General features: G+C 41.7%; 4 protein-coding genes and 4 pseudogenes across 5 annotated transcripts; 5 read left to right on the top strand and 3 right to left on the bottom strand.

Moving 5' to 3' along the window:
• The first annotated feature begins 581 nt into the window (after window positions 1–581).
• On the top strand, window positions 582–2,134 carry LOC115693532 (uncharacterized; annotated as a pseudogene).
• Window positions 2,135–11,040: 8,906 nt separating this feature from the next.
• Window positions 11,041–14,541, top strand: LOC115693531 (uncharacterized). Its single transcript, XM_030620552.1, has 6 exons — window positions 11,041–11,502; window positions 11,593–11,688; window positions 11,803–11,868; window positions 12,310–12,375; window positions 12,793–12,886; window positions 14,531–14,541. Exons 1-6 carry the CDS (start codon window positions 11,041–11,043, stop codon window positions 14,539–14,541), a joined length of 795 nt encoding a protein of 264 aa, XP_030476412.1.
• Window positions 14,542–19,500: 4,959 nt separating this feature from the next.
• LOC115693522 (uncharacterized) lies at window positions 19,501–22,350 on the bottom strand. The gene is made up of 3 exons (XM_030620545.2): window positions 22,186–22,350; window positions 21,841–22,049; window positions 19,501–20,032 (listed from the first exon to the last, which is right to left on the bottom strand). The coding sequence occupies exons 1-3, from the start codon at window positions 22,276–22,278 to the stop codon at window positions 19,723–19,725; spliced, it is 612 nt and encodes a 203-aa protein (XP_030476405.1). The 5' UTR covers window positions 22,279–22,350; the 3' UTR covers window positions 19,501–19,722.
• Window positions 22,351–25,120: 2,770 nt separating this feature from the next.
• LOC130137847 (U4 spliceosomal RNA) lies at window positions 25,121–25,195 on the bottom strand (annotated as a pseudogene).
• Window positions 25,196–25,445: 250 nt separating this feature from the next.
• Window positions 25,446–26,147, top strand: LOC115693530 (LEAF RUST 10 DISEASE-RESISTANCE LOCUS RECEPTOR-LIKE PROTEIN KINASE-like 1.2; annotated as a pseudogene).
• A 1,257-nt stretch (window positions 26,148–27,404) lies between these two features.
• On the top strand, window positions 27,405–28,812 carry LOC115693521 (rust resistance kinase Lr10-like; annotated as a pseudogene).
• On the bottom strand, window positions 28,689–29,821 carry LOC115693529 (G-type lectin S-receptor-like serine/threonine-protein kinase At1g11330). The gene is made up of 4 exons (XM_030620551.1): window positions 29,718–29,821; window positions 29,478–29,628; window positions 29,151–29,387; window positions 28,689–28,754 (listed from the first exon to the last, which is right to left on the bottom strand). The coding sequence occupies exons 1-4, from the start codon at window positions 29,819–29,821 to the stop codon at window positions 28,689–28,691; spliced, it is 558 nt and encodes a 185-aa protein (XP_030476411.1).
• Window positions 29,822–50,787: 20,966 nt separating this feature from the next.
• LOC115693520 (LEAF RUST 10 DISEASE-RESISTANCE LOCUS RECEPTOR-LIKE PROTEIN KINASE-like 1.2) lies at window positions 50,788–54,140 on the top strand. Of its 2 annotated transcripts, XM_030620543.2 has the most exons (4): window positions 50,788–51,656; window positions 52,090–52,122; window positions 52,611–52,862; window positions 52,947–54,140. In XM_030620543.2, the coding sequence occupies exons 1-4, from the start codon at window positions 50,864–50,866 to the stop codon at window positions 53,915–53,917; spliced, it is 2,049 nt and encodes a 682-aa protein (XP_030476403.1). In that variant the 5' UTR covers window positions 50,788–50,863; the 3' UTR covers window positions 53,918–54,140. The 2 variants fall into 2 exon arrangements, with proteins under 2 accessions (XP_030476403.1, XP_056165204.1); XM_056309229.1 differs by lacking the exon at window positions 52,090–52,122 and having other exon boundaries at window positions 50,789–51,656.
• Window positions 54,141–64,759: the final 10,619 nt, after the last annotated feature.

The following is a 64,759-nucleotide window of genomic DNA, read 5'->3' on the forward strand; positions in this document are numbered from 1 at the left end:
TCTTCCAAGTCAAGATTGTATTTTGGGGCATAAAACTGAAATCACATCTTCAACAAAATTCTTTCTTGTTCACATTTCGGAATCGGAATTCAAATCACATTTTGTGTATTTTTTTTAAAACAAGAATTGTCTCGTCTTTCCAAAAACCGAAATCACAAATCAGTCTTTCACAATTGATGCCACATCTTGCACATGAAACTTTTGGAATAGAATGGCCATTCGATTGATAGCCGCGATTTGATCTTTTAATGATGTCTCCTCTTACTACGAAATCTTGGCGAAATACCAAATCCTCGCAAATAGGGACCATGGGGCAGGTATCGTCACCTTGCTTTCGTTATAAGAGGCGGCTTCATTGGGAGATCACTTTCTTCATTCACGTGCTGACATTGTCTTCCTTTTGCAGGTTATACGCAACGGCCCTTCTTTGAAATCTCCTCGCTTGACCACGCTAAGAAGTGGACTCAGAAGCTAGGACGAGATTTGTTTATTGCAATCTTCTATGCAAGAGTTTTTTTGTACTTTGTCATCGTCTTTATTCTTAGTAGGAATCATGTTTCGCGTTTTGAGCATTGATTGTGAGCATTGATTGTGAACCCAATTGAATGTTTTTGTAAATCATGCAACTCAAATTCAAGGTCATAAGTAGCTTTTTACTTTGGGTCCAATTGGAGATGCTGCAATCTACCCATATGGATTGAATTTCCACGGAGACTCGGGAGAAACATTCTGGGATGGTAAAATGTCGTCGTTCCAATAAGAACTTCTCATGCAGCAATTGACTTGTTTTCCATTTTCTTTCATAAAAACAGGTAAAATGAAAGGGTTGTTCGAGATTGGCATTCACTTTCCCTACAAAACCAAAGTGTGGGCCCTTTGAACTCGAGATGCATGCAGCAAGGCATGAGCGTCGAAGGAATTGCGTCATAAAGAGTATAAAGTGATTCTCATTGTACTTGCCAGACGGATAACAGAAGAAAAGAATCATTACTGACAATGGGTTAGCAATGAAGTTGGCAGGTCTAGAAGACATAATTTCTTGAAGTTTCAAAGTATACTGTCCGTCTTCTCAAACTCCATAAGTAATCTCTTGGAACACACATTGGATTGGCGTTTGATTCATGCAAACATTTGCATGATGAAGTCTGCTTGCATCCTTGAGATTTTAAATTGGAATAGAGGCGGCTTCTGGATTCAAAGCAACTACGGCTTTAGGAAATGGGTGCTTATGCTTGGGGATTTTTGGAAAGAATCCCCGATAATTTTGAAAGGACTGCTTCCTTGCAGGATTTGGATTTGGGTCGTAATGATTTTTCCAGCTTTCCATCCAGTCTGAGGGAGCCTTGTACTTCTAAAAAAAAAAAACTCGATTTATCTCATTGTATCTGCCTCCACTTCTCGCGAGCTTGCTTGAGTCAAATATGGTGAACTGTAATGTGTTGGAGCGCATGTACGACTTGACAAATGTGGATGGTTTAGATGGAGCTGGACTTTACTAATTGCAGCAATTTAGTTGATGTCCCTAGTCTCCATGAAGCGTCTAAGGCATTTTATTCTTGGTTGGTTGCAAGGCATGCATCCTAGCAGTGAAAAGAAGAATTCAAAAGGTTGCTCCAAAGCATTTGGACAACTTGAATATTGCTGGGAGTGAGATTCCACGATGGTTTCATTAGAAAGTTTCTCATTTTGTTGCAAAGAATCACGAGATTGGAGGAATAATTTTCATTGTTGAGGTCTCTCTGAACATTGTAAACCGGGGAAACTTTCCGCTACTAGCAATCGTGGACATTAGAAGAAGGCTTCTCAGGCGTAAAGGTCTGATACACACCACAACATTGTGCCTGATAGGGATCCTCGACTTAAGTGAAGACCAGCTTTACTTGATTATATTTCCAGAATTCGAGCCAATGGTTGGGAGCTTAAAAAAGGAGATCACAAATTTGATTAATGGTAAGAGATCATCACGATCTCTCATGCTTGCCTTGAAGCAATATGGAAAAGGCTAGTCTCCCACTGATGAAGGATGGAAGGACTTGCGGCTCTTGGCATAGACGATGATACCCTAGTGTTCATAAAGAACTCCATTTCAAGAATCCACTAAGCCTTTACGCTTCACCATTTTCGGGAAATGAGACCGAGGAGGGATAACATCTGAACATTCCTAAATTTGAAATTTGACCTTAGGGTCACATTTGTGAATCAACTTCTTTCTTCAATTGTCAACGTGGATGAAGAAATGCTCTTAAAATTTGTGCTTCAAGTAATCCCTATTGTTCTCATAGCAGAGTCCACAGAAAGTTCTCATCTTGGAGAATCTCATCAATTTGACAACCTTCTCAAAAGAAGAAATGTGCGAAGATTCCTCGGCACCAAAGCTACTTCCTGGGTCGGTGACATCTATAACCCATGAGAAGCTCTTTGACGGGTCCACATATATGGATGCGGACTATCCAAACGGTATTGTCAAAAGACAAGAAGAGGAATGAGCTATGATCCATTTGGAATTGCTGAGCATTAGTAGCCGCAATTTTTGCACCTTCAAATAGCTTCTCGGCATTTAATCCAGCGCGGAGATGATTATTGGTGGTTCGCAAAATGATCATTCAAGGCATGGATGTACACGAGCAAGAATCAACCATCAAATGGTGCCCTCGAGTAAAAGATGAAATAATGTGTTTGGCCATGGCAACAACAACTTCTTCCAAGAAAGCATGATGAGGCAATACACATTGAAGGGGAGTGTATCTGATCATAGGGGCAACGCCTCTCGTCAACAAATCGTGACAAAACCATCCAATTTAGCACAAAAGGATGTATCGTTCCTAAATTAAGTTCAATCGAGAATGGAGATAACATGTTCCATTTCCTTTCTGCAGGGTGATAAACAGGGCAGGTCACTGAAAGGGCAGTAACCCTTATCCATGATGCATGATAAAGCGGAGTAATTCGATTCAGCACAAAAAGGGCGTGCATTGACCACATGAGCAACATCTCCAACAAAAGAAACACGATGAGGCCAAATCATTCATATAGGAAATGTTAACGCCCGAAGAACAAAAGCGCATGAAGGGGCGTTGTCAAATACCCAAGAAGGCGAATTCAAATGAAGGGTAAATTGTATCGTTTCCAACAGTCCATTTTAATACAATTCTTGACATGATTCTCTTTTCCTTTGATAGGAAGCATTAAAGACCTGAAGGACAAATGCAAATGAGGGGTAATGTTGTATCGTTCCCAATTTTCTAATCCCTAAAGGGTCTTTAACTAACACATTCTTTCTTATTCTTTACAGGGTTACCAAGTCGCCATACCGCAGGTAAGTACCCTTCCTCCAAAATTCAAATGAAAATCAAATGAAAATTTTCTTCACAAAAATGGGGGAGTTTCTGATGTATTTGAGAAAAGAGCACAAAAGTAGAAATTGTGAAAATAAACTTTTCACAAAAATTTTGAATATCATCCTTGTCCAAAGTTGTCTTGATGCTTGAGATAAATCAACTCGGGTGATCTTGGCAAAACAAGAGGAAATGTGTTAATCATGCCAAGCGAGAAGCACTTAGAATGAAGAAAGGCGAGCCATTCCCAAACACGTCCTATAAACACTTTGTGAGTTGAGTGCAAAAATCGTGTTTTAGGATGAGAGATTCATTCGCAAATTGTACATGGATCAAAATGAAAAGAGGCATTTATTTCATCCATCCTACACACTACAGGTGATCATAGTTAAGCCTATTTGAGCCTTTAAATGTGAAGAATTCTCAAAATACCCCTATCAAGAACTACCCACAATTGGGGTAAATTTGGAGATTTTGGTTAACATCATTTGGTGAAAAGATGAGAAAGATTTCTTTGCTCTTACTGGTATCAATCTTTTTGTGGTAACTTCAGGTGAATCCATGTGGAAGCTCGAAACATCCCAAAATGAAGAAGAGCATTCATTTCTCTACCCAAACACTCATATCCTTTGCTCAGCCAAGTTGAGCCTGAATATCCATTTCTAAAGCCCAAGTGGTGATTATCTCCCTATACTGGGACAAAGTATGTGATTTATCAAGACAATGGATACTCATGAGACAATGTGAAAAACATCTCGAAAGTCCTAAAAGCTCAAAAAATCAAAAGTCAAATGAAAACTAGGGGGCATGAAAAAGCAGTGTGCCTAGTCAAAACAAGGCCAATGCCCATTAAAAAAAAAAGAGAGAAAAAAAGTAGCATCAAGAGAAGAATTCTTTTGTGAGGAAAAAGTGTCAAAAGCAAAATGCCTGCATGAAAAGAAAATCATTGCAAATGCAAAAGTCATTAGAGAAAAGAGCGAAGCTCTTGTATTGAAAAGATTAGTCAATGGACTTTCGAGACAAATTGGATTTCAAAAGGCAAGTGTCCTCGAAAAGATTGGATGATATGGTAATGATGCCATGGTGATCACCAACTTTTGAATCCCTTTTGAAAATTTCTGAGCCTTTCGAGCCTCTACCCAAATCAATGTTATAACCTTCTCCAAAGTCTCTTCGGATTGGGATGGTCTAAGAAGAAATTTGGATTCCCAAACAAGCTATCGCTTGAAGAAGTGGGGGCAAAGTTATCTTATCTCATCTTAAGGTTTCTTGACTTGTAAACCTGATGGAGATGCTGATTGACAATTATTTCATTCCTTAGCCAATAATGCTCATCCATTGTTGAAACCGTGACCAAACCTACATTACGGTCCTTTAAAAGACCTCTTAGATTGGTCAACGTGTACTTATTGCGAATGATTCTCAAAACCCTCGACAGCGGTCATGTGAGGTATATTGAGCGATCAGACTATTTCCCACATTAATGGATGGGATCAAGCAGCCTTCTTGAGAGTATGTGAGAAGCTCTTTTCCAATTAAGGAGCTCTTGTTTGGCATATTTAACTAACTCTTTTCATGGACTGAGGTCTTTTCTGATAAAGATTTGTCTCCTAAGGGAATTTGATGATTAATGGCGTCTTTCAAGCCTAAAGGCAATTTTGCGATATCGAAGGTTGTTGAATGCTTTCCAAACAATTGAATCTATCTTGAATTGCTCATACAATCAATATTTTCTCATTGATGATACTCTTTTGATATTGTCTCTCATGACATGTAATCAAATGACATTGATCTCGCCTGGTATGCCTTCATTACTAGAGCATTTGGTATAACACATTCCATTAAATGTGCAGTATCCATTTTGGAATCTTTTGATCGACATGTACGGCAAGCTCTAACAGACCGAAACCATTCTTACATGAGAAGTCTTCCCCACATGGGACCGTGCTTTCTGAAGATTTGTGCGTTTGTCCTTAAACCACACAATGCAAAGGTTTATGCATTTATTGCATAACACTCCGATTTCAAAAGGTTCTGGGTCTTTTCCTGAAACCCCGGTTTCAAAAGGTTCCGGGTCTTTCCTTAAACCCCGATTTCAAAAGGTTTCGGGTCTTTCCTAAACCCCGATTTCAAAAGTTTCTGGGTCTTTTCTTGAAACCCTGATTTCAAAAGGTTCTAGGTCTTTTCCTGAAACCCTGATTTCAAAAGATTCCGAGTCTTCTCTTAAACCCCGATTTCAAAAGGTTCTGGGTCTTTTCCTGAAACCCCGATTTTAAATGGTTATGGGTCTTTCCTGAAACCCTGATTTCAAAAGGTTCCGGGTCTTCCCTTAAACCCTAATTTCAAAAGGTTCTGGGTCTTTTCCTGAAACCCTGATTTCAAAAGGTTCTGGGTCTTTCCTAAAACCCCGATTTCAAAAGGTTCCGGGTCTTCCCTTAAACCCCAATTTCAAAAGGTTCCGGGTCTTTTCCTGAAACCCTGATTTCAAAAGGTTCTGAGTCTTTCCAAAAACCCCGATTTCAAAAGGTTCCGGGTCTTTCCTTAAACCCCGATTTCAAAAGGTTCCGGGTCTTTCCTTAAACCCCGATTTCAAAAGGTTATGGGTCTTTCCTTAAACCCCGATTTCAAACGGTTCTGGGTCTTCCCTTAAACTCCGATTTCAAAAGGTTCTGGGTCTTTTCCGAAACCCTGATTTCAAAAGGTTCACAAGTCTATCCTTAAACCATGTTCTTTACAACATAAAGTCCTAAGTGAAAACCTTAGGCACATTAAAATCCTGAGTGAAAAACATTAGGTATTTCAAAATCTTGAGTGCAATTTGCCGTTCGTAGGGTTTTAGTTCCTAGGTGTACTTTCTGGGTTTTAGTCCCTAGGCAAATCTTTGACGTTCATAGGGTTTTAGCCCCTAGGCGTTTCTTTAAGCTGTTGTTCCTATTGCCGTTCATAGGGTTTTAGCCCCTAGGCGGGATCTTAGCTGTTCATAGGGTTTTAGTCCCTAAATAGAATCTTCGACATTTATAATGTTTTAGTCTCTAGGCGTTCCTTCTGGGTTTTATTCCTTTTGCCGTTCAATAGTGTTTTAGCCCCTAGGCGGAATCTTCGACGTTCATAGGGTTTTAATCCCTGGACGTTCCTTCAAGGTGTTGTTCCTATTGCCATTCATAGGGTTTTAGTCCCTAGGCGGAATCTTAGCTGCTCATAGGGTTTTAATCCCTAGGTGGAATTTCCGACGTTTACAGGGTTTTAGTCCCTAAATGTCAATACAGAGTCTTTTTCTTTGCACGGTGAGCTTCTGCAGCCCGGAGCACTCCTTCGACCTGGCGAGCTTTCGCAGCCCAGAGTCTTTTTCTTTGCACGGCGAGCTTCTGCAGCCCGGAGCACTCCTTCGACCTGGCGAGCTTTCGCAGCCCAGAGTCTTTTTCTTTGCACGGCGAGCTTCTGCAGCCCGGAGCACTCCTTCGACCTGGCGCGCTTTTGCAGCCCATAGTCCCTTTCTTTGCACGGTGAGCTTCTGCAGCCCAGAGCACCCCTTCAACCTGGCGAGCTTTCGCAGCCCAGAGTCCTTTTCTTTGTACGGGGAGCTTCTGTAGCCTGGAGCACCCCTTCGACCTGGCGAGCTTTCGCAGTCTAGAGTCTTTTTCTTTGCACGGGGAGCTTCTGCAGCCCGGAGCACCCCTTCGACCTGGCAAGCTTTCGCAATCCAGAGTCTTTTTCTTTGCACGGCGAGCTTTTGCAGCCCGAAGCACTCCTTCTACCTGGCGAGCTTTCGCAGCCCATAGTCCTTTTCTTTGCACGGGGAGCTTCTGCAGCCCGGAGCACCCCTTCGACCTGGCGAGCTTTCGCAGCACAGAGTCTTTTTCTTTGCACGGCGAGCTTCTGCAGCCCGGAGCACTCCTTCGACCTGGCGAGCTTTCGCAGCCCAGAGTCTTTTTCTTTGCACGGTGAGCTTTTACAGCCCGGAGCACCCCTTCGACCTGGCGAGCTTTCGCAGCCCATAGTCCTTTTCTTTGTACGATGAGCTTCTGCAGCCCGGAGCACCCCTTCGACCTGGCGAGCTTTCGCAGCCTAGAGTCCTTTTCTTTGCACGGGGAGCTTCTGCAGCCCGGAGCACCCATTCGACCTGGCGAGCTTTCGCAGCCCAGAGTTCTTTTCTTTGCACGGTGAGCTTCTGCAGCCCGGAGCACCACTTCGACCTGGCGAGCTTTCGCAGCCCATAGTCTTTTTCTTTGCACGGTGAGCTTCTGTAGCCCGGAGCACCCCTTCGACTTGGCGAGCTTTCGCAGCCCAGAGTCCTTTTCTCTCCACGGTGTGCTTTTGCAGCCCATAACACCTTATCGACCTGGCGAGCTTTCGTAGCCCAGAGTTTATTTCTTTATAAGGTGAGACTTTATTTAGCCAAAAGCCCATTCTTACACGGTATGGCAGGTATCAAAAAAAAAAAATCAATCATCTCTCATGCATCTTCCCATGCCCTCTATGAACAAAATTTAAGTGTCTCTTATCTTTGAAAGGAACCTCTTCGAGCTCCCCTTCAAAGAGGAGCAGCTGTTGATACCTAAATTTTGCTCAATCATTTAGGGTTTTATCGCATAAAAAATTAGGGTTTAATTTTTAACCACTAAACAAAAAAATATTTTCATTAAATTGCATGGCATATAGACATTAGGCACATTTGCATTAATAGGGCCTATTAAAACATATTCGTATAAAAATAAATAAATTTCTGGGCCAGGTCAGTAGGCCCATTTTGTTTCTTTTCTTTCACGCGGCCCATCTCTTCTTTCTTTCCTTTATTGCATGTTCTGCGTGGGCCGGCCCTTTTCCCGTCGGCCCGGCCCGCACGCCCTTTCTTCTTCTCCCAGTCAACGCTTTTGAAGCGTGCGGGGGAGACGAACAGTAGTAGAACGCAGAAGCAGAATGCATAAGCCAGAACAGAGGCCAGCGGTGCAGGGGGGCAGCGTGATCCCCGGGTCGGCAGATCGGCCGGCCATGACAAGCTGGCGGTGGCAGGAAGCCATGCGCGCCTGCCGTGGCCTTTAAGAGGCGATCCGAGGGAGAACAGAGAGAGCGAGAGAGCCAGAGGGAGTTCCGAGGGAGAGAGTTCTACAGAGAGAGAGTTCCGGAGAGAGAGTGAGAGGTCGAGACCGAGGGGTCCTTTGCCGGCGACCGCCGTGCCCAAGTCGCGGCCGACGATCCTCTGTCACGGTAGGTCCCGGTCCCGAGCGCTCGCCGGGTTTTGTTTCGGTTTGGTTCGATTCGGGGTCGGTCTCCCGAGGATCCCGGCTCGCAGGTGTGCGAGGCGTGCGGATGTAGCCAGATCTACCGCGTTCGCCCTCCATTCGCCACCGCCGAGTCGGGTAAGGAGTGTCGCAAGGAACCGCCGCCCCTGTTTTTCTTTGTACTCTGTTTTTGGGGCTCACTGGCCGGAGCTTGCGGCCATCCGGCTCGCGCGAGTTCCGGCCCGTGACACCTCGGGCTCGGTCCTGCTTGTCTGTGCATTGTTGTGTGTGAATCTCGGACGCGTTTGGGTCTCGATCGAGCCTAAAATCCTTCGTTTTCGTCGCGCGCTCCAACTGTTTGATGTTATGCACGAAAGAGATCCGGTTTCTGTCCTTTGTATCCCCGAAGCTTGGTGTCTCTCTCTCTTCCCTCACGGTGTCTTGATTGCTCGCTGAGCTTGGTGTGGAGGTTTTGGTGTGTCGCCGACGAACGAGGTCGGTCCGCGTTCATCGGTACACGACCAGGGGCTCGTTTTGGCCAGTCCCCTGTCGGGGCTCGGCCGGTTCGTGGCCGGCGACGCACGAGCAAGGAGCTCATTTGGGGGCCGGTCCCTCGTCGGGGCTCAACCGGTTCGTGGCCGACCATCCCCTCATCGGAGCTTGGTCAGTTCGGGTTCAATCGCCGTTGGCTGCGGATGCCGGGGCTCGATAGAAGATAGGACTAGAAACCCCCCGGCCGCGGAGGCTGGGGCTCGGTAGAAGACCGGACTAGAAACCCCTCGGCAGCGGAGGCTGGGGCTCGGAGAAGCTGGCGTTCCGGCCAGCCGGCGAAGGAGACGACTTGTGCGAGTCGGAGCGGCGGCCGGCGCTCCGGCCATGGGGTTGAGTTTCCCGGCCACGAAGGCCGGGGTTCGGCGAGTGGCGGCCAAGCATGGGCTCGGCCGCCGGACCGGAAACCCTGACCGCGGAGGCCAGGGCTCGGCGGGCGTCGGCCGGGGAAGGCGCTCCAAGCCGGAGCAGCGGCCGCTTTCGGGTCGGGCGTTAGGGTTTTCAGCGAGTCGGGTCGGCGGCTTACGGCCGGGTCGGGTTCGCGGGTCGAAACCGGGTAGGGCTTGGCGTTAGGGTTTTGTTCGAATGGGCCGAATAGGTTGTGGGCAAGAGTATTTAGGGTTTTGGTGTTTTATTTTCTTGATTGGGCTTTGGGCTTTAATTTGTTTTAAATTTTTTTTTTTCCGGGCTGGGCCCTCTTTCTAAAGAAAAAGAATTTTCGCCACACCGGGCTCAACAAATGAGCCTGGTCCGGTCGTGGACCCGGGCTTGTGCGTCCGGGTCAGTGCTGATCCGGGTCGGATGTGGAGGTCCAACCCGGATCCGATTTTATATTATTTTAGTAATATTTTATTATTTAAATATTACAAAAATTTAATAAATAATTATTAAAATTTTAAAAAAAAATTTCGAAAATTAAAAAATGTTATTTGGGCTTTGGAATTGGCTTTTTTTTTTTTGCCCTTTTTGCATGAGTAGTGTCATTTTTGATTGCATGTTGCTTGATTCATACACTTTGAATTGTGCGTTTAACTTAACTTCGCATGTGGTCGATTATGCATGTTAGGTTTTGATATTAATTGTTGCTTTCCTTAGCTTAGTTAGGAATGGAATTTTGAGACTCCCGATTAGTGTGAACACGTTAGGTGGTGGATTGAACAAGATTAGGTACCGAAAGGGCACTAATTAGTCAATTAGTGTAATCAAGTCTCCGTACCCATTGAATCTCTGGTTCGCAGAAGTAAAGCATTTCTCTCGTGCTTTACTTGGGTGTCTTATCGACCCACCAAAAATCGATTAGTGGCGACTCCTAGATGAAATTGATTTGCATGTTAACAACTTAAACTTAAGTCGCGAATTGGTATGGGCTTGGGAGAGCTCGAGCTAGGTTTAACTTAGTAGTCCATTAGCCTAACCCCTTAGGCGGCGGGGCCAGTTCGGGGAGGTCGCGACATTGCTGCTCTTTAATGACAAGGTTTAACCCTATTTTTGACTTCGCTTCTGCTTTCAAAGTGTGTTAAAAATTTACTCAAGCTACCTTAACTTTTTGAAAGTAGAGACAAATGCAATAATTTATAATGCTACAAAACGGATGATTAAATTGAGTTTATACATTGAAAGAATAAGTTCATGTCCAAATCACAACCTTTACTTAGAGTTATAAATCTTGAGAGCCATGACCCCCGTTTCTATGTGCAGAGGCTTATGATACACGTGAATGAGACGGTTTGTGTGCATTGTTATTGATTAGTTGAACCATAAAATTCCAATATCCTTTGTTAATTACAAATATAAATATGTTACATGTATCACACACGTATACATGTATATGTCCCTAAGCTAGGATTCGAAAGGCTGAAGGCAGATCGATTATTCTGGTCACTTCCTTCTTCTTCATTTTCATACCCTCAGAAGGTGTGGGATGTTACACCTTATCCATGGAAGACCATGAGCCAGATTGGAACTTTGCCTCGTGGACGCGCACCACCGCCTCCACTACCACCTCTCCACTAGGGAAGAGGGTGTTCTCAGGAGCTCCTCCGCAAGCACCACCGAGAATGTCGCCACTCGTCCCGAAGCTGGTGTTCTCGAGCACCATTATTAGCTCCAGACAGCTTCCCCAACCCCTTTCGGAATCGGCGGAACCGATCAAGGAGATGGCTTTCGTGACATTTTTAATGCCTTGCAAAACTGTCAACTTATCGACACAGCAAGAGGGGAAGCTGAGGATCTACCAGAACATACTGTACCACTTTCTTGGGACATCTTATGCAACCCAAACCAAGCTGAAGCGAGTGGAAGTGGAAGCAAAAGAAAGAGCAATATCGAAATGGATGATCAGCGACAATGCAAAAGCGCCGGACACAGTGGCGAGCGGGTTTGAATTCGGATATTATCGTGTCGCTGCTGAAAAATTAGGAACACACCAATCAAGGTCCCATCTTTGTTGCTGCCGCTAAACTAAGTTACTTGATATGTTGTGATTGTAGGACGCTGATCGTGGGATGCGCGAAAAATTGGAGGATCAAAGGAAGGCTAGGGTTAGAAGGACGCGTTCTGCGGAACAGCACGACATGTCTGAGAGGGTTAGAGTATGAGCTTGTTACGAGGGTTCTCTTTTCTCGAATTTACATTTGCTTTATTTGAAGCTCCTTTTCTATTGGAGTTTACATTGTGATCAAACAAAAAAACACACGTAGAAACGGAGGGGCCGAATCAAGGACAAGATCAAGACGCTTCAGCAACTCATACCCAACTGCAGCAAGGTAATCATCCAAAAGCAATATTTACCATTTTTCTCTCTTCCATGAAATCACGTGCACGTTCAGCCGCCTGCTCTCGTTTCGACGACGCGAACATTTACCATCTTCCCTCATCATGTGGTGAGGAAGAATTGGCTGATCATGGGGCGGAAAGTCATTGACGAATGTCATGGCTGTGCACTTCGTACGAGGCATATTGTCTAGTTAATTGGTGGTGAGTTATGTAAACGAGAGGTCTAAACAATTTAACTATACAGTCTAGCTGGGGAAGTTTTACATGAGAGGATTACTCTACCCGGGGATTGTCTTGATGTTTTTTCTCTCAAGTAATTGTACCTTAGAAAAAGAAAATCACTAGATCTTGATGCTGCATGAGCTAGGGTTGATTGCTCATTAAACATTCAGCCAGTTGATGCGTGTTTTTCTTTTTCGGCTTTGCTCCAGTCCGACAGAGCTTCAGTGCTAGACGATGCCGTTAAATACCTCAAAAGATTGAAGCTCCAAGTTGAAGTAAGTGTTTCTCTCTCGTGCACATCTTTGCTCGAAAGTTATCTACCGATTATTATGATGCTATAAGGATTTTATAGCTAATACACGGACATACCCGATTAGATTGCAAAATGACACCAATAGTTATCGTTGAAAGTATTTAGTTATTTAACCGTTCTTTGATCTTGCCGTTTATATTTGGCAATAAGTTGAGTGATCATATAATTCTATACGTATATGATTTACGCATGTCTTATTGGTGAGAGCTAGGTTCCCATTCTTTCATAATTGCTTCAACTTATCATATGAAGTGTATCCTACTTCCCTATCTCATGGGTGTATGATTAGTCTACAATTAGTCTAATAGACTCAGAATGGGATTCTTCTGCCTCTTCTTTTGTTCTATTTTGATGCATCACATCTCCAATTTTGTGTCAGATGTCAGCCATGGGAGCCGCGGGAGGAGCTTTGACCCTCAATCCATACATGTCACCGGCAATATCGGCGACCGGGATTGATAACATGAATCAAGGTTTGTTCTTGCAAATTCCGAGGCCAATCGTGGTCATGGGACCGTGGTATGGCTTCAACGATACCATGACCGGACTTCCAGTCATGCCCTTCCAGCACTCACCGACGGTTCCGACTTCTCCTTTGCCGGGCCAAGCTGTGTCGTTCCCATCTTTCGATGCGAGACCCCAATGGTTGTCACCGGCAGCTTCGAGCCCCGTTAGCACCAGTTTCTTTTCTCAATTCAACTATTCGACACCGGATGAAGGGGCATCTAGCCACTGGAACTCAAAACCAACGACGTCAACCACTGACCGCCAAGTATCGCCCATGCTGAGCCAGGTTATATTCTATATCACATCAAGTCTCTTCACTCAGCTCTTTATTTGCCTCTTGATAGGCTTCAACGTTAAAAAAAATGGGACATAAATGAATCGAACCACATAGTGAATAGGGGTATAGATCACTGATTTGACAAGGAGATGTTAGTACTTTAATTGTGAAAGTTTATAAGAGCCGAATTCATATGTTATCACTGATTTGGGGCTGGATGGGTTGTTGGTGGCAGTGATATAACGCGCATCTTCAATGATTTCTAGCAGAAATTAAGGATAGTAAGAGTTTTTACATATTAATTATCGCGACAAATTCCTTAAATTTTAAGAAAAAGTGGTACTGAGCTTGAGTTTGCCATCTTTGGTCGGCCCTCGGGGTCCTTGATTTCATTTATCCATTAGGACTAGAGATAGTTAGACATGATATTCCATCGCAATTAGATTGCGAATTAAACAATGTTTAAAATATGCAAGACTTGCAGTAATAGTAACTGCATTGAATCACAGATAGAGATAGAGACAGAGATACGAATACAGAAACATAAGTACATACTGACGGATGGATGTTAATCCATATTTCTTGCAGGCGCACAATGTTGGCGATTCGACTCCTCGTACGCCGGACCATAACGCCTTCTTTGCCGAGAGACAACATTGATGTGGTCGAAGAAGAACTGGGAAAATTGTTTAAAAAGTCATAAACCTATTGCACTTTTGCCAATTCAGTCATAAACCTTTTAAGTTTGCCAATTCAATCCTAAACCTTTTCACTTCTCGTCAATTGAGTCCATTTGATCAATTTTGGCCCGCCAGCGCTGACACGGCTGCCGGCCGGCGCCAGACGTTCGGTCAACGCTGACGTAGTAATTTTTTAATTTTTTTTTCTAATTTTTATTATATTTTTCTTGCCAGAGGGAAGAAGGGCAGAAAAAAATAAGAAAAGAAAAAAAGAAAAAGAAAATTCAAAAATTCAAAAAAAAATTTAAAAAATTGCCACGTCAACGTTGGCTGGACATCCCGTGCCGGCCGGCAACCACGTCAGCGCCGGCCAGCCAAAATTAGCTGGATAGACTTAATTGGCAAGAAGTGAAAAGGTTTAGAACTGAATTGGCTAACTTAAAAGGTTTAGGACTGAATTGGCAAAAGTGTAATAGATTTGGGACTTTTTGGACAATTTTCCTAAGAAAAATTGGGTTAAGTAGGATATGTTCTCTTTCTCTCTCTTCAATTAATTTTCCCATTTTCCATAATAGATCACTTCTTCTTTTTTCCTGCTTTGGCTTGTAGAGTAGGTGGTTTTGAGATTTAACTTTGATTTGTCCGCCTTGCAGGTTCTGGATAGGATAGTGGCTCGGCGATGATGATGTCAACATCTGAAAGAGAAATTTGTTAACAAGCGAATGGTTTCCAAGATTGGGGGAAACAAAGAGCTGAGTTTGATCCTGCTCGCGCCCCCCGTTTTGTTCTTTTTTGTTCTTCCTCGTGCCATTTTCCAAATTCACTAACAGTACAAATATATATATATATATACACACACACACGTGTGTGTGTCATGATATGTTTGTTTCGCAAAACAAGGAATAATGACAAAATTGGATATCCATTTCTACGTTTGGTTCAGCTTTCTCAAGGAGTTTTAGGCTTCTAAAGCATGTTGGGAAAAACTTAGCGTGTTGGACAACCTTCGGGGAAATGCTAGATTTGGCAAAGCTAAAAGCCCAAGGCAGGTGGGGATTTGCCTTGGGCCTTTAGCATTTTCGGAATGCTAGGTGGGGTTTAATGACTTTTTTTTTCCATTCAATTTTGCCCTCATTAGTAATTACGCGTTCCACTCTTACCCTTAAAAAACATTGTTCATTCTTCAAGCCATCGTCTCTATGCTCGCTAATTGCTGAGTAGTTGAGGTCAAGTTGCTGGTCACCGAGGTCGAGATCTCGTAGGTCTAGGGTTGACATCGAAGTCGCGTAGGTCGAGCTCCAAAAAATCCTAAACCTATTTGTCAATTGAGTCTATCTAGCCAATTTTAACCGAAATTCACTGATGTGAACACTAGTCGTCCGAAGTGGACACCGGTCGTCATGGCATGGTTGGCGCTGACATGGATAATTTTTAATAATATGTTAATATTTCTTTTCGATTTTTAAATATTTTTTTTCTTTTTTTCCTTTCTTCTTCCTCCTTTCATCGGTGATCAGCCACTAGCCACAGGCAAGGCGTGGTGAGGGTCGGCCTCACCCAGGCCAGGGTGGCCTTGTTGAGCTTCGCCTTTGCCTGGGCAATGCTTGGTGAGGCTGCCTTGGCTTAGGCGAGAGCCGGCCTTGCCAAATCTGGTGAGGGGAGCCCTCACCGGGGATTGACCTCACCCGGAGGGGCCTTGCCTATGGCTGGTGACGACGACCCTTGCCTAGGCTAGGCCAGCCAGCCCGCCTGGGCATGGCCGGTGGTTGGTCTTTGGCAAAAGGAAGAAGAAAGGAAAGAAAAAGAGAAAAAAAATAAAAAAAAATAAAAAAGTCAAAAAATTATTAAAAATTATCAATGTCAATGTCGGCCGTGCCACATAGGACGGCCGGCATCCACGGTAGTGAATTCAGGCCAAAATTAGCCTAATAGATTCAATTGGCAAAATTGAAAGGTTTATAACTGAATTAGAAAAAGTGCAATAAGTTTAAGATTTTTTGGACAATTTTTCCGCTATCTTGATATTGAAGGAATAGGAAATAACTATTTTATCAAGGAATAGACCGGGGATGGATAGTGTATTTTGTGCGCTGGCATTTTAGTCGAAAAGCCATATTCTCTCGTTCTTTTTTTCCTTTGATTGACGAGGACGATGATGACTTCAAGTTAATTATATACTTCGACCAAAAAAAAGTTAATTATATACTGGAAATCTTACTAAAAACAAAGTGAATGACCTCATCCTCATTAAATTCACCAGTGATTACGTTTCGCATCATTTAGGGGATAGCATATTGCATTACTACGTCGTAGAATTTTGCAGTGTTGTCTCAAAAAATGCAAATTTTTCTCATGCTGGTAAATTTCAATAAGTGTCAAAAAATGATTGTCAATTTTGTTACTGACTCAACTTTCTTTTTCAAATTACAAATTTTTATACTAGCTTGCTAATTTTTATTTGCATAGACTAATGATATTTCTAACTTTTTATATGAAATGATAAAAACAATAACTTTTATGAAAATTGTCGGCTTGGAATTGGGATAATAATACAAATGGTCCATGAACTTAGGTTTAATATGCAATGTCGTCCTCGAACTTTTAATTTGTGCAATATGATTTTTGAACTTTGGCCCAATGTACAATATCGTTCCTACACTTTTAATTTGTTCACTGTGATTCCTGAACTATTGAAAAATGTTCAATGTAATTTCTAAACTATATGAAAATGTTGAAAAGTTCAGGAACAACATTGAACATTAGACCAGAGTTAGGGACCATATTAAATAAATTAAAAGTTTGAGTACAACATTGCTCATGGGACCAAAGTTTAGTGATCACATTGAACAAATTTCAAGTTCAAGGACGACATTACATATTGAACCAAAGTTCATAAATCATTTGTGTCATTTTTCCTTTGGTATCTCAGCAAATTTATCCACTTACTTAAAACGAGGTTGCGGCGGGGATGGCTGGCCTCGAAGGAGCTGCCCCGGATTGGTGGAGGTGGCGGCCAGCGATGGGAGATGGTGGCCATTGAGCTAGGCTGAGTGTCTGGGCGTGGGTGGTGTAAAGTTAAGGTTGTGGGGATCTTTACACAAGAAACGGTAATTAGGTCATCTTACTTAGCAGATGTATGTAATTATTGATTTCGAGAATGGAGCTACTTTCTTTTGTCCTGAATTGAAAAGCAAGGTATGATTTGGATATTTTTCCTAATAAGGAGTTATCTTTTGAAAAAGCGCTACAAAATTTCAAAGATTGTGATGTTATTTATCCCGATGGGAATCATTCTCTTGCGACACGAAATCTTTGACCATTTGACCCATCGGAGGATTCAATGATTGCTAGTATGGCATGTGGAATTGGCACTATATCGATAATTATAAGGCAAGGTGGTAATGCACAAAAGTCATACTTGTGTAGTGATTATTGAATTTCACGTTAATTCAAAATGATTTCTACAGACGGTTTTTTCTTTCTTGATGTATACACATGCTATTTGATTCAGCCTTCAGGAAACAAACTTAATTTTCGGATGGACAATTATGGGGAAGGCCATGATTATCAGAAGCAACAAGTTCATTTGTTCCCATGAGAGCACCGAATCATGTGCCATGAGAAGATATCATAGGAAACTGATAGAAATTAAGCTTTCATAGGAACCGATTATTTACTTAACTTAACATGAGATCCGAGCAAGGGGTCTCCAGTTCGATGCATCACACAATCTTTCACTTATATGTGAGGATTTCAACAACCCCATTCACCTTCATGCATTGGGTTCTCATGCTTTAGGTAAACCCCGACCCGATCGTATTTTGAACGATCTAAATCATCAAAGCAAAATAGTTTCACACTCAAGTAAAGCATTCGAAGTGCGGCTTGAATCTGACATATTGGGTGAAGGGCCCTGGTACTGTTAGAAACTTTGTTCGCTCTCGTGATGTGATTTCAAAGTAAGCTGTCTTTTGTTCAGTTAATGATTCAAGAATTGATCACCTAAGATATCATAGAGAATCAACACAAATGAGTGAATTGCCTATATACTAAGTCAAAAAAGCCATTGAATTCCTAATGACACGGGTAATGATAGTCTTGGGCCCCAGTAATCACCATTTCCTCCACAAAAGTAAACCCATCTTTGCTCCATTTAGCCCCCACACTTATCGCCATGAACCCTTTTTCCCACTCACGAATCTCACGCCCCAACTTTATCATCATGACCACAATAATAACACAGATTAACTTGGAATCTCGCTATGGCTAAAAAGAAAGAAAAAAAGACAATATCCAATAGTGGATCCAAAGGAGCACTAGATATAAATTGGAGGGGTTGCATTTCCACCCAAGTGCACCTTCTTCCTTCTTTGTCCCTCACTTCCTTAGAAGAGAGGTTGAAAAACTTGAGAACATGTCCAAGTACATCTTGTTCATCGTCCTGATGGTGTTGTTCGCGAGACTGGAGTCGTCGATGGCGGTCACTTGTAACCCACTGGAGCTGAGTTCATGCGCGAGCGCAATAACCTCCGCTAGCCCGCCATCAGCCGTGTGCTGTGCCAAGCTCAAGGAGCAAAGGCCTTGCCTTTGCCAGTACATGAAGAACCCTAACCTCCAGAAGCTCATCAACTCTCCTAATTCCAGGAACGTGGCAATCAAGTGTGGCTCTCCATTTCCCTCCTGTTGATCTCTCTAGTCGTCGTCTCTCTAGTGGGGGTTGCCTCTCTAGTAGCGGTTGCTTTCCTGGTGTTGGGTCGGAATCTTGCGCTCGTAGTAGCTGTGCAACATCGTCGTCAATGCTGATTACCCGGTGGTTGTGGAACTTCTAGGTAGTATCATCATTGTACCGACTAAATAAAGGTTTAGGTATCTCCCGTGTTACCCATTTTCGGAACAGTAATCTATAAGTGCAATTTGTGCAATTTGTACTCTCTACACATGACCACACCCATGTGACCGAGCCATTATTGCTCACCAAGACGAGAGTCGGTACAACGAGAAAATGAACTTGATACAATGTGAGCGACTGATTCGAAGATATCAGCCCACGATTGCAGAGACCCACTTGGTCAATGATTCTTAAACCGTAGTTGCAACTGCTCCGATGAAATTGGAAAAAAAATCAGCCATAAAAAGGGACAATCATAATATTTTATTTCCTATAGAAGACAGCCAAAAAAAGAAAAGAAGAAGACAATCATCAGCATCTGTTGAGTTGGATCATGGATGCAGCTTCTAAGAAAACATATGAAGTCACTAAACAGATACTGATTCTGATCCTTCAGAAAAATTCATGCGCACTCATCGAACTACCATGCCCATAAGCTTTCCCCGAACCAAGCATTGACTTGGCAAACAACGGCTAAAAACGATTATACAACTACAATCACGCAATTCGATTTCAACTACACATCTTGAAGGAAACTGCACTGGCGTTGAAAACTAAAACGAGGCAATTATCACTTGAAAGATCAGAAGACAGAGTATATGATTCTTGGGTGAAAGATTCATTCCAATATGCTTCAAGAAAAGAAACACGCAATTTGCCTAGGAGCTAAAGGCAGCAGGACCAGGTAGCCAACCGTGAGATTTGAGATTTGAGCTCCAGGCACGACAAGTAGTCTAGAATCAAATGAAAATTAAGCATGTACACTCTTGAGTCAGTAAATGGAATATGTCCCAAACCACAACACGAACATATGCATATATATTGCGGGTATATATAAAGAGAGAACAAAGAGTCTAACTCTGACATACTCGGATATCAACCACTGACTATTACAGGCATTAGTTTTCCGACCAAGAGACCAAAATTATACCCCCTTACATCATCATCAGACCAGGATTACGCTTTCTCAAATCCACCATTATTCTGATGATGTTGCTGTTGCTCAGTATAATTGGATGTAGCCATGCCAAGACCTTCATTCCGATGCTTCTCCCATCCTCCTGTATCAGCTCTTGAGTGAGCCCAATAGTAAGCTACCGAACCGATTAATGACAACAATGTCAGAGCAGCACCGGCTGCAAATACACCTTTGCGAAGAGTGGCACAAGATATATCGTCTCCACCAAATATTCCTCGGTACTTTGTGTGGTATGCATTTTTTGCTGACCCAGCCAGTAAGCAAGCTTCAGCTCCCAAAAAGGTCACCCTATACTCTCAAAGTTATTGAGTATATTAGAATTGAAACTGCCGACAGGTTTCTGTTCAAGGAAAGTAAGACAAATTTTTTTCCCAGGAATTAATTGCAGAGGCTTTTTACACCATTCCGTCTTAGGAAGAAAAGAGAAATAAAAAGATGACATGAGTTTAAAGTGTGAACTCCAACAAGCCAGTAGATTCTACTAAAACTATCTAGCAGTTCTATTACTCTTATGATGGACCTTTTTATTGGGAGAGCACATGGTATATGTATTATTATGTCAGCAGAATGAACAATCAATAGATGGTAGCTTGGGGCAATGGCAACGTCATGCAAATCCTGCTGGTAAAAGTTTGTTATGTCAACAGCACAAACAATGTAGATCTATGCTCCAATAGGGTAATACAACTAATAGCTTGAGTCTCAAACTTGACTCTACATTGACACTCGGGTTTCAATCCTTGATTTGAGCTTAATGTAACTCTACTTTCATGGTTAATATCAAATCAGACAGTGCAATCAACAAACTACGATCATGGCCTTAAGTAAACAAAACCATCATCACCATTGTTATATTGAGCTTAAAACATGAATTGATTAAAAAAAACAACTAGTTACCAACAGCTGTCGCATACTGTTTTGCACATGACATGGATTTGGGTTCTGAAAGATCAACCACTAATTTGCTATATGAAAAGATTTAATCGAGCAATGCACTCAAGGTTGGCTTTATCCTGCTCATTCAGACCTCAACAGCAACAAAAGACCAAACTGAAATCACTTTATTCTTCAAAACCAACACTTACTGATAGCTCAAGGTCGACTTTTTACAATGGAATCTTACAAGCAGTCAGTCAGCGCACGCAAGCAACTGGACAACAACGAAAGAATTAATGCCTTTCTGTTGGCGAATAGACCAAAACCCAATTGCTGAAGAACTCTCCATCACTTGAAACAGCCGATATCCATATTCGAATTTGTTAAAATGTAAGTGTCGGATGCTGTTTCTATTTTAGGATGCATTGAATGGTTAAAACATAATAATGATGATGTATAACAAAGCCATTGAGGAGGTGCAGCTTTAATGGAGATGAAAACTTTGGAGGTTGACTGAAGAGGATTAGAGATGCAAACAAACTTCCTCCTTTGCCTGATTAACGCTGAAAGTCTTCACCATGGTTCCTTCGGCTTCCTCTAATAAGACTCCATTGTATTAGCTTTTTGTAATAAGGGAAAAAGAATGGACACAAAGGTTACCAGGGGCTATTAACATGACATATCGGTAGATTCGACAATGCCCTGACTATGACGGGCAAGGTTTAGAACATTCAGGAGGTTGAAACACAATCCATCATACTTGGTACTTTTATGCGGCAGGAGACAAATCCACTTTCCTTCCGTCATTTTCAGCTTCACGGGGACGGTAACTGGAAAAGCCAATTTGTTCTTCATGTTTAAGGAAGGCTATGTAAAAAGCTAGAGAGGAAGACCTTCAAAAGCTGTTTACTCAAAGAGAGCCTCAGAAATTGATTTTAATCAAATCCCACCACAGACCATGACTCTCAAGAAAGCAAACGTTGTGCAGAACAATTTGAAGCTACCAGCTAAAGCACGGAGCAGCAGAAATTGAACAAAGGGCAGTCACTGCCGCATCAATCTTCCGCAAACTAAATTTCCACCGACATCGCGGAGTTCGTCGGTGATTCACATAACGAGCGCCCAATTTCAATGAACATAATACTCGTACAGCCAGGCATTGTGGATCAGACAACTCGCAGCGCGAAGCAAGCAGCAGTTTCGAGCTAAGCCGAAATTACCAGGAAAAGATGAAGAAGAAGATGGCGCAAGTGGTGACGGAGGTCCCGGTGAGGAGGCCTCTGCCGAAGCAGAGGCACTTGGTGACGCCGTTGAGCACCGTCTGGCTGACCAGCAGCAGCGCGAACGCCGACATGCCGTAAATCGTGGACGCATCGGAGTCGTACACGCAGAACGTGCGCTCGTCGTACTCGTCGGGCTTCACCGTCGCCTGCGAGGCGCCAAAAAAGAAAGGGAACCGAAATCAGCAGACGCAACGCCAAAAGCAGACACCCCCAAGGAACACCGCGTTCCGCCAAAACTCCGACGAGAGAGAGAGAGACAGAGAGAGCGAGAGAGAGGGTTACGGTGCTGCGGCGGCGTTCGGCGCCGACGGCGAAGACGAAGGCGATGAGGTGGAGAGCGACGACGACGGCGAGGACGGAAACGGAGACGGCCATTCTTCCACAGCAGCCAGTGGGGACTCACTGACTCACGGACTCGCTCACTGCGAAATATCCTTTTTTTCCTTCGGGGAGCGACGGAGATGGAGAAAAGCGAAAAGGAAAGAGAGGAAGAAGGGAGAAGTAACGATTGCCTGCTTCCACGGCCCATTGCAGCATCCGTGATCACAGCCGTTGATGTTGAGTACTCCGGGGGGCCGAGGATATCGTGACCGAGATGGAGGGCGGGGATTCGCGGGGCGAGATGGAACAAAAGGGTTCGGTTCGGCGGGGTCTTCCCCCCACTGGTGGGGCCCATTTCCTTCCTCTTTTTTTGGGGACCGCTTTTTGACAAACGAGGAAACAGTGTCTGAAACAGACAGCTGGAGCGCCGTTTGGATTCCGGAGGCGCCGCTCCACCTGGACGTGTCGCCAGACGTCGCGGGTCGCGGCGGCCCATTAAGACTTTGCTTTAGTTTTTTAGGGTTTTCATCTTTTCCTTTTCTTTTTGTGCGCGATGTTATTTTTCTGTTCCCCACGAATAAAAAAGGGAAAGTAAAACTCCAATAAATATTCTGAAGGGAAAAAGACAAACGGTCATGAACTTTGGCTCAATATGCAATTTGATCCATGAACTTTTAATTTATATAATATAGTCCTTAAACTTTAACCTAATGTTCAATGTGATTCAATATGATTTCTGGACTTTTGGTACATGTTCAATTTAGCCCATGAATTATATGAAAATATTTAATGTAGTCTTTCCATTAATTCAAGTTCAGGGACTATATTGAATATTTTCATATTGAACATGTACCAAAAGTCTAAGGACCACATTGAACAAATTAAAAGTTCAGGAACCACATTGAACATCAAGTTAAAGTTTGAGGACTACATTGAACAAATTAAAAGTTTAGGGATCAAATTGTACATTGGGCCAAAGTTCAGGGACTGTTTGTGCCATTGTCCCTATTATGAATTTCGTAACGTTAAGTAAATTAACCACTTGATTCGGATGAGGTGATTAGGAAAGAAACGAAAGAATCTGAATAATTATGAGAAAAAAATTAAATAAAAGATTTAAATAATCGCTCGATTTGGATGGAGTGATTGGGAATGAAGCGAGAGAACCTGAATATCTATGAGGAAAAAGGAAATAAAAGATTTTTTTATCAGAGAAATAAAATATTTTTTGTCAAAAAAGAAATAAAAGATTTCAAAATATCAAATTATAATGGTTTTAAATACTAGCGAGTAACAAGAAAGGAAGAGAATAAATTATGCGTAAATATACCTTTAATGTATTTATGAACGAATGTAAAATGAGCAACCAAAATAAAATGAATGTAAAATGAGGGTATAAGTAAGGAAAAAATAAGTTCAGTAAAAATGTACATAAAAAGTTGACCAGACCAACACCTCTTAATCCCTCCTAATCTTTCCTAATTATTTCTTTCCGTACGATTCCTTTCGTCCAAACACGATTGTGTTATTTTTTTTTTATGCCAATAGGCATGTGGCCCTGCTTGCTAGTAGAGTGATTGGGGGTGGAGCTAGAAAGTACCAGGTCCGGATTTCGATTTCCGTGAGCAAGCGCACACACATGTAAAGTAGAAAGTAGTGGATTAAAGAAGAAAAAACCGATTGTGTTTTTAAGATACTTTTGCGTGCCTCTCAATCTTACCCAACAAATGTATTGAAATTCTGAAAATTTTCAAAACATGTAAGATTTTATCGGAAAGATGAAATTAAGTTTCTCTATTAAATTCGCTATGCGAAGATTCTTCTTCTCTGTTTCGTCTCCAATGGTTCCTATAATCCTGGAGCGACAGAGGTGCAGGTTCGAGGATTTTCCTGTGAAGTGATCGATCTGCTTAAGCGGAAGGAACCTAAGTAAGCGTAGCTCCTACAGACCACCATCATTAGGAAGTGATGGGAGAGACTTACCTTACCTGGCCTACTCTTCAAGTCTACAAGTTGACTAGGGTAGAGGTGTACAAAAGAATCGGGAACTACCCAGATATTTCGGGATTGCCCCGATTTCAATTTTTGAGAACCGGTGGGTACCGGTCCGCTTCCTTATTCTAGGTGTGGAATTATCTGCATGCCCACCCTGATCGGACCGATAATATAATAATAAATATAATATATAATATAATATATTTATTTAATTTTTATTTTTTTTTAAAAAGGAAAAATCCTAAATCCGTATATTAAACCTAAATCACTTGATACTCATAGCCTTACATTGAGCCGAGAAACACCTTATTTCGCTTTCGCCTCACTCTCACTCTCATTCTCTCACTCTTCTTGATCGATGCTTACCTCATTGCTCGGGACTGCCCCGGTTCCAATTTTTGAGAACCGGTGAGTATCAGTCCGGTTTCTGGTTCTAGGTGTAGAACTACCCGCTTATCCACCCTGATCGGATCGATAATATAATAATAAATATAATATATTTATTTAATTTTTATTTTTTTAAAAAATAAAATTTTAAATCCATAAATTAAACCTAACTCGCTCGACGCTCACAGCCTCACATTGAGCCGAGAAACGCCTTTTTTCGCTTTCGCCTCACGCTCACTCTCACTCTCTCACTCTTCTCGGTCGATGTTTACCTCACTGTCTCCGACTGTCCATCTCTGTCTCTGTCTCCATCTTTCTGTCTTCATGCTTGGCTAGTGGGACCGGTTCCATGGATTCACCTGGGAACCGGACCGGCGGTCCGGTCCGGTTCCCGGGTGGTCGATGGAACCAACGGGCAGTTTCCAGTTTTAATTTTTCGGAACCGGTCCTTAGTGGGCGGTTCCTGATTCTAGGGTGGGAATCGCCCACCCGGACCATGCTTACTCCTAAACTAGAGTGTATTCAACCAGCAATAGACGCGCCTTGGTTAGTACCTCGCTAGCTGCGTAATTGCCCCAGGCGCAAAGATAACCAGAGTGTATCAGCAGCAAGAAAAACTGAATATGTAGGAAGGAATTACCAATGAGAACGCCTTCTTTAACGTCCAAATAGTAAAAATCATCCTCGTCTTTGCCTATGCTGATGCTATTCATTGGTAGAGCGCACTCCCATACGTGGTGCTATAGACTCCTTTATTTTCTTGCTCAAAAAGCAGATTTTGGTTTTGAATTCGTAGGATGGGTATAGAGTGTTGAAGTATTGCCAGAGCGTTAGCTTATATGCTCTTCATATCCATCTTGGTAGTGTCAGTTCAGTCGGTTAAATACAAGGATTGTGAGGCCACTATGTGTGGCAAGAGTGGTCTGAACGTAAGCTATCCCTTCTATGTTCCTGGAAGTGGGAAGGAACTTTGTGGCTACCCCGGGTTCGAGGTTAGCTGCGAAGGAGGAGAAACTATGTATGGCAACTTCTCCATCCGAAGCCTCTCTTATGAGAAGCAATCCTTTGAGTTAGCAAGTCGGTATATGAACGACACCGGTTGCTTCGTTCCTCATCCCAAAACCCATTATCGCGATAAGCTCTTCCAGAACTCCAGTTTCGAGTATTACCTATGGTTCTTCTATGGCTGCGCTGATACATTTTCTACAAACTACCCTCTCTCTTGGCTAAATTGCGCGTCTGATCATTCGAATTAAACGTTGGTTACGCTAACACGTAAGGGAGAATGGCCATTACCGAAGGATGGATTCTGTCATATGACCAGTACGATACCAGTTGATGAATTGAAGGTGGGAATCTCTAATCCAACCATTAAGAGCGTTGACTACAGGAAGCTCCTGAAGGATGGGTTCACATTGAACTGGACATTGTTGACCAATAAGAGTTGTGCCAAGTGCAAACACGGTGGAGGCTGATGTGGTCGATCGAACGAGAAAGACTTTGTTTGTTATTGCTCTGCTGGATCCAATCACGAAAAATGAGATGCTGGTAAGTTACCAGGACTCGCTGCAATAATCAAATCCTTTGGCCTGATTTCCAATTTTATTGGTCAAGTGTAATCTCAGAACTTCCCGGTGTTTGGTCACTAGCGTCAATTTACGAATCTACATGTCTTAAGTTCCTCAACAATGTCGCATATTTATCATCTATTTTTCGCCCTCGTACTGTCTCTGCTTTAATTTGGCAGGTAAAAGTAACAGCTTACTGAAGAAAGGAGCCATTTGTAAGTAACATATACTTTATTTCTTAGCCATGCATATGTATTAAAATCAAGACTTTTGGCACGGTGCATGCCTTCCAGAAATCAAAATTCCTATTCATTTACCATTTACGAAGGAGCTTTCACTATAGAAATGAATGTTTCCTGTTTTATATATACTTAGTACTTCCTTTTGGTCACAGTTGCTTCATTCTGTGGGGTGGGTGCTGTTGCAATGGTCCTACCATATCTTTGTAAACAAAAATTTTGCGATCAGAAATCCATGGTTCCGTGGAGCAAGAAGATGAATGGGTTAGATCAATTTGAGGTCATTTTCGAAAATCATTGTATGCCAATGCGGAGGAGATATTCTTATGCTGAGATCAAGAGAATGACAACTCATTCAAAGAAAAGCTTGGCCAAATAGGGTACGGATCTGTGTACAAAGGCAATCTCTGTAATGGTCGTCTTGTGGCAGTGAAAATCCTAAGCAAATTAAGAGGAGATGGTGAAGAATTCATCAATGAGGTAAACAGTATAAGCAGAACTTCCCATGTCAACATTGTTAGTCTGCTAGGTTTCTGCTTTCACAAAACCAAAAGGGCCCTTGTCTATGAGTATATGACCAAAGGATCTCTGGAGAAATTCGTATACGAAGAGAACTACAGCAAACTAGGTCGCTGCCACCTCGGATGGGACACCTTGTACCAAATCTCCCTAGGTAGACATGGCCACGGGCCGGTTTTGGCCCGGAACCGGCCCGTTGACCGGGCCCGTGGTTCGTAACCGGAACCGGCCCGTGGCTACGGGCCCGGTTCCGGTTCCAAAAAAAAAAAAAACTGCTGGGGACCACCGCGGGAGACCTAAAAGAAGAACCTCCTCCTCCTCCGCCGAAACAGCCGCTTCTTCTTCTTCTTCTTCTGCTCGCAGTTGCAGCTCCGCACCAGTCACTGAACCCCCGCTCGCCAAAGCCGAGCACTCCCATGTCGCTGCCGCAGCCGCCGCCGCCGCGAGATTGAACGCCGTCTAGAGTCCGTCGATGGCGAATTCGAGGAGGCCCTCGTACTCCGCGGCGGCCGGCCCGGCCATCAGCTTGGAGAGCGGGCAGGGCGGCGCCGCCGCGCAGGCCTCGAGGCCCCCACGTTCCCACCCCCACCCACGCCCACCTCCTCCAGTCCTCCTCCAAATCCCTTCTTCCCCCCTCTTCCCTGCGCCTCCTCCGGTCCTCCCCTTTTCTCCTCCGCCCGCCCCCCATCTTCCCAGATCTGACCCCCGCCGCCGTCGCCCCCGCCCATGGCCGCAGCCGCCGACGCCGACGCCCCCTCCTCCTCCCCCCTCGCTACCCTGCGCCTCCTCCCCTTTTCTCCTCCTCCCCCTTCGAACCGGAACCGGAACCGGCCCGGAACCGCCGGTTCCGGTTCATACATGGCCACGAACTGGAACCGCCGGTTCCGAACCGGAACCGCCGGTTCCTGAACCGTGGCCATGTTTGTCCCTAGGCATTGCTCAAGGACTTGAATACTTGCAGCGAGGCCGCACCTTGAGAATATTACACTTAGACATAAAGCCGCACAACATTCTTCTCGACGAAAATTACCACCCCAAGATCTCTGATTTCGGCCTTGCAAAAATATGCCATGGAGACGAGAGCACCATCTCACTATTTGGTGCACGAGGGACCGTGGGGTTTATTGCCCCGGAAGTATTTTGCAGGAACATTGGTGGAATATCTCACAAATCGGAAGTGTACAGCTTTGGGATGACAGTGCTCAAGATGGTCGGCAGGAGGAAAAACACAGTGGCAGGTGCCGATTGAACCAGCGAAGTATACTTCCCACATTGGATTCACAAGCGTCTCGAACTTCAGGAAGAACTTGGAAGAATATTGTGAATGAAGGAGACAGAGAGAAGGCTAGGAAGATGATAATAGTGAGCTTGTGGTGCATACAGACCAATCCTTCAAATAGGCCGACAATGAGTGAGGTGGTGGATAAGTTAAGAGGCAGTGTTGACTGCTTGCAAGTTCCTCCCAAGCCCTATTTGTCTTCTCCATCAAGATCATCACCAACCACTTCAATGTCCATGATTGTGTGAAAATTGTTCGTAAGAATACTTTTATAACCACTGAGAGCTTTAAATTCCATGCAATGAGCGACTTGTATACAAAGATCGCTAGATAAGTGTACTAGAATTTTCCAACTATTATTTGTTGAACGTATTGAGGTTGAAGCTGACTCAAGTTATATAATGCCAAGTCATTAATTGTACAAGAGCATCTTAACATGAATTTGCATCTAATGCAGCTCTATGTCAGTATTCAGTGTCAAGTTATGTCTGTATTAGCATAATCTACTAACTCCACAACCTGAATGTAGGATAGGACACTTTCCTGCCAATGGGAAGTAAAAGCATTATCCCCACAGAAGGCACCAAACATTTGCTCCTCAACTTTGGAATGAAACAAACATGTTCGTGCTAACTATGCCTAACTGTCACCCAATCTACAGTAATCTTCTTATTTAATCTCCCACAAATTTGGAAGCAAGATTGAATTTAATCAAGGGGGAAACAACAAAGACCATTCTTTTAAAACAGGACATGTAAATAGGATCAGGCAAGTACTGAATATTCGCTTCATGACGAAGACACGAGCTGGCAGTAAGTTGCATCGCTGAGCTGAATATTCGGAGTGTGTTGTTTCTGCCATGCTCGTTTCATCTGCCTTCAGTTGTGGAAAGAGTAAAACTATTGGCAGGACATTTCTTCCGGCTTTGTCTGGAGGAACCGTGTCGGTGGCTGTTTGCCTTTCGGTGAATGCAGGTTTGTTCGGACTAGGAAGATCCACAAGTTCACCGTTAAGCATTGAAATAACAGTTGAAATGGTAGGCCTATCTTTTGCAAGTTCTTGCGTACAGAGTAGCCCCACTTCTATGCTCCTTAAGCCCTCAACTTCGAAGCATCTCACAGATATGTTTGAATACACTAGTGCTAGAACATCCTCTTCCTTCCACAATTTCCATGCCTGCAAAAATGAAGAATGAATCCGAGTCTGATTATTCTTTGAATTTGAGTTGATGGAAATAGATCGAGTTCTTTGTCGGTAACAGCTAAGGAATCCTAACAGGCTCAAGGATTGATCTTCCCCATTGAAGCTAGTGTTCTGTCTTCCACTTATGATCTCAGGCAATAGTACCCCGAAGCTAAAGATATCTGATTTTGCCGGAAACTGCCCTTCCATTACATATTCTGGAGCCATGTAACCACTGCATTTCATGAAACATGTCCATATTCTTTATGCATGCTATTAGGGAAAAGAAATCGGTCCTAGATTCATGATGAAAGAGGCACTAACTAGGTTCCCACAACTCTCACAATACCTGCTGGATCTTCTTTGTCCCCAAACATCCTACCCCTTCCAAAGTCTGAAATTTTTGGATTGTGCTCTCCATCCAACATGATATTACTCGCCTTAAGATCTCTGCGAATTATACGTAGTCTAGAGTCCCGGTGAAGATATAGTAGGCCTCAACAAATTATATCAGCAATGTTAAGCCGTCTTCAGCAATCCAATTGCTCTTGTTTGAGTGGATCTGAATTAGGCAATAAAAGTGAAATGCATAAGAAGTACAAATGTAAACTGAAGAATGTGAAGTCTGTGCAATAGTATAGCCAGATGCTGCTTAAATGGCTAAAATTGACTTGGCATAAATTGGTTCTTGATGATAGACTTAACAAATAGAAATGCATCTAGACCCTTGTTTGTCGTGAACTCGTTAAAATTTCGGGGTACAGTATGAGGACAATTTTGTATTGCCCCTAAATATTAGTACACTCATTCTTAATACCTATTATTTTCATCACTTTGTTGAATGCATGGATGTAAATGATTTTGCCCCACAAGTTATTCTATTAAACCTATAAATACGTACTCCATGTTCAAAATAACCTGCGAGGAAGCGTTGGAACTCGTCGTGAACTATTGGTCAATCCGATATAACTAAGATTGTTGCTGTAAGATATCAGGGCACGTTGTAAGCTATTGCACTATCGTAAGTTACTTACTCTGGTGATAAGTTAGTATTACTACCTTCTAAGCAGAGAATATGTTGGTAAGCTATTAATTTCAGTGGTAACTTACTATTCAAGTCGTTAAAATTTAGTTTTCAATTGTAAATTTTTATGAAAAAACCTAATAAGTTACTATTACATTGACGGTCCTAAGTAGGATTGTAAATCACTAACTCTAGTGATAACTTTTACTACATCAGAAGGTAGACCTATGTTGGTGAGCTAGTATTTTCAGTTAACTTACAATTTAAGCTATAAGATTCAGTTTTGAGTGGTAAATTTATAGAAAAAATTAGTAAGTTACCATCACATTGATGGTATTAATGGTATTCAGTTGAATCGTAAATTACATACCTGATAATAACTTACTATTTCTATCTTAAAAGGTGAAGTTATGTTCAGAAGCTATTAGTTTCATTGTTAATTTACTATTAAAGCCATTTAGATTTAGCTTCATATTGTAAATCTATAAAACAAAAAAACATAACAAGTTACTACTATATTAATGATTGTAAGTCACTAACGCAGTTCGTAAATTATAATTGGTAACCTGACCAACATGTTAAAATTGCACAACACAATGGTTGAAAAATTACTATCAATGATAAAAATTTGTCACGACCTGCAACCAACAAGAATGTCCTTTGACCTGAAAGATGCAGTCTCATTTAGAAACCAACGTGTTATCAAATTATATATCTCCATCCACACACATGCACACGAATATATATGTCGGCTAGTCGATTACAACGTTAGAGTATTTATAATCCATCAAAAAGAATATGTATATCTCCAACTAACAACTAAATCTAGCAAACTCATTTCAGTCGTATACAGTTGAGAAATATACCACTAACTAAATTCATAGTAAAAAATTCCCCTATCAAAAAGCCCCAGCGATAACACGAACGCTCTCGTTTTATTTGCTAAGAGTGTGCAAAAGAACCGAAAATTGCCTCGATCGCCCAAATTCGAACCAAACTGGTCTAGCATCGGCAGTTCTTATGGGGATCAGTTCGGTTCCCAATTCTAGATTTGAACCCGCTGACCTGGACCGGACTGATACATATAAATATATATTTAATTTCAGCCCTCACACCTTTTACGGTCCTCAAATGACATATATAAAAGACTATTACGCCTTTTACAGAAAGAAACCCTAGTCAGTCCTCCGTCTCCTCATCTCACGTTATCTCCCTCTCACGCCTTCAACTCTCGGTCCGTCAGTCGCCTCACCTCTCAGCAAGTCAACTGAGCTGTCAATCTCACATCCGGCTCTCTATCGCAGTATCACAGTTGCGGCCTTGCCTCCGGCCCTCCCTAGCAGTCACGACCTCGACTCCCTCTCCTTGTCCATCATCCTTAATCTTCTGGTGTTTTCTTTTAGGTCATTTTGTCTTTTCTTTCCCCAAATTTTTCTTAGGAGAAATATTCAGAGGAAACAGTGGTCCTCAGCAGAACGACCTCGCCTCCGGCCCTCCCTAGCGGCCACGACCTCGACTCCCTCTCCTTGTCCATCATCCTTAATCTTCTGGTTTTGATTTTCTTTTAGGTCATTTTGTCTTTTTCTTTCTCCAAATTTTTCTTAGGAGATATATTCAGAGGAAACAGTAGGTGAGCAACAACTTTCCCAGTAGAGCTATAGCTTTTGGATGGATTTTGGTTTTCTTTCAAGAAAAATTCAATCTTGTTGTTGGGTTTTTGTTTTCATGTCCGTAGAGATGATGATTGAAGTGTCTCTTCTCTCCAAATGAGTTTCTCTGTTCTCCTCCAATCGAACCATGTGAGCGTGTCTTTAATATTCCTTTCTGTTTTCTTTAGTTGCCCCTAAAGATTTCTCTCTGCTTTATGATTTTTGTGTGGAACGTATTCGAACGCTCAATGGTGTCATTGTGTTACTTTACTAAAATGGTGGGTGAGATCCTATCTTCACATTTCTTTACAATTTCACTTTCCTACCCGGACTCCTCTTGATCATCTCTCTCTCGAACTTGATGAGTTCCTTGGACCCACCCGATAATCGAATTCGATCGGTAGTCCGGTTTTTGGGTGGGTCTAGGAACCAGTCGGTGGTTCCCGATTCCAAGATGGGAACTGCCAACCCTAGAACTTATCACCTCTATTATTTATCACTAATCGAGGAACCTGAAAAACATGTAAGACAAATGAAATGAGCAATCACGTTAAATCTCTTCTAAGCAAATTGAGTAACCACTATTCTATTTAAGACACAAGAATGTAATTCATCTACACCAATTCTAGAATATACAAAACTTACAAGATCAAAATGAATTATATATCATTTCAACATAACTATATTCATAGTAGAAACACCTATTTCATCAATAATATTAAAACAAGTATCAATGGTCAGTCCACTAATTAATCTCGTTAAATCACATGTCAATTGTTCATTCCATTGACCAATCTCGCGCTCAAGTATCTAACTATGATCACGCTTAACACCTTGTGATAAATGCGATCAAGATTCCTCCTTAGTCTTGGCTAGGTTTTCACCTGTATTGCTGATGGCTGGTCCACAAGGATATGCATATCCATAAACCCCTTAATAAGCTCACAAAGACACTGAATATCAACATTAACCCACAATATCCTTCAAAATCCACAAAACTAATCTAGAATCTATATTATAAATCAGTTTTACAAACCAAAACTTATTATCTTTTGCAACTCAGTTCATCCGCCAGAAATACTTTTTGCAAAGTATCTCTCAAATCATTTCAGAATTCATTTTACAAACCAGATTCGCAAAGCAGTATGTGTATATCATTTCACAATACCTTTTCTAAAACTATTCTCAAACCATAGTAAACAGTAGTAAATGCTTAATTTAGACTTTTATGCAACAAAAGTGTCATTTGATAATTCATACTGTATATAATTCATATTGCTTTCAAAATATGAGTTTACAAATTTGAAGAAGAGATAACACCATTCACCTGGAATGTGCAAAACCAAACAACGTAGCTATATGAGCCGACGATCTCGTAATCCTATTAATCTCGGCGTCACAACTAAGAAAAATATCAGCTCAACTACGAATCGACTAAACTAAGCTTAATCGCTAACAAAATAACTCCTACTCATCAACAAATTGCTCGCCCAAAGCAGATATTCAAAGTTATATGTGGAGCTCGAGCGCAAAGCTTTAGAATTTCACTGCGACTAAACTATTACTTCAATCAACTCTCGTTAAACCCTACGGCTTCACAATGCCCTAATCTATGATTTCTATGTAATGTAAGAATAATGTGGCCCACATGATGTTATGAATTAATGGTTTAATAAATATTTAAGTGCTAAAATGTATTGGCTATGAAAAACAGATGAAAATTTGTAATTCTATCGAGAAGTTAAAGTTCCTGTGAAAATGTGCAACTCTTATGAAGTGGGATATGCTTTGATGGAAGGCACCACTTGAAGGGGTATATATAAATAGAGTCTGGTCCTCTCTCCACCCACGATAACGTACGAAAAGAATGTTATATTTTTATCCTCCATCGATAAGATACATTAAGAGAAAAGTGGGTTAAGGGAGAGAAATCAGATTTCTTCGTTTCTTCCGTTTTTTGCAACAATTATCTTCAAGAGAAACGCTATGGATAAATGTATGTCTTCATCCCTCTTATTGTGAAAATCATGAAGATCTAAGATCCTAGATTTCATAAATTTTTCGCATAATAGGATTACGTTATAACTTACAGTTGGTATCAGAGCGAGGTTTGGGATCTCATGATTTTCCGATTATGGTTTCTGGGTTTGGATTCGCCAAATGATGTTGGTATTTTTGTTATAAATCAAAGTGGTTGAAATGATTTCATGTTTCGATTCATTTCGTCGAATCTTGGACCTATGTGATGGTGCCGGCGTGGTCTTCAAAAGCCACTCATTAATTTGGTCGGAGATGGGCTGTTGGAAGAGACCTCGATGACGGAAGGCGCGGCGGAACAGGACACAAAAAAAACGAATGGACGCGATGAAGAAGGCGCGTGGAAGCCATGCGCGTTGCAGTTGCAGGCACGTGGATCCACGCGCCAAGCGCATGACGCACGCCGTGAAGGAACTAGCGCGTGTGACGCACACGCCTGCGCATGCATAGGCGCGTGGGCCCCACGCGCCCACACGGCAGTTTAGGCGCATGCACCGCATGCTCCTTCTGCACTCTCCGCCGGTTATTTACGGTTTTGCCCTTCTCCGCATGATTTTACAGTTCTGCCCTTGACCATTTTATTTACTGTTTTGCCATTGATCGAATTATTTACCATTTTGCCACTGGCTGCTGAATTTACGGTTCTGCCCCTATCGATTCTGATTTTACAGTTTTGCCTTTATGCATTAATTTACGGTTTTACCCTCGGCATGCAATTTGGTAAATGTTTGTGAATGAAACAATTATAGTGTTTTACAATTTCAAGAATTCAATTATGAGTGGTTTGTTAGTCACCAAAAATGTCTTGAATTTTTGAAATTGTGTGATGTTTCTTTCAATTACCCATGATTAATTGATGCTATGATTGGAATTGATATATTACATATCCTTATTGATGTTATGGGTATATTGAAGTTCATTATTATAAGGACTTAGGGATTGACTCAAAGGTAAATCAATTTCTTATAATTCATGATCATAATAGTTGGTAATTAATATGTCTTGTTAAAATTTGTTTGTATATCCAAAGATATCAAATAAATTTTGATGGGGTGTATTTATAATTACCAAATAAAAGTTATTAGCATCATTGTGGTTTATTGTATGTTTGTATATTATAGGATCAAGTAAAGGAGAACTATGATATACATGTAATGTTTCATTTGAATATGATAATGTGATATTCTCAAAGCATTAATGTATGAGTATATTCTTGTATGTTTAAAGTATCTGTACTTGTTTCTCTTCATTCGCATGCTTCGTCTGTTCCTTTATTCAATGGAATGAATTTCTTTGATTGGAGTGAACAAGTCCAATTTCACCTAGGTGTCTTGGATCTTGATTTAGCACTTCAAATTAAGAAACCGGCTGCTATTACTGATGAGAGCAGCGATAATGAAAAGTCTTTCCATAAATCTGTTATTACTGATGAGAGCAGCGATAACGCAGCAGGCCAAGGAAATGAGGCCTTCAATGGACGAGGCTTTGGAAGAACTGAAGGCAATTGCGCGTGATGAGAATGCTGTGAACAAATCTCTTGACGCAGATGAGGGTGAAGATGCCCTTGCTCCATCTCTGATGGATAATGATGATGTCCAGCTAATTAAGAACATGCAGTTGACTCCTGTTTCGGTAACTCAAAAATGGGGTAGCAGTAGTAGCAGTTGTTCTGCTGCTGTTGCTGTTTAAATTTTCCTTATAGCTATTTGTAAGATATTATGCACACATAAGGACGCAAGTTGAGATGTTACCAATTTCATTGCCTGATCTGAATATGAAGGAATGTACGTGGTAAGTAATTGTTGAAATAGTGATCCAATTTCTAGAAGTTTCTAGTATGCTCAAGATTTTTGGAGAATAGATATTTAAATGAATAATCTAGAAAGTTGTGAGAAATATCTAAGATATTTCTAGAAAAGTTTCTAGAAAAAATCTTTGATATCTCTAGAAGGATAATGAGACATGTGTAGAAAATTCTAGAAAAATATCTATGTAACATGCTATAGGTTTTTCCTTAGTGGCGGTGGAAGAGGGCTATAAATAGCCAACCCCTCTCCACTTGAAGAATAACACCTATCAGAAGAAAAAAACTAAGTCCCTTGTACAAAGCCTTCATAATACAATACTTTTTGTCTTCTTTGTTTCCTACTTGTCTTCCACTATCAAAAGTTTTGTTCTACTGTTGCTTCAAGTCCACGTACCAACACTTGTACTCACTAAATCACTCACTCACTTACAAAACAAATCACGCTTCCGCAAATACTAACAGTGGTATCAGAGCCACGTTTTTGGTTGGTATTGGGCGTTTGTCCGAACCACCCGTTCCTAAAACTACCCATTCAACTATCCAACAACTAAACTATGGCCAACTCTACATCATCCTCATTTCCCATTCCTATTTTCGATGGGAATAATTACGACTATTGGAGCATTAAAATGACTACTTTCTTGATGGCCCAAGATTTATGGGACATCGTAGAAAAGGGTTATGAGGCTCCACAAGAAGGTGCAAGTGTTCCAAAAGATCAACTACAAAAGGATGCAAGGGCACTATGTGTTATTCAGCAAGCACTCTCGGAAACAGTATTTCCGAGGATAATTGGAGCGAAGACAGCAAAGAAGGCATGGGAAACACTACGAGATGAATTCCAAGGATCAGAAAAGGTACGCACTATTCGGCTTCAAACTCTAAGAAGAGAATTTGAGAATTCTAAAATGAAAGTAAATGAGACCGTTCAAGAATACTGTGGGAAATTAAAAGAACTAGTTAATCAAATGAGAGCCTATGGAGATGAAATCGCTGATCAAAGGGTCGTAGAAAAAATACTAGTGTCACTTACTAGAAAGTATAATCCTATTGTGACAACTATAGAAGCAACTAAAGATTTAACGACCCTGTCAGTAAGTGAATTAATTGGCTCTCTAGAAGCACATGAGAAAAGATTGATGGCACAAGATGAAGATTCAGTTGAAAGTGCCTTTCAGTCCAAAATAAACATACGGTCTCATCAATCTAAAAATGGTGGAAGGAGCTTATGGAAAAGTAAAAAAGGAGGAGAAACTATCCAAAAGGAAAAATACCCACATTGTGGAATTTGCAAGAACACTAATCATCTAGAGAAAGATTGCTGGTTTAAAAATAAACCACAATGCCGCTTTTGTAAAAGATATGGCCATGTAGAAAAGAATTGTCGCTCGAAAACAAATAATCGAGCCAACTATGTTGAAGAAAAAGAAACTGAAGACAACACATTCTACGCAGGCCAAGCGGCAAATGATAAGAAAAATGATACGTGGTACATTGATAGTGGGTGTAGCAATCATATGACGGGGGATGAATCTATATTTACCGATATTGATACGTCGGTGAAATCCCAAGTGAAATTGGGCAATGGCACATTGGTCGAAGTAAAAGGAAAAGGCACTATAGCCATTGAAACAAATAAAGGCCCAAAATATATTCACAATGTATATCTTGTCCCTAGTCTTGCTCAAAATTTATTGAGCGTGGGCCAAATGATTCAAAGTGGGTATTCTCTATACTTTAGAGAAGATGCCTGCATTATCTATGATAAATATAAAAATATCATTGCCTCTGTTAAGATGGAGAATAGGAATTTTCCTATTCAATGGAAATATATTAGAGATGTAGCCATGAAAGCTCAACTTGATGATTCATGGCTTTGGCATCGAAGATTTGGCCACTTCAACTTTGCTGGGCTAAAAGTTCTCCATCAAAAAAAAATGATGAGAGATTTTCCAGCTATTTCAGAAATTTCAGATGTTTGTGAAGGCTGTCTGCTTGGAAAACAACAAAGACAATCCTTCCCATCTGGAGGTGCGTGGAGAGCTAAGAAGCCATTGGAGCTAGTGCATACGGATGTGTGTGGTCCAATGAGGACCCTCACACCCAGTCAAAATAAATATTTCATCCTATTCATCGATGACTACACAAGAATGACGTGGGTCTACTTTCTTCGAGAAAAATCGGAGGTCTTCCCTATTTTCAGAAAATTCAAGAACCACGTCGAAAATCAAAGTGGCCGCAGAATCAAAGTTCTAAGGAGCGACAGAGGCACGGAATACAACTCAAGGGAGTTCAATAAATTCTGTGAAGATGAAGGAGTTCATCATCAACTAACTGTTGGCTACGCCCCGGAGCAAAATGGAGTAGCAGAAAGGAAGAATAGAACCGTCATGGAGATGGCAAGGTCTATGCTAAAGGAGAAAGGCCTTCCCAACACGTTTTGGGCAGAAGCAGTCTATACGGCGGTATACATCTTAAACAGATGTCCAACTAAAGCAGTCCAAAATAAAACTCCGGTTGAAGCATGGAGTGGACGGAAGCCTTCAGCGAAGCATCTCAAGGTGTTTGGCTGCATATGTTACGTCCACATTCCTGCTCAAAAGAGGAGCAAGCTAAATGAGAAGACAGAAAAAGGAATCTTCCTCGGCTACAACGACCAATCAAAAGGCTATCGGGTCTACAACCTAAGAACTAAGAAGCTCATGATCAGTCGAGACATCGAATTTGACGAGAATGGCGCCTGGAATTGGGAGGACGAAAAGATTGAGAAGAAGTATGTCAACTTGCCAGACAAACAACCTGCTCGAGAGGATTCAACATCACAAGATGAAGGTGAAGTGCCAGATTCAACCACTCAAGACGTAACACCACCATCCTCTCCTGGCGCAACACAAGAAGAATCTACTTCAGAATCTCCTATTTTAAGGGTAAAATCTCTTAGAAAAGTTTATGAAACATGCAACTTTGCAGCTTTAGAACCAGAGAACTATGAAGAGGCTACCAAAGAAGAAGTTTGGATTAAGGCCATGGAGGAAGAAATCAAGATGATAGAGAAGAATGAAACGTGGGAGCTCGTCGATCGCCCCGACGACAAAGAAATCATTGGTGTCAAGTGGGTTTACAAGACAAAGCTCAATGTAGATGGATCAATTCAAAAGCATAAGGCAAGGCTCGTGGCGAAAGGATACTTGCAACAACCAGGTATTGACTATACTGAAACTTTCGCTCCTGTTGCACGCTTTGATACTATTCGGGCACTCATAGCCTTAGCAGCACAAAAGGAATGGAAGATCTATCAACTAGATGTAAAGTCTGCATTCCTTAATGGATATCTTCAAGAAGAAATATATGTGGAACAACCACAAGGCTTTACCATCAAAGGCCAAGAAGAAAAAGTCCTCAAGCTCAAGAAGGCCCTCTATGGGTTAAAACAAGCACCACGAGCATGGTATAGCAGAATAGACGAATACTTTACCAAGCAAGGATTCAGGAGGAGCATGAGTGAGCCAACGCTCTACATCAAGACCCAAGGTAAGTCCGACACTCTCATTGTCTCTTTGTATGTGGATGATCTTATATATACAGGGAACAATGAAAAGATGATTCAAGAATTCAAAGAAGAAATGATGAAGACATTCGAGATGACGGACTTGGGATTGATGCGCTACTTCCTCGGTATCGAGATCAACCAAAATGAAGGAGTTTTTATCTCACAGAAGAAATATGCCGAGAACCTCCTTAAGAAATTCAAGATGAATAATTGCAAAACAGTTGCAACACCGCTCGTGACAAACGAGAAACTATTAAAGGAAGATGGAGCAGAAAAAGCGGAAGCCACCCTCTACAGAAGTCTGATTGGTAGTCTATTATATCTCACTGCTACACGACCGGACATCATATACGCAACAAGTCTACTATCACGATTCATGCAGAGTCCGAGTCAAATTCACTTTGGAGCTGCCAAGAGAATTTTAAGATACATACGAGGAACGACAGATTATGGCATTTGGTATCGGCCAAGTTCAACTGCTAAGCTCGTTGGCTACACAGACAGTGACTGGGTAGGATCAACTGACGATAGGAGGAGCACCACTGGCTATGCATTCACACTGGGCTCTGGAATATTCTCTTGGGCATCTAAAAAACAAGACTCAGTGGCACAATCTACTGCAGAAGCTGAATATATCGCGGCTGCTACGACTACTAGTCAAGCAATATGGCTTCGAAGAATTCTAGAAGACATTGGAGAAGCACAAACGGAATCAACTCCAATATTTTGCGACAACAAGTCTGCGATCGCCATATCAAAAAATCCCGTCTTCCATGGAAGAACCAAACACATAGACATCAAATATCACTTCATCCGTGAAGTGCAATATAATGGAGAGATCGAGCTCAAATATTGCAAGACCGAAGATCAAGTCGCGGACATATTCACTAAAGCACTACCGCTGGTCAAGTTCGAGATGTTAAGAAGCATGCTTGGAGTTTCTCGAAATTGGATCAAGGAGGAGTGTTGAAATAGTGATCCAATTTCTAGAAGTTTCTAGTATGCTCAAGATTTTTGGAGAATAGATATTTAAATGAATAATCTAGAAAGTTGTGAGAAATATCTAAGATATTTCTAGAAAAGTTTCTAGAAAAAATCTTTGATATCTCTAGAAGAATAATGAGACATGTGTAGAAAATTCTAGAAAAATATCTATGTAACATGCTATAGGTTTTTCCTTAGTGGCGGTGGAAGAGGGCTATAAATAGCCAACCCCTCTCCACTTGAAGAATAACACCTATCAGAAGAAAAAAACTAAGTCCCTTGTACAAAGCCTTCATAATACAATACTTTTTGTCTTCTTTGTTTCCTACTTGTCTTCCACTATCAAAAGTTTTGTTCTACTGTTGCTTCAAGTCCACGTACCAACACTTGTACTCACTAAATCACTCACTCACTTACAAAACAAATCACGCTTCCGCAAATACTAACAGTAATGAAGTGCTTTTCTCACTCTAGCTTGCACATGATATTGGACCATGTTGGACCATATATGCAGGTTTACTGTCGGAAACACAGTTATTTGAGCAATTTCAACACATGGATTCAAATTAGTTTATCCATCCTCTAACCCTTGTTTGACTTCCCTAGTAAGTCATATTGTCACTCTCACTATCCCCTCGCAAGAAAATTTCTTCGATGTGCCAAGAACAACCTTTCCTGTGATTTCGCACTGTTTCATAGACCTCCTTCTGCTGCTGCTCGGAGTTTGTTGCCCCATCAGAGATGCCTAGTATTGTATAAGGCCCCCTGATCCTGTTCTTTTTCATGCTTCCTTTTTCCTAATCTTGCTTATTTTGTTTATTTTTAGCGAGCATAAGAGGGGATAACGATTTTCCCTGGAAAGGGTTCAACTCTTGAGGGGATATATCCATATTATGGAAGTCAATTCTTAGAATTACTGGTCAACGGGGGCAAGATTTGTGGATGTTCAGTAAAATTTCAGGTTCTCACATTCAAAGACCTATCACTATCAAGAGGGAAGTCATGGATGACATAAGTTATTGCTCAGTTGAGTGTCTTTACATTGCTTTTTCTAAGAGTCTCTTGTTCAAGACCAGACAAAGCCGAGAAGGGGAAGGACCGCTTCTATCTTCTCTATGCTCTCTCTCTTTTCTCTCTTGCGTGTTTTCTAATGTGCTCTTCGATGTTCTTTTCTAATGTTCTCCTCCTTGTATAGTGAAGACGTAATACCTATTATAGTGAAAATTACGTTTCTTATTCCTAATCCAAATGGGGGCCATATTAAAGAAGTAATGTGCTTGGTTAAATTCTTATGGATTTAATTAAGCTCAAGGCCTCACAATGTCAGTTTAAGCTTAATTTATATGGGCTTAATCTAGCTTATTAAGATCAAAACCCTCACATCTAAGTCCACCAGCTGCGGATTCAATTAATATGCAAATTATATGGGCCTATATGCAAATGCTACATGCAATTTATTTAATTAATTTTTTTGTTTAGGGACCGGGGTCCATCCCTAATTTTTATGCAATAAATGACTAAATGAGAAGCCAAAATTTAGGTGTGTCAAAAAGACAATCCTGAATTTTTCAGAGAAAACAAAAATCATGTTTCCCGTAACCTCGCGCCTTAGAAACTTCGAATGATTAAAAAATTCCTTGTTATATGCATAAGACCAAAGGCAACTTCCACTAATGATATGTCATGGCATGAGGCAAGACTGCTTTGGGCCATCCTGAATGTCATTGATTTCTTTGTGCCCCACACTATATTTCTGCATATGTATCGAACATTGAAGAAGAGATTTGGGAAGCTGCCCTATGGTGCCTTGATTACAAGGATTTTTAAATTCAACGGCATTCAGATTCCTCGAGAGTTTATGAAGAAAAAGCTTCCTACATTGAAAATTGATGACAATACTATGCTGAAAATGCATTTGAAACTCACAAAGGATGGTTGATGACTTTGAAAAATGAAGTTGTGAAGATTGGTGATGGCCAAGATGTACTGGCCAATATCAATGTTGGTAGACAGATTGCAAAATAGAGAAGAGTTGAGCGAGAAAGGAAAACGCTTAGTGGCTTCATCCTATACTGCAAAGAAGAGGAGGAGCATGACCAACTTCTTCCCTTAAGAAAGCCATCCGCACCTTCCTGGAGAAGAGTCCTGAAGCGTCAACTAGGGCCAGTGAAGAAGAAGCAGAGCAAGTTCAGGAAACAGAGAAAGTGCAAGAAGAAGCTGACTTGGAGGAACAACCTGAAAAAGATAGTGAGGCTGAGAAAATCATAGAGAGAGATATGGAAGAGGAAGATGCGGAGGCAGAGAAAGAAATTGAGAAGGAGAAAGAGTTGGAAGAAGGAGAAGAAAAAGAAGAAGATCAAGGAGAGAAGACTAGGATTCTGGAAGAGGAAGAAGAAGCAGAAATGGAAGAGATGCTTAGACTTAGGAGGAGTCAAGAGAGCAAGAGAAGGGAATTGATTAGACTCAGGAGGAGTCTGATATGATGAAGTTGATGAAGGAAGTAAGGGCTAATAAGGAAGAACTGAAGGAGGAGGTTAAAGCTTTGAAGGATAGCATGGCAACCCTCAAAGAAGGTTTTGGGAACTATATGATCAGACACGAGCACAAACTCCACACGATGAAATGCTATGATCTCGTTAGAGCAAACTTGCATCCCTCATTCTTTACCAACATAGCTTCCTCATCTAGGCAAAAATGATTTATGTTGTTTGAACATATTTTTTGGAAATTGATGTTTTTGTGGCATGATATATTTTGGATGTACTGGATTGACATGCTCTGGTGGATTTGAAGTTGATGTTCATATTGGTGTTTTTAAGCTTTGCTGACTATTTAAATAAGTTGATATTCTCTCATATTCTGAGTTTTTTTATACTGACAAAAAGGGGGAGAAATTGCAGATATATGGTGCTGAAGTGTTTGTAGTGCTGAAGTACTAATATATATGATGGATACTTATGCTGGATATTGAACACAGGACCTGATATATGCAGATAATTATTACAACCAGATGCTATTATCTCTTACAGGATAACATTGGAGTATATACATGGTAGAACTAATATTATACATATACTCTATCAAATACGCTGGTAATATATGTGCATCTGAATGATTTCATATAAGAAACTGTTTCTTCTTGCACGGCAAACATATTATAGTTCTCTTACAAACATAGTCCCGCTCTTAATGATGATATTCATATTTGAGATTATGTCAACTTGCTTGCTTATACTCAAAGTTCTGCAAAATATTTTCAAATCTATTATTTTGAAATCTGCATGGACAGTTTTGTTACCATAAAAAAGGGGGGTGAATGTTGAGAAAACCTCTTATAATATTTTGAAATTGACAAAATAATCTATGAACTCCTTATGAGCTTGATATATGCAAATGTTATCCATATTTCAAATAATACTCAAATATGCATTTAAGGAATTTAGATGTACGAAGTATAAGGATTCGTGAGAATGGGAAAGACCTACAAAGGTGAACAAGTCCATAGGAATATGAAGAGACTTGGAGGTACTGAGATGAATAGGACCACAAGATCTATAGTACTATCATACTAAAGTTATCTAACGAAGAACAACACAATATCATCAGGAAACCAAATATAACCGGGAACAATTGATATTAGCGGAGCGCTTATATTACCTGTACACAATTGCATATCGCAGGTTCACATAAGATCTGGATAAAAATATCCCATTGACGATCTTTATATGAATATTTATAGCAGTTAGTGATTTAGTTTGGATTCCTAATCAAAGAAATTGATTGATTATCAATATTATGAAATATCTACAAGGAAGATCCTAATTACGCGTGATATTTTGATTGGCTGACAATCATCCAGAAGATAGACTACTTTCCATAGATCGAGCAATTTTGTTTTTGGAAACTAGAATATTTGATTGTATGGGTAACCAAATATCCAAAAACTTAGACTAATTGATTCCAATAACTAAATTGGTCTTCGCAACAATTGACTAACGGATAAATTGGAGATTGATCTTTGTGAAGATTGTTCAACAGGTAGATTGGAAACCGAGGAATATAAAATGAGATTAATAGGCGCTGAAGAAATCAAGAAGCATCAAGAGTGACAAGCAATCCAATCAACAGAGAAAGCTTTACATTTTACCGTTTTTTGAGTGTACTGAAAAGTGTAGTCTCTTAGGAAGTTTATTGGTAGTATAGTTTGTGCTTAGATGTGCGAGAGTTATCTGATTGAGTATAAACAAAATCAGCTTCAAGAAGAAGTGTAAGTGTAATCGGCACATACTACTATTGTAACTACTCAAAAGATTGCTAGCGAAATCTAGCTAGTAGGGTATTAGCTTGGAAGAGTGGACGTAGGCTTACATCAAGCCGAATCACTATAAAGCTCTGCGTGCATCATTTTCTATAATTTTGCCTAGTTCGATATCTGTTTGATAGCGTACTACACTTAAGATAGCTACCTGTTTTGGCTTATATCAACTCATCTTTGTTATTCCTCTTATATTTAAGTTGACATTTTTAATTCTGCATAAGATAGTCAACTTTTCTTAAAATCACATATTCACTCTCTCTAGGTGATATTGTTAGCCACTACAAACACTATCTCAACTACGAATCGACTAAACTATACTTAATCGCTAACAAAATGATTCTCATGCGTTAACAAATCGCTAATCCAAAGTAATTATTTAAAACTATTCGCAGCGTGGAGCTCGTGCGTGAAACTCTAAAATTTCGCTCTGACTTAACCTTTACTTCAAATCGACTCCCATCAAACCCCACGGCTCCACAATGCCTTAATCCACGATCTCCATGCAATTCCATAGTTTAATAACTTCAAAATTGGGCCCCGTAGTTCAAAATTCACATAATTTTGATTTATGCGTTAATTCTGAAAACTACTCTGATTAAACGAACAAAGGGCTTAAATTCTTACTGGACATTCGCAACGAAGTAAATCTGGCTTGGTAAGTTCTTCATGGCGTGTACGCGCAAATCCCTTTTTTCCTTTTGCTTTCCTTTTCTTTTCTTTCTCCTTTCTTCTTTCCTTTCTTCTCTGCTCTCTGCGTGTACGTGCAAATTCAAAGAGTCAAGTCTTTTTTAATTTGTGGTCCATGGGGACAAGGTGCGTGCAAGTTCCAGGATTGGATGAGGTTTTCAGATTTCAGCGACCAAAAGAGATTAATAACATATGGGAGACCCAAGATTTATTCTTCACTTGGGGTTGTCCCTACTACTACCAAGCTAGTCTCTTCTTTGAACTCTTCCATGTTCACTTTCCAAGTCAACTAACGTGTTTAATCAGCAATAAGTTCAATGAGACAAAGCGAGAAATGCAAGGAATAGCCTTTTCTTGCTGATGCTGATGTTCTTCATCGGCAAAGCACCTTGATATATAACAATTGTCTCTTTTATATGCTAGAACCACATTTGTTAATTCAGAAGATGGGTCAGCACTTTTATCTCGATATTAGTGTAGTTTTAGGATACGTCAGGTTTCATATCCTCTTCATGGCCGTCTTAGTGGAAACAGCTCAGTCGGTGAAATATGAGGATTGGGAGGCCACTATGTGTAGCAAGAGTGGTCCGAACATAAGCTATCCCTTTTATGTTGCTGGAAGTGCGAAGGAACTTTGTGGCTACGCCGGCTTCAAGGTTAGATGCGAAGGAGGGGAAACTATGTACGGCAAATTCTCCATCCGAAGCATCTCTTATGAGAAGCGATCCTTTCAGTTAGCAAATTCGTATATGAATGACGCCGGTTGCTACATTCCTCATCCCTTCACCTATATCGCAGTGAGCTCTTCCAGAACTCCAGTTTCCAGTATTACCTACAGTTCTTCTCAACTTTGGAATGACACAAGCATGTGTATCTCAAGAACTGTGAAGTGTAAGAACTGTTCGTGCTAACTATGCCTAACTGTCACCCAACCTACAGTAATTTTCTTATTTATTCTCCCACTAATTGGTCTTCATACATTTGGAAGCAAGATTGAATTTGATCAAGGGTGAAACGACAAAGACCGTGCATTCAATAACAGGACATGTAAATAGCATCAGGCAAGTTCGTTTCATGACCAAGACATGAGCTGGCTATAAGTTGCATCGCTGAGCTGAATTTACGAAGTGTGTTGTATCTGGCATGCTCATTAATTTCATCTGCCTTCAACTGTGGTAAGAGTAATACTAATGGCGGAACATTTCTTCTGGCTTTGTCCGGAGGAACCTGTTGGTGGCTGTTCGCCTCTCGGTGAATGCAGGTTTGTTCGGACTAGGAAGATCCACAATTTCACCATTAGGCACTGAAATAACAAGTTGAAATGGCACTGAAGATCCACAATTCCACAATTTCCCGTCAAGAACAGGTCAATTACACATAACCCGTCTTCTACTTCTCAAAACCTCACGTTGTCACTACCGCCTCCGAAGAAATTTTCTTGAATAGGCCACCAGCAACCACCTTTCTTCCCTGTCTATTGTGCTTAAAAAGGTATATGTGTGTGTGCGTGTGGAATTTCCAACTGCCCTCGCTGATTTGGGCATTTTACTTCTTTCAGTCTTTTGCTGATATGGGATAATGACATTAGAAGTATCGTAACTTTCGTACAGTGCTTTCGAGAAATTACTTGAGTGGCACTTTCGTTAAAAAAAATGACCACTTCAATGCCATCGCCGATTTGGGTTGCCGGAAAATCCAACGTGACAATATTTAATGATATATCGATTGACGTGGCTTGCCAGCAAAGTGAGTCGGCATGAATTTCCCTAAACGACGATGTCTATGTGTGTTATTTGTCCCAAATTTGCGAATTGAGGCTACATTATTTTTCTTCTTAAAATTAGATGTTGGAATTTGCAACGGAGCTAGAGCAAGACGAATATCACCAAATTAAGCCTGTTCCAATTAAGAATTGGACGATCAAGAACTGCGAAGGAGAGAGAGAGAGGCAATTAGGATTTTCATTGGACGCGGACCAAATAATTTCAGATGCTTTACTCGTTATGGATGACAATGTCAGCGCCAATTCGTCATCATGACTAATTGTAATAGTTGGCGGTTTGACCAAGTAAAAGGAAAACAAAAAAAGTCAAAACGTCAAAATGTAAAAAAAAAATGTCAACGCCTTAATTATAAAGAAGAAAGCGCACGACCGAGAGTAAAGAAAGAGGAAAAGCTTGTGAACCAGAGAAAAAAGAAATGTGGAATTTGACAGAAATCGATTTTGAAGCACGGTTTGACCAGAGCGAATTTTTGAAGTTTCATGCTCAAGTTCTGCGTTGTGGATAATCTTGAACATCCGCTTTGGAAGAGAGTTTTGTTATCACGTAGAAATCGTTTTATTAACGAATGTGCTTGGTTTAGCCGATTTGTAGTTGAGGTAGCGTTTTACTCAATTTTTGACGATATTTCTTGCTTAGTTGATAAGATTGCAAGTTCGACAATTCGAGTAACTTTTGTTGTTTGGTCATAGGAGTTCTCAGGTGAGTGGTGCTATCTCTTCTTCGAATTTATAAACTCATATCTTGAAAGCATTATGGATTGGGGGTGATCATGTTTCTAGGGTACAACTGGGAACCGGTAGATTCAAAAAATTGAGGAACCGGTTTCGAATGGCAAGTTCCAAGTTGCAGGTAACTTGGGACGTGGAACCTAAAACAAGTATTTGTGTTTTTCTTGTTCTATATTTTCGTGCAATCCTGCGGTATTCTATGGTGTCCGATAACGAGTGTCTAATCTGGAACCACTAGTCTAAGCTTCCATTTTCGACAATATCCATAACTGAGACTTTTACTTTATTAATGTTTCATATTTTTAATATGTCTAAATATGAGTTGTTTTCAGTGGATTGTAGTAGCGAACGATGTTTATTAGAGGTGATGATTCACTATAATCATTCAATTATTATACAAGTAGAACTTGGGTAGTCCCTAGAACCTATGAGAAGGTAGGTTCTAGAGTATGCAAGGTTGGTTCCAAGTTCCAAAAATTTGGGAATCAGTTCTGATAGGTAGATTCTAGGTTCTAGATTGAACCTGAACCGATCATCGAACCGCTCACCCCTACATCATAGTAGATATATTATGAGTAACGAAATGTCATTTTTATTGCATAAAAATCTAAATCGAGCATTTATTGCTATTTGGTTATTTATTAATGGTTTTAGAAACGTGTTATGAAATGTATTGTGAAAATTTATATATATGTATTACTTTATGAATCTGGTTTGTGAAATGAGCTCTGAAATGATTCGAGAAATGCTTTACGAAAAGTATTTCTAGAGGATGAGCCGAGTTGCAAAATGTTATATGATTGGTTTGTGAAATGTATTATGGTTTATATGATTGGTTTTGGATTGAATTTCTAGTATAGAGAATGATGATTTGATGCTCGTTATCACTGTGAAACTAGTTAGGGGTTTCCAAGTATGCATACTGGTATGAGAATATCCTCTTAAGCCGAGCCACCGGCTGCTAATAGGTGGAGAGCTTGCCAATGGGGGAAATCTTGGTCGCCTTGTTACCGGGTGTTGTATCGTGATCATGGTTTGATATTGAGTAATAGATTGGCTAGTGGAATGGACCACTGACATGTGATTTAATATGAGATTGATTAATGACTGGACCATTGATGTTTGTTATAATATTATGGATTTAATGAATGTTTATGTATATGTGTATGATTATTTTAAAGTGATATAACTCATTCTAATCTTGTATGTGTATTATATACTGGATTTGAGATAAGTGAGTTCTGATATTGCTACGTAAAGTGCATAGTGGATGTTCTATCTGCTTAGAAGAGATGTACTACTCACCGGGCTGTAGTTGGTCATCTCATTCGTCTTATGTGCTTTTTAGGTCCCTCAGTTAGCGGCCAATAGTACAAGAGTGTTCGTGTTATCGTCAGAGCATTTTGATAAAGGGATTTTTGGGTATGGGCTTAGTTAACTGTATATTTCCAAGCTGTCTATAACTGAGATGAGTTTGCTGGGTTTAATTGTTAGTTGGGATGTACATATTCTTTTGATAATATATTGTTGGTTATGTTTGAGGCTGCGTCTTTGGGTGGAAAGGACGGCCTTATCATTCTCCTATATTTGTTGGATGACACTAATAATGTTTGGGTTTGAGACAAAATTCTTCTTGCTAATCCTCCTACCATGCCTGGATCCCCGTCTTCTTCTTCATCCTCCAAAATGAAAGATGAAGCCTTGTTCATCTTCGACATGGGGAATCCAGTGAGCTACATTTTCAGATGAACAAGAAAGCTGATGCATTCCTATAGATGGTGGTTAAGAAAATGGTTGAAAAAAGGAGAAGAAAAATATGTATGAAAGTGAATTATTAGCTGAAGACGAAGACATTGAAGATGAAAAGGAAGATGAAGAAGAGGAAAATGAAGACGGAGAAGATGAAGGAGAAGATATATCATTTGCCATATCGTCTGGTCCTTTGTCCAGGTTGGATTTAAACTTTGTTAAGATAGCCAAGTAAGAATTTCATTAAAAAATGTCACGTTGGACAAATTGCCAGAATTTATTGCCGGGGACACTTGATTGATCGTTTTTTCACGGAAGTGACACTTAAGTGATCGATTGAAAAATTTTGGCACTGAAATGAGTATCCTATAAAAATTATGACGCTTCTACTGTTATTTTCCCTTGCTTAGACTGACTTGATGATATAATGTTAGTAAGCATTTATAGGTTGAAAGCTTATAAGGGATTTGCAATGATCCTCTGGTCATGGTGGAGAGTGGTCGTTGACATCAGAGGGCTTAATAAGGTTTGACTCCTAAGATAGCTTTAGACTGGCAACGAGGGTGGGAATAAACAAATCGTCCCTATGCTTTGTATGTGAAAATAAACCTAACCTGTAAGAGGAATCGATTTCGATGAACATTTATGACACAATCGTGAGGTTGCTCAGACGAGAGCATTATCACGATGCTGACCTCCTTGAGAAGTCTCTGCATGGGCCTCACTAACACTAGCGAACAAAGCCACGGGGCAAAGGACGGACCAAATGGGACAGGTCCTCGCGGTTGGCGCGTAATTGCTTGTAAAGAGTTCAATTTGAGGACATACATGAGTGCAAATTCAAGGAGTCGAACTGGTCAATGATACAAAGTGCAAGTTCACTGATTGGAGGAGGTTTTCAGATTTCACCGACCTAAAGAGATGGACCACATATGAGAGACCCAAAATTTGTTCTTCGCTTGGGGTTGTCCCAACCCTACCAGGCTAGTCTCTTTCTTCAAGTCCTCCATGTTTAATTTCCAAGTCAACTAACGTGTTTAACCGGCAAGAAGTTCATTTTGGACAAGCAAAATATGCAAGAAATAGCCTCCTCTAGCTGATGCTGATGTTCTTCATTCGCAAAGCACTTTGATCTATAACAGTTCTCTTCTTCATGCTGCAACCATATTTGTCGAGTCAGAAGATGCTTCTACACTTATATGATGATACTACCAGACTTCTAGTATACATCGGGTTTCATATCCTCTTCATGGCTGTCTTAGTAGAAACAGTTCATTCGGTGAAATATAAGGATTGTGAGGCCGCTATGTGTAGCAAGAGTGGTCCGAACATAAGCTATCCCTTTTATGTTTCTGGAAGTGGGAAGGAACTTTGTGGCTACCCTGGCTTCGAGGTTAGCTGTGAAGGAGGGAACATTATGTATGGCAATTTCTCCATCCAAAGCATCTCTTATGAGAAGCGGTCCTTTGAGTTAGCGAATCAGTATATGACCGACACTGGTTGCTTGGTTCCTCATCCCTTCACCTACTATCATGAGAAGCTCTTCCAGAACTCCAGTTTCCACCATTACCTATGGTTCTTCTATGGCTGCACTAACACATTTTCTACACGCTTCCCTCAATTTCAGCTAAATTGCACTTCTGATCGTTCAAATTACACGTTTGTTGTGCTAACACGTAAGGAAGAATGGCCAATACAGAAGAATGGATCCTGTCAATCGAGCAGTACAATACCAGTCGAACTGAAGGTGGGAATCCCAAAACCAACCATGGAAAGTGTTAACTACACGACGCTGCTGAAGGATGGGTTCACAATGCATTGGACATTGTTGACCAAAGAGAGTTGTGCCAAGTGCATACGCAGTGGAGGCCGATGTGGCCGATCAAATGAGAAAGACTTTGTTTGCTATTGCTCTGACGGATCCAGTAGCGAAGATTGTGATGCTGGTAAGTTTTACCGGGACTCACTGCAATAAGCAAACGATATCAGGAGCATGAGATCTTGTGTCACTACGCCCTCTTGTGTCTCCAAGCATAGTGAGGCTCATCCGTCAAAACCTGGCTGTAATTAAAGGATGACCTTGTTATTTGACCAAGGTTTTGATGACGAATTCTTTTCTCCTAGGTTTTTTTTGTTTTTCTTTGGTCGAACTTTTCTCCTAGGTTCATAATGCAAATTTTGGTGCCTGCTAAGGCACTGCTGTGAAACACAAAATCTAAACAAGATAGTTCTCTAATCGGTAAAAGAACAGATCTCTTTAATGAGATTCATCAAAGATTCAAGTTGTTCTCTACATCCTAGTCTGTGAATCCGAATCTGTGGACTATCTACACTAGATTTAGAAATCTTTTATAAAACTGATTATCAACTTTTGCGCAGGAAACGGAGGTTTATTGCAGAAGATAAGACTAGGTAAATACAGATATTTTAACTACTCATGCATTGCATTTACTATTTGGCAACTTGAACAAATCCTCTTGCCACTTAAAATAATGTGCAAAATTACAGTTGGATAGTTTAAATTTCTGACAGTTATGCAGGCAGAAATCTTCCGATGCAAACCGGGTATAAAAAGTAAATGAGGCTGGCTTTTAATTAATACTTCCCATTATATTACCAACTCACATAGTTTCAACAATGTGGAACCTTTGGCTACTTAAGGGGTTTTTTCAAATTTTTCCTTCAAACATGTCAAATACACGTTTTGTTTTTGATTTAATAAGAATGCATACTTGTTGGGTATTATCCTAAATACTGGTAAACTGCATAATTTAGTTGCAAGAAATCCGATAGATTGGAAGCTGCTTTTCAAACGATGTCCCTTTTCTGTGCGAGTCTCCTGAGATTAACCTCCTCTGCAGTCACCCATAGAGCGAGATTGAAATTTCCTTGCATATCAGGTGTCGGAATTGGAGGATTGGTCGGTGCCCTTTGCCTATTCATCTATATGATCTACTTGAGAAGGAAGTATGCTTCTCTTAAGTTTCATCTGAAGAACATCACTCCTTGTCCTTCCCCGGGTCCAGACATGGAGGAAAGCAGTGTATACTCTGAGGTCCCCATTTTCACTAGTAGCGAACTTGAAGAAGCCACAAATAATTTTTCTTCTTCCAATGAACTTGGAGATGGAGGTTTCGGAACTGTTTACTACGGTAAGAAAAGGTTCCTCCATGTTTTTCCCAGTTAAGGGTCAAAATAGTATCCTAAAACACGCATCCTTCAATTTCTTTTGACAGGAAAACTTCAGGATGGGAGGGAAGTAGCAGTAAAGCGCCTATACGAGCACAGCTACCGGAGGGTAAAACAATTTATGAATGAAGTTGAAATCCTAACCCGTTTACGACACAAAAACTTCGTGTCTCTGTACGGTTGCACTTCTCGCCACAGCCGTGAACTTCTACTGGTCTATGAGTACATCTCGAATGGCACTGTCGCTGATCATATCCACAGCCAGCGAGCTAATTCATCTCCTACATTGCCATGGCGAATCCGTATGAACATCGCCATAGAGACTGCTACTGCACTAACTTACCTCCACGCTTCTGCAGTTGTCCACTGTGATGTGAAAACTAAAAACATTCTTCTCGAGAAGAATTTTGGCGTTAAAGTTGCAGATTTCGGGCTTTCAAGGCTATTCCCGAATGATGTATCTCATATCTCAACAGCTCCTCAAGGGACTCCAGGTTATGTGGACCCCGAGTACTATCAGTGTTTCCAGCTCACCGAGAAGAGCGATGTTTATAGCTTTGGAGTTGTTCTCATCGAGCTTATATCGTCCAAGCCAGCTGTGGACATAAGCCGAGAGAGGCACGAGATTAGTTTGGCCAATTTTGCCATAAACAAGATTCAGACATGCGCACTTGGCAAGTTGATCGACCCGACCCTAGGATTTGAGTCGGATAGTGAAATTCATAGGATGACAACTTCAGTGGCAGAGCTGGCTTTCCGATGCTTGCAGCAGGACAAGGAAATGAGGCCTTCAATGAACGAGGTTTTAAAAGAACTGAATGCTATTGCACGTTATGAGAATGCTGTGAACAAATCTGTCGATGCAGATGAGGGTGAAGATACCCTTGCTCCATCTCCGATGAATAATGACGAGGTCCAGCTATTGAAGAACATGCAGTTGACTCATTCACCTGTTTCGGTAACTCAAAAATGGGCTAGCAGTAGTAGCAGTTGTTCTGTTCCCGTTGTTGATGTTTAAATCTTCCTTATAGCTGTTTGTAAGATATTTTGCACACATGAGGACGCGAGTTGAGATGTTACCAATTTCATTGCCTGGTCTGAATATGGAGGAATGTATGTGGTAATAAAGCGCTATTGTCACTCTAGCTTGCACATAATATTGGACAATATATGCAGGTTTACTGTTAAAAATACGTATTTGAGCAGATTCAACACATGGGTTCAAATTAGTTTTTCTATCCTGCTTTTAATCCTGTGACAGGGTCTTCAAATTCTCTAGTAAGTCATGTTGTCACTATCACCTCGCAAGAAATTTTGCTGGCTATGCCAAGAACAACCTTTTCTGTGATTTCGCATTGTTTCATAGACCTCCTTGTGCTGCTGCTTGGAGTTTGTTTTTCCATCAGAGTGCCTAGTATTCTAAAAAGGCCCACTATTTCTGTTCTTTTCCATGCTTCCTTTTTTCCCAATCTTGCTTATCTGGTTTGATTTTAGTGAGCATAAGAGGAGATAAAAGTTTTCTGGGAAAGTGTTCACTTGAGGGGACATACCAAAATTGGACGGGTCAATGCTTTGAGTTACCGGTCAATAGGGGCAAGATTAGTGGAAGTTCACTAAAATTGCAGTTTCTCACATTCAAAGACCCATCATCATCAAGAGGGAAGTCGTGGATGACATAACTTATTGCTCAGTTGAGTCTCTTTACCATGGCATTTCTAAGAATCTCTTGTTCAAGTCTTCTGTTTCGTCTTTCCAAGTCAACATTCCATGTTTAAGCCGTCGATAGCACAAGACAATAAAAGAATTGGCAATACCAGGGCCTTCATTTCACTTTCAGATGTGTAAGAAGACAGAATATGCGGATCCTCCAAAAAGATGACAATGCTACGTCAATAACAAGGGCCTTCTTTTCACCTCCAAAAAGGACATGAAACTGCTGAACATGTATACATAGCTTTAGCCCAAAAAAAAGGGAAAATCAACAATACTTTAGCACATTGATTTTCCCCTTCTCTGAGGAAAATATTTGTCAGTGCATATTCATGAGATAGTGAATAATTCTGCTTAGCTTTTTGAAAAGCAGGAAAATAGTTAAGACATGGTTTCAAAGTTTGCTAACCATCGATCTCACCTCAGATATAGTTGCTTTTAACCCCCTTTCTCAACAACCTCAGCATCATCATCATCATCATCACAATCAACAAAAATTTGTCAGATAAGTGAGTGCACTTATAGCTGTACCAGAGATCTAGTGCTATATGGAACAAAGTTCAATTTCTCTTTGTTCGTCAGGTATTGGAATAGGAAGCTTGGACATTGTCCTGTTGTCCGATAAGATCCACTTGAAAAGGAAGAAGGCTTCTTTGAAGTCCCATTTGGGAAACAGCACCTCAGATCCTCACTCTAATTCAACTTGGAAGACAGCTGTGTCTAGTTTGGGATCCCTATTTTCACCAGAAGCGAACTGGAAGAATCCACAAATAACTCTTTGCTTCCATTAAACTTGGACGTGGAGATTTTGGAACTGTTTATTATGGTATGAAAATATCGATTCACTGTTCCTGCAGGTGATAATTTCTTATCTCGAAAGGCATTTCCTACAAATTTTTCACAGGAAGACTCCAAGATGGGCGAGAAGCAGCAGTCAACCGCTCCTATACAAGCGCAGCTACCGGAGCGTGGAGCTGCTCATGAATGAAGTAGAGATCCTTGCCCGCTCGCACCACAAAAGCCCCGTCTCGCTTTACGGCTGAACATCCCGTCATAGCCGGGAACTTCTACTTGTCTATGAATGGCACGGTGGCTGATCAAATCCACAGTGTCAAGTCAGACCTTACCTCATTGCCACGGCATGTCTGGATGAACATCGCCATTAGGGGTGATCGGTTCCAGGCCACCCTGTTATAACCTGTTCCCAGTTTTTGGGACCTGGAACCTACCCTGTTTTCCCTAGACCCTGTTTTGGAACCTACCCTGTTTTTCCGGTCCGGTTCCAGGGTCTACCCGATAACCTTTTTTTTTTTTTTTCTGGTTTCAGAAATTTGGAGCAAAATAAACAATTCACAAGCACCATGTCCAGCAATTGACATGCTCCCCTTGACATGTTCACAAGTGCTATGTGCTTCTCGAAGTAATAAAAATGAAAATGATGAAACTATATTAGCTAATGCATAATCCTGTCCATTTGTTTCAAGCAAAGAAAGTTCACCAAATATTCACCCACAGCGGATGGATAACACACAAAAGAACTAACCATGCTAAAACCGTCCAATAACTCTTTACTTCTACAATTGGTAACAATGAGGATGACATCCAAGCTTGGCGAAAAAGCTTTCTTCACGCGAAGAAAAAAGTGCTTAATGAAAACAAATCTGAGCTTGATCGGTATCTTGAAGCCGAAAGTGAAGATGTCATTAATCTGGACCTTTTGATGTGGTGGAAGAGTAGTGGGTCAAAGTATAAAATCTTATCTTTGATGGCTCGGGATGTTTTGTCCATTCCCGTGACTACCGTTGCTTCGGACTCGGCTTTTAGTACATCGGGACGTGTGCTTGACGGCTTTCGAAGTTCTTTGACTCCTAGAGTGGTGGAAGGTTTGATTTGCACTCAAGATTGGTTAAGAGCCGTTCGCGTGCCGATTAATGTTGAAGAGTGCATTGAGAACGCGGAAAAGTTTGAGTCGGGTAAGTCGTGTATATTTCATTATTTCTTTTTATCTTGTAATTCATTCACATATTTATCTATTGAGTGAATATTTTATTTAATCTTTTTTTTTGTTTTTAGATTTGGATTGTCTTACCGAGGATATTATCATTGGTAAATAGACTTTCTTTTGTGGAAACTCCGATTTTGTGATGAGTAAATATACTTCATTAATCGACATATTTGCATTTGTCTTTAGAGCATGATTTCTAGTTGATTTTTCTTTATGTATGAATTTCAGGTTTTTTACCATGCCCGTGATGGTTCTGGATGGTTGCAACGCAAGAACTTTGTTGGGTCTTCGGGCTGTTTCATCATTTTCCTGGAGCTGTGGCTGAATTGGTCTGGTCTTGTTATTGTCTTCTCCTAGGAACAGTGGTGCTTTTCATCATTTTCATTTTACTAAAGCACTGACTTTTCAATACAGGTCATCAAAGCAGGCGCAGACTATGATTATTCAGATAAAAGGAAAAACTGAGCAATAAAGATATTTACATCAGTGCTATTCTCGGCATTAATGACATGGGAAAAGAAAAAAAAAAGATGGTACTAGTTGTAAACTAAGCGAAATGTTGTTCAAGGCCCAGGACGAAGCTGTGAAGTTGGACTTCTCGATCACAGTTTAATTCCAAGATTTCGTCCTTTCTGGCTTGGCTGTCCTCCACCTCAATGCTCAGTTGCTTCACGGTCGCTTCAAAGTTTAATATAGCCTTGCTTTGATCGAAGAGCGTCGACAGAGAAATGCTTTCATTAATACGGAATGCCTCAAAGACCTTACGGGCCCCATCTAGCTCTTCTTCTTTAAGACTCAAGGTCTTCTCTTTGCCCTCGATGTTATTAACATATTTAAGCCCTACCTTAAAAGCCTTCATAGTTACATCGAATGAATCAGAGAATTCATGAAGAGCAAATTCTAGAGCTCGACAAGGTAAAGGGTAAGGTAAATTAGTCAGATAGTCAAGCAAGGACCTGACTTTGCTTTCGATCTCTGGGACGTCGCAAATGACGTTGTACCCTTCCTTTAAGAGCTCACAAAGTTGAGCTCCATTCGAGCGAATTTCATCATGATTAGTAGGAGCAAAAAAGTTGCTTACCGAATGACGTTTACCCTCAATGACTCGAATGTTGTTAACCTGAGGAGCTTTAAGGGAAGAATGATCCATAGTAGAGCTCACTTCGTCCATTGATTCGCTTAAAAATTCATCCATATCGGAGAAAGATAATGATGGCGTGCTCGGAGATAAGGGCATATCGGACATAGGAAATCTCCTGAAAGGATGTAACAATCCCATTGGGAGCACGGTTATCTTCGACAAGGTAGAATCCAGGTCTTCAGGAAAAATCAAGACCTTGTATTCATCCCACCATTGATTAAATGACATTGAACCATACGGAGTGTTGAAATTATCGACAAGCTTGAACTGTCCCAGGATATATTTGGCAACCTCATTGTAGCATGACAGAGGATCATTCTGTGGAGACAAAGGATAAGGGAAGTTCATAGAGTAGACAATTGGCATAGGAATACCTTGCATCAATCCAAATTGACGGGCACAGTAATGGGGGTTGTATGCCTCAAAGCCAATAGAAAACCTTCCTCCAAAAGTGAATTTCAGTGGAGGATCGGTGGGAACAAGGATGCTTGCCCAAAATATTAAGGTGTCATGTTGTATAGTTGATGGATCACACACGAAGTTTACGCCAAACCTATGAAAAGTGAAGTCTTTCAAGGTAAGCAAAACACCCAGGAAGTATTCCAAGACCGGAAGCCCTCCAATTGGCTGGAGGAAAACGCTACAAAACTTCCAAGGTCCAAAAACAGTCTCTATGGGTTGCTTTTATGCATCATACCAGTCGACAGGTGCAGAACCGTAAGACGTGAACAGATGAGGGAAATATGATCGAACCCAACCATGCAATATCCACAGCGGACCGATAAAAGGATCAGGATGCGCACTAAATAATGAAGATTGTGCATCGGTCAGGCCTTTATACAAGGCGGACAAGGCCATTCGACCTAATCCCACATCAATACTCTGAGTAAGGGCGTATGCGATGTCCACAAACCCACATGATATGGAAGTGGTACAAAAGATATATCGACAAAGTCAACAAAGCAGGAATGCAACATGTTCTTAAGGAGTTATTGGTCCGTCTGGCTTGCTAAATTCCTTAATGAAGTCAGGAAATGAGAGATCAACGAAAGAGATACCATAAAAATCTGGATATGACCACGACTTCTGATTATAAAATTCCACAAAAGGTGATAGGCCAGTCAATGACCACATATCAAGCAAAGTAATGGTTACCGAATCAGGGGGCAGGAAAAAGCAATTAGTCGATGATGACCAGAGATAGCAAAGAGCTCCGATAAGTCTATATTCCACAGGATCTATGGAAAGACAGCTTAGTGATAAGGCTTCTTCTATCTTTGCCGCTTTCTAAATGTTGGACATCTCTGGTCTCATCCTTTGGTACCACCGAGAGAATTGTTCGTCATAGCACAAATACGAGTTGAAACGAGAATTTGGTGATGCCCAAGTGGAAATGCTAAGTCGAGATCGACTAATGGGAAGAACCTCCCTATAATGACGTGGAAAATGCTCAGTAAAGATGGATGGTGGAGGTGTTGATTTGAGATATGGACCTAGGATCACGTGACGAGCTTTTGCATCGAAATCCATAAAGGATACGAAAGGCGCCCTTGTCGTTCAAAACTCCGAAGTTTCTCAAAACAATTCAGGCGAAGGAGAGCTTGAGCATTAGTTAGGGAAAAAGAAAAGTTAGCCATTATAATGGGCCAAGTGATGAAGCTTGTTAACAGCTATTAGGTATTTATACTAGTCTATTTGACCGATGAGTTAGGCCCACTAATTGGTGATGTACACATGAACGAAGGCGCAAGGCTCGGGATTCATTATCAAAATTGGTTATGAATGATCGTGGCACACGTAGGACACTCAATGAAAACAAGAGTATTTTATTGAGGAAAAGAAGGTTTGTCCGACAGAAAGTCGTGAACCCCTCGTTGGAGCAAAAACAGTTGAGATTCTAGTCTACTCATCTCTGAAATACATGCACTTCTATTTTGACGATGTTCCATTGCGAAGTTCAATACTCGCATATGCTCCTGTTGCTTCAAGCCCTTCAGAACGCCGACATGATGACGCAGTTCTTGCTCAAGTTCTGCCTGTTGACGAAGCTTCATCTCTCGCCGTCGACGAGTCTCTTCGAGGACTGCCATAAGACGCATTTCCTTCTCGACAAGGACGTTTACTTCGTCCGTAATAACCCGAAGGGACTCGCGACGGGCGTTCATTGTCTCACTAGCCTCCTTCACAATATCAGCTGGCTCCTCATGTACTTCTGTAGGAATGGCCATCTCTTGTACGTGACCCAAGAGTTGTTGATACTTATTGAACATAGTCTGAAACTCTTGGGAGAAAACCTTGAGTCATTCTCCGAGTGCCGAAGGAAGAATGGATCCAACTTCAGCATTGTCATTTCCAAGACGCTCAATGAGGAGCTTGAATTGCTCTAAGGCTGTGGCATCATATGACATCCTCGCGAATCCTCATATAGAGAAGTCTAAAAAGCGCGTCAATTCCATCTTCTTCTTGATAATGGCCAGTTTTGATTGACCAGAATGAGGTGACAAGTCATATGGGTTAAATGCCAAAATAAATTCAGCTTCGTTTATAGCGTGCATTGCCTCGCCCGTATAAGCGGTAGTCGACTGATGGTCAGGAGTTGATGAGACATGCGTCGATGATAAGGCTTCAGCAGAATTAGTCATGAGGGTAGAGGCTACGAACATTGGATTGGATGTCAACGGTGAGGCTGTGGAAGGATTGACCACAGTGGTTGGAATAGTGGTCCGTTGAACCATGATACTTGTTGATGGACCACATGCTGCAAAACCGGAATGATATCTCAGTATCAGGATTAGATAAGAATTGAAGACAACGTAATGTTCGAAAGACACGTACCTATCTCAAATATAGCTGTCTCGCGTCCAACCATATTAAGAGTGACAGTGGTTCCTACAGTGGAGTCAAGAATTGGAGCAATTCGGACAAGTGGAGAAGTAGGAACAACTGCTGGTATAACTGGAAAGAAGAAGAGAATAAATAAATCCAATAAACAAGATAAGCAGAATACGCCAGACAAAACAAAAAGTTACCAGGAGTCACAATAGTGGTTGAACTAGGCTGAATGAAGAGCTATACTCGGGGTGCCGTTGAATTGGCAACAGAGGGGCCGGAAGACACCGAGACGGTTGCAGCCGGTGTTGTGCTAGAAATGCCAGTCGATGAGATTGAGATGTTGCTGACCCGCTTGACAGAAGGAAGACCAGAAGATATCAAGGTAGGATTCTGAATTATGGGAATAGGGATATTATCTCCTAGACCTTTATCAAAAGAAGCAACGAGTTCTGAAGAAACCACATTGCGTACAACCAGCTCAGCAAATGGTTCGACAGATAAAGCGCTGGATGTGACATCCCGAATTTCGGCCCATTTTTGGGATTTATAAAACGTGTAATTTGTCAGTGTGCTTATAGTAAAATCTCGCCCGGGAACTGATCACTCTCGATTATTATTTTTAAATTAGAGATTTCGCTAGAATCGCACTCGATCGAATTTGGCCGTTATTTAGACCCCGAACTTGGCAGTCGATTTTCGGGAGTTTCGGGACGAAATAATTTGGTCGGTGTCGATATTATTGTGACCAGCGTCGAGGTTGTTAGGAATAATGGAAAAGGGGGAGTTTTTGACCGGGTGCGAATTTGGACTAGTAGACCTTCCTCGGGGTAATTTGACTTAATTGATTTGGCCTTTATCCCTTATTATATTCGAGGTTTAATTTGGACCGGTAGATCGTTGTCGGTTTTAATTATGGGCCGTTTAATTGCATTATTTATTTGATTGAACATTTAAATTTTTTTCTCTCTCTCTCTTTCTTTCTCTCTCCTCTCTCTCCTCTGCCCGCGCACGCACTCCCCCCCCCCCCATTATCACGTCTGTCCTGCTCTCTCTCTCTCTCTCTCTCCCTTTCTCTCTCTTTCCCTTTCTCTTCCCTCTCTCGGTCGCCGGACGCGCACGTCTCCCCCGCGACGTCCCTCGGCCACGCCCATGCACTCACCAACCACTCCCCCGACATTCTCTCTCCTCATTTTTCCTTTTTCCTTCCTTCCTTCTCTTCTCTTTCTTCTTCCCTTTCTTCTTCTTCGTCCGCGTCTCGGTTCTCGCTCGTCCCCGTCTCGCTTCTTCTCCTCGCTGCCCGACGCCGACCGCCGGAGCTCGCCTGGCCGCCACGCGCCGCCGCCGTTGCCAGCTAGCTCGACCGTCACGCCGTGCTGTCCGCCAGCCGCCGTCCCCGACCGACTGGTCTCCTCCTCCGCGCGCACAGCAGCGAGTTCGCCGCCGCTCGTCGCCCCGTTCGGCGAGTCCCAGCTGTAGTCCAGTCGTCCGGCCAGCTACCCAGCGCCGTCCCGAAGCCTGAGCGTCGCTGTCGCTTCCGCCGAGCGCCCCCCAGCCGCACCACCCGCCTCAGCCCACTTCCTCTTCTTCCCGTTGGCTTTCCGCCGTTCGCAGCCGCCGGTGCCGCCGCCGGGAGCCACCGTTCCTCTTGCCTCGCCACCACCACCAGCCTGTTCCCCCTCTCCTCTCCCTCTCGCCGTATCTCCCTCTCTCCCGCTCCCCCTCTCCTTCTCGGCCGCTCAAGGGCCTCGCCGGAGTCGCTGCTCGCCGTTACTGTTCCGGCCCGGATCCACCACCTCGCCCAGTCGTCCAGCCATCCCACTCCTCTCCCTTCTTTTGGCCATGTCCCTCTCTCCCTCTCTAGGCCGTGGAATCGCCTAGACCGTCGCCGCCGCTCGCGCCGCTCGCTGGAGCCGCCGCTCGCCGTCACTGTTCCGGTACGGGACCGTCGCTATCCAGCCGCCATTGCCACGTGTTTAGCTGGGTTTGGAGCTTAGGACACCAAGTGAGTACAACCCTAAACCCTAATTAGGCTAATTTACATTTCTAAATGAGTTTTAGGGATTAATTAGGGTAAATTAGGGGTTAAATTGTGGAGATTATTAGGGGCTGATCTTGTGGCTATTTTACGGGCTTAGTGTGATGATTTAATTGAGGTTTAGTGGCCCGTATAGTGTTGTGCGGTGGCTGGGCATAGGCGCCTTAAATTGGGTGAAAATGTGAGTTTGGCAGGTGCAAATTGAGGACCGAGTGGAGGTCACTAGGGGCTGATTTTGTGGTGCGTTTGGTGACCGAGAATGATGATTTAATTGAGTTTTAGTGAACTATAGTGTGCTGTGATGTGGCGAGGCATAGGTGCCGTGATTTGGACGGAATTGTGGATTTAGCGGGTGAAATTGGGAGACCGAATGGTGGCTGTCTTGGTGACTATTTTACGGGCTTAGTGCGACAATTTAGTTGAGATTTAGTGACCCACGAGGTGCCGTGAGATGGCTGGACAAATTGGTTCGGAGCGGTCCAAGTTTGGAGTAAGTTCGGGCTTTAAATATGGATTTTAGTGCGCGCCTCATTTGGTCTTTGTGGTGGCTGATTAGAATGATGTTTTGGGAAGTTTAATGGGGCATTTTGAAGATATTTATTGGCCTAAAATTAGTGGTATAGTGGCTGTCCATAACGGATTGAATTGGACATGGCGCGACCTATTTGGAGTTTAATCTTGCAATTACCGGGAATGATCGCATTGATTGATTGACTGGCTGATTGGCCTTTGTTTGTGGTTGGATTTGTGATGTCGTGTCGCATGTCTAGCGGGACTAAGAATGGAATAGCTTGGCGGGCCTCGAATGCGCGAATTCTTGTTGACCCGGTTGTGTGAATATGTGCATGGATTGTGTGTCAAGTTTGTGCCATGGCTGTTTTGAATTGATTGACTGATTGGGCATATCGATTCATTAAATTGAATATGTGTGGTGTACGTTGGGCATATTGCGTTGTGAATTGAACAAGTGGTGTTGTGCAATTGAATGCTCATTATGGATTTCTTGAATGCCCAAGTGTGAACGTTATGGCCATGAGTGTGCATCTCAAGCATTGGCACGGCATGTGCATATACGGGTGTGCACGAATGACATGAGCATGTGATCACCTAAAATGCCCTGATGTGTTTTACGCGGGGTTCAGATAATAATTGGTGTTTGTGAATGAGTGATCACATAAAGCCCTGATGCGTTTTACGCGGGGTATTGAACCCGTCCTGAGGCGTGTTACGCGGGACGATGCCCGGACTACCGGAAGATGGCCAAACTTGATGCGTTTTACGCGGGTGTTGTGCCATGAGCCTGATGCGTTTTACGCGGGCTAGAGATCGATCTCGAAGTGATGGACCTGATGCGTTTTATGCGGGTCGGAGGAGAATTGATAATTGCAAGTGTGCTAGAGTGCAAGCGTGCGAAAATGCATTGATGAGGCGTGAGCACGCGTATGAGCACGAGCATAAGCATGACATACGTTGTGACCAAGTGATGTGTGCATGTGCTGCGATTGGGTCCTATGTTTCATTCTTGAATTATTAATGCCTAACTTGCAGGGTCAAGTAAGTATTGGATTTGGGCCCGAGGGCCTGAGTCAATTATGTGTCGACTTGTGTGATTGTTTAGTGCTCGTCAGGAGGTGCATGTTAGCCTAGTTTAGGTTTAGGGGGCTTACTCACTGAGATTTATTCTCATTGTTGTTTAAACCCCACTTTTCAGACCCCCGATCCTGAAGATGCCCGATGTTCCGGTTCGTTTTGGGAGGAGCCCTGGCTAGATGTAGTGCTTGACCGCCGAACCACTTACCCCTTTTTGTTAGTGGTGGCCATTGACCCGCTTTTGATTTTTGAGCGTGGGCTGTAAATGAATATTGTATATGGTTCCCAGTATTAATGCAAGTGTATATTTTTCTACGTTGTTGGTTGCGCGGCTACCCTTGGTTAAGTGTGATTACATTGTACGGGTGTTTAAGTTTGCTTCCGCATGTGCCTTGTACTCTGTTCGTGGTGTTGGGTCAGCGACGCATCCTGGGATGTCGCGCTCAAATTCGACCTCCGCGAGGGATGTTGCGTGCCGGAGGGTGCGGGGCGTGACACTGGACTTCTTTCTTGGAGAGGGAAGAGAAGGTCTTTTATTTTTCCTTTT

Source organism: Syzygium oleosum, unplaced genomic scaffold, assembly GCF_021117445.2.
Source record: "Syzygium oleosum isolate NSW1041296 unplaced genomic scaffold, Sole_v2.1 Sole_v2.03, whole genome shotgun sequence".
In the NCBI taxonomy this organism is placed as follows: Eukaryota; Viridiplantae; Streptophyta; class Magnoliopsida; order Myrtales; family Myrtaceae; genus Syzygium; species Syzygium oleosum.

Excerpts from the sequence above, each read along its gene's own strand:
- LOC115693520 (XM_030620543.2), top strand. The coding sequence starts at position 50,864 with ATGCTGCAACCATATTTGTCGAGTCAGAAGATGCTTCTACACTTATAT. Across the intron at positions 52,123-52,610 it reads ATTGCAGAAGATAAGACTAG|GTGTCGGAATTGGAGGATTG; the intron begins GTAAATACAGAT and ends CTTGCATATCAG. Across the intron at positions 52,863-52,946 it reads TTTCGGAACTGTTTACTACG|GAAAACTTCAGGATGGGAGG; the intron begins GTAAGAAAAGGT and ends TTCTTTTGACAG.
- LOC115693522 (XM_030620545.2), bottom strand. The coding sequence starts at position 22,278 with ATGGCCGTCTCCGTTTCCGTCCTCGCCGTCGTCGTCGCTCTCCACCTC. Across the intron at positions 22,050-22,185 it reads CCGAACGCCGCCGCAGCACC|GCGACGGTGAAGCCCGACGA; the intron begins GTAACCCTCTCT and ends GGCGCCTCGCAG. Across the intron at positions 20,033-21,840 it reads TTCTTCTTCATCTTTTCCTG|GGTGACCTTTTTGGGAGCTG; the intron begins GTAATTTCGGCT and ends TTGAGAGTATAG.
- LOC115693529 (XM_030620551.1), bottom strand. The coding sequence starts at position 29,821 with ATGTTGGATGGAGAGCACAATCCAAAAATTTCAGACTTTGGAAGGGGT. Across the intron at positions 29,388-29,477 it reads CCTTGAGCCTGTTAGGATTC|GCATGGAAATTGTGGAAGGA; the intron begins CTTAGCTGTTAC and ends TCATTTTTGCAG. Across the intron at positions 28,755-29,150 it reads GGCAAACAGCCACCGACACG|GAAAGTGTCCTATCCTACAT; the intron begins GTTCCTCCAGAC and ends TCCCATTGGCAG.
- LOC115693531 (XM_030620552.1), top strand. The coding sequence starts at position 11,041 with ATGGAAGACCATGAGCCAGATTGGAACTTTGCCTCGTGGACGCGCACC. Across the intron at positions 11,503-11,592 it reads TTGAATTCGGATATTATCGT|GACGCTGATCGTGGGATGCG; the intron begins GTCGCTGCTGAA and ends TTGTGATTGTAG. Across the intron at positions 11,869-12,309 it reads TCATACCCAACTGCAGCAAG|TCCGACAGAGCTTCAGTGCT; the intron begins GTAATCATCCAA and ends GCTTTGCTCCAG.